Source organism: Gossypium hirsutum, chromosome A04 (assembly GCF_007990345.1).
Source record: "Gossypium hirsutum isolate 1008001.06 chromosome A04, Gossypium_hirsutum_v2.1, whole genome shotgun sequence".
Lineage (NCBI taxonomy): Eukaryota > Viridiplantae > Streptophyta > Magnoliopsida > Malvales > Malvaceae > Gossypium > Gossypium hirsutum.
Genome location: NC_053427.1, coordinates 83497384 through 83566894, shown reverse-complemented (window position 1 = coordinate 83566894; position 69511 = coordinate 83497384). Strand labels below are relative to the sequence as shown.

Here is a 69511-nt window from a genome sequence, read left to right as displayed (position 1 = left end):
TATTTTGATAGTTTACCCTTAAAAATATATTCTTATATCTTTTCAATCTTTTTCAATTTTAAAATTGAGAAAATTTAACCCTTAGAACTTCAGAATAATTAATCATTATCAGCTTTAAAAGTGAGCAATTAAAGGATAATCAATCACAACATTGTCAATTATACATAATTTTGATTGATATAAGAACAAATTTAACCTCAATATTTACACGTTTACACAAATATTGGAAGCTAAACTTATTACATCAAGACAAAATTATTAGAATATGTAAATTTAAGGGCTAAATTTATTATTATACAAATCAAAATTATGCACAATTGACAAAAAGACATTAATGTTGTGATTAATTGTCCTTAGATGTTCACTTTCGAAATTGACAAAGATTAAATTTTTCTAATTTTTCTTTTTTTGAGAATGACCAATTAATTAATATAAAAATTGAGAAGGATGGGAGAAGGCCTTTTACCTATATTTTAATTGAAGAAAATTCACATGATTGAAAAAAATCTACTCACTTAAAATTACTTGTAAAATATTAAAAAAAATTGGTGTAATAAATTAAATTTATTATTAGGACTGTAATAGTCTTGATGTTTTCTTTATTAAAAAAAGAAAAAGTATCTAATTATTGGTAAATGAAATTTATACCATTTTCTTTATATTTGATTAATATTCATATTCCCTGTATTACAACATATTCATACATGAAATTATCGAGAAAGAAGGGAAAAAAAGGCTAAGGTTCCTGATTTATAAACTACAATACATTTGATCTGATTTATTAACTACTGTACATTTAATTGGATTATTCGTTTAAATTTAAAAGGCGGAAGAATTTAAATAAAAAGATAGATCTGAAAAATTAGCTTGGACAAAAAATAATACTCTTTTTCTAGAGAGGTTAGGATTCGAACAAGATTTTTTGGCTTAGACCCGATCTAAATTTGCTTAATTTTTCACTACTATTTACTATTATTCTGCTATTGTTTGTTGCCATTTGATATTATTTTGCTATCATTTTACTATTATATTATTACTATTTTATTAGTATTGTTTGAATATTTATAATTCTTGTTTTATTATTAATTTTGCTATAATTTTAGACTATATAAATTTTTTTATACAAATAAGCCGCGTCAAGCTTATGTTTAATTTTTTTATTTAGACCAAATTTGAGCAAAATTTTAAACCTATTTTTTAAATTAAACCGAACCTAAACCTAAAAAAACAAACCTAAAATTTCACATTAATACAACCCCGCCATTATTAGGTTTAAGTAAGAGCAGTGGATGCCATACTGTTTCTTTCGTGTCACTTATTCTTATATTCGCTGTACCATTTATGTCATAATTGTTGTATTGTCTTCGAGAATGATTAAAAATGTGCCACAAATGGCCAAAACCAAGGATGTTTAAAAGTTAAGGTGCTCCAAATCAGCTAAATACTGAATATGTATGTGTTTGACATCATAGTATCTAGGGTACCCTAGATTAGTAGTCATAATACGGTATTATTTTTCCTTTTCAATTACCAGATTATGAAAAGTTACAAAATGATCACCCAATTATTCAGGTTTTATCTTTTCTTTAATCACCCAATTATCTTGGATTTTTGGATGTTTTCATTTTTACTTGCACACTCATGATCAAAAAAGAAAAAAAATATATAGTTGAGTGATTATTTTATAACTTTTCATAGTTTAGTGACCAAAAAAGGAAAATAAAAACATAATTGAGTGACCATTTTGAAACTTTTCATAGTTGGATGACCAAAAAAGAAGAGTGACTACTAATGTAATTTACCCTAATATTTATTGACTGAGTTTGGGCTATAAGGGGGTAAGGATAAGGGGTTCAAAAATTAAACCCAAAATTGATGTCAAATAAAGACTTGAATATAAGTACTTTGTCACTTCACTTGTGGTTCAATGATAGTAATAACAATGTCATTTACTCTTAAGAGCAAAAGATGACTTATAAGTAACAAACTCCATGCTGTTTTATCAGCAACATGAACAAATAAATGCATGCATAAGCATATTGAACAAGCATAAAGAGCAGAATTGTTCACAAGAGCTAATCAACACAAATTCTAAATTAACTTTCAAACACTCCATTCTCGAGTAAACTGTATACTTAAAGTGAATCAATGAAGCCTAAGAACTTTCGAAGCCGATTACCAGCCTATAAATAAATCTTGTTCTCAAGAACAAATGAAAACAAGGCTAGTTCTACAGACCAGAAATAAACTACAGGATATATATGGTTTCCCAACTTTACCCGTAAAAGTTATACGTCATCCATGAACTTGCTTTTCGTTCCTTCAAACCATCAATTGACTGAAAGCATACTGAAAGATTCATTAGAAACAAAAACCAAGCAATAAATTTGAAGATTCACACGCACTCACCTATACTGTGAAGGTACCGATAGATGAGATCCTTCAAAGCCAATACAAATTCAGAAATAATTTCGAGTCAGCTAACTAATCAATATGATTGAATGAAAGCAGTTCCTGCGAGAGGAAAACATAATTCATTTCCACCATAACGAATTGGATATGAACCCTATATTCAATGATTTAAGTGATAAAGGAATAAAGATCCTCTCATATGGGGTATATATGTATATGGTAACTGCTCTTAAACCTGGCTGAGAGTTCTCACCCATCAAATACTTTCCTGAAATGAACTAAACGAAATTAACTCTTTAATTCACCAAATTCAATACCCAAGACCTGTGATTTTTGAGAATAGTCATTATCACAAAAATCTACCCGATCCATCTCTAGATGGATATGCGACGTGTCAATAGACACCCTACATGTTACTGCATTTTGTTCTCCAAATAAAAGAGAACAGTTCTCGTAAAAACCATCTTTTGGTGGTAGATTTAGCAAAGAAGATCTTGGTGCTGACATCCTTCGTGTACTAGCAGTACTAGTTAAGCTTTCCCAGTCTTTAATCGTCAATAATAAACGATGCGGGCAGCCTAGAAGCTCTGACACATATTTCATGTCACCTTCAGCTAAAGCCTGCCGAACACGAGTAGATGATACTTGCCCCCTGTCTTTTAAATCTAAACGGTTCATATTTCTTGCATCTTGGTGCCTGTCCATGACAGAATTTATTATGTAAGCACCCATACCAAACTCATCACAGAGTCTCACCAATTCTGAGGCATCACCAGCAGCTTTATAGCCAAAGCGATAGTTTTCACCTGTGACAATTAGCCATTGAAACGACCTATTTCAAATTATCCGGATGAAGCTTTTACTCGATAATATCGAGATAAACAAAATCCTAAGAGTTGATATAGCTTTTAGTATACCTGCCACAACTCCACAAACTCCGAGCTCCCTTGCTAACTTCTCTACAAACTGCCTCGGACTAAGATGCCTAACGCTCATAAACTGTACCTGGAATTCCTTGGGAGCCACATTACCACAATATGGAGCCCAAGAGGAAAGAACACGCTCACGATCACATTGTGCAACTACGGGTGGCCTGTCCAAAACCGTACTAGTCTTTAGTGTAACGAAATGAAAATAGACAAAAAGCTTTACAGCATTACACAAATATTATATGTATGTATATGTGTATATTAACTTTACCTAGGGTCCCAACCAAGAACTTCAGCCATTCCTACAAATGACAAAAGGTATGGGGTTCCAACCTTTGATGCTTGAATTGCAAGTTCTCTATGACCAATGTGAAGAGCATCAAATTTTCCCAATGCCACTATCCCTCCTAGTGTAATAATATCAACAAATGACATAAATATAGTAACACAAAAATATGAGTTACGGTAAAATAGAAATGGAGAAAAACATGAAAAGAAACCTGCCACTGAGGATAGTGCTTCAGAGGGCTTCTCATGATCGTCTTCTCGTTGGCTTTACACAAAAATAAAATTTATTTAGATGCTTCGAAATACAAAAAAACTAACACAACCAATTCAAATAAAAAAAGGAACCCTACGTCAAATTTGAACACCCATTTAATTAAATTGATTGAAAAAAAAAAGAAATTAAAGCAAACTGCTAAAATTATGTAAAAGAAATAAGGGAACCTGAAGGAGTCGGGGGGAAAAGGAATGTCGCCGGGGGATTTGGATTGAAGACTAGAGGAAGAAACAAATCGAGGATGAAATCGAGGATTATGAGAATTATTATCCACAATCGCGGCGACGGTGGCGGCGGCGGAGGAGGGAAGATTAACCGAGAAAGAAGAAAGGTGAAAGATTCCGGTGGAGCAAAATCGTGAACCCAAATTTTGATGAGAGATGCGAGAGCCGCCACAAGCCAACATTTTTTGTCGAACTTTTATTGTTATTTTGTTAAAATAAATAAATAAACGAAGTGTAGGATGTGTTTTGCTGCAAAACTACATCGTACTGAAGAAGATGAAGTAACAGTAAGTAGCAACGGGTAGGGCTTTTGCGGCTTTGCGCTTTACACCATTACTGATTTTATTTTGGGCTATTTTCTGCTACTTGTCTTATTTAATTAATTTCGACGAAAAATATTTCTAAATTTTTCTATCATCCGAAATTTATGATTGTCGAAACCATTTTTTTGAAAATGGAAAATCGACTTTTGAAAACGAAAAGTTGAGAGTCGTCACCAATCGTTTTTAATAGAGTGTGATTAGATCACCTTAAAACACGGTCGTTTTTAATAAATAAATAAAATTTTTAAAACGACGATTTTGGTCTGCGAAAATAGAAAACCGGTTCGGAGTCAGTTACGTACGAGGAAGGATTAGCACCCTCGACACGCCCAAAATTGGTACTTGATTGATTATTTAGTGTCTTAATGTCGAAAATTAAAGATTTAGACAGAGTTCAAAATGCGATCCTCCTTTTATTGGCTTTTAAAACATTTAGGTAAGTTAAATGTGTATTAAAGACCATCTCACCTCAAGGTAAAACATTACATCCAGCACGTTAGGACACAACATTTTTGACCCTCAATTGTAAACTTGCCTTTAAACGTGCGTTTTAACCTTAAGAGGATATTCGAATATTCAAAACAAACAAAGAAAGCGAAACCCAGTACGTTAGGGTACGATTCTTCGAATTCTTTAACTACCGAACATTGCCTTTATTTTGAAAATTTTTGAGAGTGAACTGGTAAGAGGATATTTGAATATTCAATACAAACAAAGAAAGCGAAACCCAGTACGTTAGGGCACGATTCTTCGAATTCTTTAAATACCGAACATTGCCTTTATTTTGAAAAGTTTTGAGAGAAGATCAATGGATAAATAAATTAAGGACATAATTTTTAAAAAAAATGATGATAATAGACAACATGAAAATAATAATATGAGAATAATGCTAACCATATATAAATAATAAAAAATAATAATAATAGTAATTAATAGAAATAATTAATAAAACAACAGTAATAATAAATACAATAATGTAATAAACATTGTGCTAATAGTATTAATAATAATATTAAAAACATGATGATAATAACAAAAAATATGTTGACGATAACATTAAATATGGGGGATAATAGTAAAAAAAATTGGAATAACAATGTTAAATTAGTAATAGTGAGAAATAGTAAATAATAATAATTTGATATAAAATGGTAACCGATAATAAACAATGGTATAAAAAAATAATATAATAAGTCTATGTATAATAGAAATTTATATTTAAAATAATTAACTTCGCTTAAAAAATATATATTTACATAATAAATATATAATAAATAAATAATATAATAATATGAAACATAACTCAAATTAATTAAATTAATAGAAAATAATAAAAAACAAATATAAAAATAATGAGAATAAAGCTCAAATTAACTAATTTAACAGTAAAATAACAAAAATAAAAAAGGGGTTAAATTGAATTAAAAATGAAAACTTTGGGGCCAAATCAGAAAGGAAATAAAATCAGAGGTAAACTCCCTCTCTTTTCCCTTCTTTCGTTTGTGTAAAGAAAAAATGTGAACGCCAAAGTAAACAAAATTGAATAATATAAAAAGTTACCTTAAAAATCTGATTTGTATTCTCTTTGATTTCGTATGTGTATTCTCTAAAAAAAATTCCTCCTCTTTACAATAGTTTTTCCATGGCTTTTATAGCCAAATTTTACAATTTATAACAAGTAGGGTGATGGAGTTAGTGGGGGTGATGGAGGTAGTGGATGGTTTAGTAGGGTGTGGGGGTGATGGAGGTAGTGGATGGTTTAGTAGGGTGATAGAGTTAGTGGTCGGTTTAATGGGGTATTTAATTTGAGCTGGTTTGATTGGGCCCGGGCAGAAATTGGGCTCAACAGCTGCCCCTCTTTGCTCATTCTCGTGTAACGAGAATAGAGCAAATATTTTAGAAGGGCCAAATTTGCCTAGGCTGGCTGAGTCTTGTCTTCTTTGCCGCAACCCACCGCACCTTATTGCTTCAAAACGCTTCGTTGCTGCTTCACAGAGATGTGATCTGCTGTAACTTGATCTGCTTTACTCTTACTCAGTAAAGATAAGATCTGGTATGTTTAGCCTGCTCCACTCCTGCTCAGTGAAGATAAGGCTGATGATTGGAATCTACTCCATTGCCGATACATAGAGATAAGATTCATCAAAATTTGATCTGCTTTGCTCCTGCTCAGCGAAGATAAGATCTAGTATATAGCCTGCTCCACTCCTGCTCAGTGAAGATAAGGCTAGTGGCTGAAATCTGCTCCATTGCCGATACATAGAGATAAGATTCACCAAAATTTGATCTACTCCGCTCCTGCTTAGCGAAGATAAGATCTAGTATTTAGCCTGCTCCACTCCTACTCAGTGAAGATAAATCTGATGATTGGAATCTGCTCCATCGCTGGTACGTAGAGATAAGATTCTCCAAAATTCGATCTGCTTCACTCATGTTCAGTTAAGATAAGATCTAGTATTTAGCCTGCTCCACTCCTGCTCAGTGAAGATAAGGCTTATGATTGGAATCTGCTCCATCACCAGTACGTGGAGATAAGATTCTTCAAAATTCGATCTGTTTCACTCTTGCTCAGTGAAGATAAGATCTGGTATTTAACCTGCTCCACTCCTGCTCAGTGAAGATAAGGCTTATGATATCTGTAATCCTGCTACATTGTCCACTGGGGAATCCATCTGTAGGAGAGTGATATGCTTATGCTAGATGATTAGGATGCTATGACTAATATGAATCAAATGCTCCTAACTACATGTATTATAGATGTTAAATGCACAACATGCAAAATGTCATGAGAATGATCCATTTTAATTTTTGGGCTGTCATCGCTTGTTGTTTACTAAGGTAACATCCCTGACATATGCCTTCTTGTTTAGCTCGGTAGAAAAAGACTTGAAGATGCAGTTAATCCCTTATTTCTCACACGTTTCTAGCCCTTTTAAGCTCGGTGAGTTCTAAATAATTGTCCTGTTTCAGGTTCTCGTATTGTTTAGAAACCTTTCAGAGTAATATGCAAAACCTTCTTTTGAGAGCATTATTAGTTCATTAATCATTATTTCAATAAAAATACTCGAAAAAGATTATAGTGATAGGTAGAACTGAAATTTATTCGAGTCAAAATTTGCAAAAGATGTATCAACAAAGAAAGCAAACATTGTTTGAGATACAAAAACGGATGAAAAGGAACAGAATAGGTGTCCCAGATTTCGCAGTTTGAGCTTCTCTGCACGAACTCCTTAAGGACCGTTTTAAACTTGGCACGTGCTCAAGGGATCTATAGCATTTTGTTGATGCCCCAAGATGTAGCTTATCTCCTCTTTGTTGATTCAAGTGTAGTGAGACTGCCGCTTGCCCTAGTTTGGATCGAAATTTAAATTGCCCTTTGCGGGTTTTCAATTCAAAACCCCTTTGGTCTCAAGGCGCCTTTTTACGGGTTTTCACCTTGGCCTCTCCTTTTTTTTTTGCGCCCTTTACGGGTTTTCACCTCAACTGCTTTAAGCAAAATATCTTTTGACAGAATCCGAATTTATTGAGTTAGGCAAGCTCTTGCCATCCATCTTTGCTAGTATCAATGCCCCTCCAGAGAAAGCCTTTTTTACCACATAGGGTCATTCCCAATTTGGCATCCATTCCCCCCTGAAATCCTTTTTGCATAGGGTAAATCTTTTTCAATGCTAAGTCTCCCTCATGGAACACCCTGGGGCAAAATTTTTTGTTGTAGGCTCGCATCATTCTCCTCTGGTACATTTGACCATGACGAATAGCCTTCAGCCTCTTCTCTTTAATCAAGTTTAGTTGATCGTAACGAGATTGGATCCATTCTACTTTGTCTAACTTTAGCTCTGATAAAACTCGGAGAGAAGGGATTTCGACCTCAATAGGTAAAATTGTTTCCATCCCATAAACCAATGAGAAATGTGTTGCCCCGGTAGAAGTTCTGACAGATGTCCGATAAGCATAAAAGGCAAATGAGAGCTTTTCATGCCAATCTTTGTAAGTCTCCGCCATCTTCCCCACAATCTTCTTGATATTCTTATTAGCTGCCTTAACCGCCTCATTCATTTTCGGGCGGTATGATGATGAGTTATGATGTTTAATGTTGACCCGACTGTAGACTTCTGCTATTGCACTATTGTTTAGATTCAACGCGTTGTCAGATACGATTCTTTCTAGCATACCATAACGACATACGATCTCCTTCTTCAGGAACTTGTTGATTCCTGACTTTGTGACATTGGCGTACGAAGCAGCCTCTACCCATTTGGTAAAGTAGTCAATGACCACAAAAATGAATCGATGTCCGTTGGAAGCCTTTGGCAAAATTGGCCCAATGACGTCCATGCCCCACATTGAGAATGGCCATGGAGAAGTCATAACATGGAGGGGTGAAGGAGGCACATGAATCTTGTCTCTATAAATTTGACACTTATGGCACTTCTTAGCGTAATTGATGCAATCTCCTTCTATTGTAGACCAGTAATATCCGAATCTCATGATTTGTCGAGCCATTGTGAAACCGTGTCCCACAGACACCATCATGGACTTCCTCTAGAATTTTCTTTCCCTCAACAACGTCAACACATCTTAACAACACCTGATCCTTTCTCTTCTTATATAGGACCTCACCGTCTAGGAAATAGCCACTAGCTAACCTCCTCAATGTTCTTTTATCATTTTTGGTTGCTTGATCTGGGTACACACGGCTCTTCACATATTGTAAGATATCATGATACCAATGATGATCATCTCTCTCTTCCTCTTCATCGACATTACAGTAGTGAGCTGGAGCCTCACAAATACTCATCTGAATTAGCTTCATATTCTCTTGTTCATTTACTTTGATCATGGAAGCTAGTGTAACCAAGGCGTCAGCCATCTGATTCTCGTCTTGCAGGAGGTAATGAAATGTAATATCATCAAACTCTTCAATTAACTCCAAGATTAACTTTCAGTAACTGACCAATTTGGGATCTCTCGTTTCCCACTCGCCTTTAAGCTGATAAATTACCAATGCAGAATCTCTATACACTTCTAATACTTTGATTTCGCGGTCTATAGCTGCCCGAATTCCCATGATACATACCTCGTATTCTGCCATGTTATTTGTGCAGTCAAAATCCAGCTTGCAAGTGAATGGATAATGATCTCCATTTGGGGATATCAGTACTGCCCCAACTCTATTTCCAACGGCATTTGATGCTCTGTCAAAATTTAATTTCCAAGAATGATCTTCAGGCATGTATCCTTCAGCAATTGCTACATATATTAGATCTTCATTGGGAAAATTGAAATTCAAAGGTTCATAGTCCTCAAAGCTCTACTGGCTAGGAAATCTGCTATTGCACTCCCCTTCACAGCTTTTTGGTTTACATAGACTATGTCAAATTCGGAAAGCAGAATCTGCCATCGGGCTATCCTTCCATTTAAAGCGGTTGACTCCATCATGTATTTGAGAGGGTCTAGCTTTGAAATTAGCCAAGTTGTATGGTACAACATGTATTGCCTCAACCTTCGTGTTGTACAAACCAAAGCATATCATAGCTTCTCAATTGGTGGATACCTCATTTCACACTCAATGAATTTTTTACTGAGGTAATATATCGCTTTTTCTTTTCTCCCAGTCTCATCGTGTTGGCCGAGCACACACCCCATCAAATTATCAAATACTGTTAAGTACAGTATTAATGGTCTACCAGGGCTTGGTGGTGTTATCACTAGGGAACTGGACAAATATTGTTTAGCATTTTCAAAGGTTTTTTGGCATTCATCATCCCATACCCCAGGATTGTGCTTTTTAAGAAGACGGAATATGGGGTTACACTTCTCAGTTAGTTGCGAAATAAACCGTGCGATGTAGTTTAGTCTCCCTAGGAAACCTCAGACTTCTTTCTGAGTTCGTGGCGAAGGCAGCTCCTGTATAGCCTTGACTTTATCAGGGTCGACTTCTATTCCCTTCTCACTGACTACGAAGCCGAGTAACTTTCCGGACCTAGCTCCGAAGGTGCATTTTGACGGATTGAGCTTTAATTGGAATTTTCTCAACCTGAGGAACAATTTTCTCAACACTCGCACATGCTCCTCTTTAGTTCGGGATTTTTGCAATCATGTCATCAACGTAGACCTTAATTTCCTTGTGCATCATGTCATGGAACAAGGTTACCATGGCTCTTTGGTATGTGGCTCCTGCATTTTTCAACCCGAAGGGCATCACCTTGTAGCAAAACGTTCCCCATAAAGTTATGAATGTGGTTTTTTCCATGTCCTCAGGATGCATCTTGATCTGATTATACCCGGAGAACCCATCCATGAAGGAGAACAGTGAATAGCCTGTCGTATTATCCACTAGAGTGTCTATGTGAGGTAATGGAAAGTTATCCTTTGGGTTAGCCTTGTTTAAATCTCTGTAATCTACACACATCCGCACTTTCCCATCTTTCTTAGGGACAGGGACGACGTTGGCCACCCACTCTAAATAATTAACCACCTGTAGGAATCCAGCATTAAACTGCTTCTTGACTTCTTCCTTTATTTTCATTGCTACATCAGGTCTCATCCTTCGGAGCTTCTGCTGAACTGGCTTGCACTCCTTTTTGGTAGGGACACGGTGCACTGCGATATCGGTACTTAGACCAGGTATATCCTGGTATGACCATACAAAGACGTCCTTGAATTCTTACAACAGCTCAATGAGGTTCTGTCTTGTTTTCTCGTTAACGCAAGTGTCAATTTTAACTTCCTTCCCCTCTTTCAGGGCCACAATCTCAGTAGTCTCTTTGTGTGGCAGGATTTATTCCTCTTCTCGCTCCACCATCCTTAACAAATCGGGAGATAAACCACAATCCTCGTCCTCTTCAAAATCCTGAAATCCCTCAAAGCACATGTCTCGCTCCAAAGGAGATTCCGGGCTCGCATCAGTATTACTCATGACGTTGACATCCGGGGGCCTATTATGAGTATAAGAGAATATCCAAAGAAAACGAAATAAATAATTCCTTTGTATGGTATGATTGTGTATGAAATAAAAAGGAAGAAAGAACAATTGCTATAACCGATATATGAAAATGTATTTTTTATTAAAAATAATAATGTTTGAACATGAGCCTATTTCACAAAAGATTCTTATTGTCCCTAGGCTAGAAGACAACAGGTGGGTTTTGAATATTACTCTGTGTTAGCTCTAAAGGTTACAGGAATTTCTTTCTCAGTCCAGTTATCCAAAACACTCCCAGGCTCATACGGGCAAATGCCTGATAAATTCCTTTCCATTGCTTCCTCTTCAAATGTGGCGTTGATGCTCCAAATTCCCATCACATCTTCAGCTATTCCTTCTTTCACCTTATACTGTATGGAATGAATAAACCCTCCAAAGACAAATGTTTGAGAAATGTGGGGGAAGTTCATCGGTTCCCATCTGACTTCTGTCCCACTCAATCTCGCTCTCCGCTGTTCTTGTTTCCTTTCAAACTCCTTCTTCACTTGGCTTGCATCTGACCTGAATCCCAAACCGAAGCGATCCCACTTGCCAACCAAGATTGGCACTCTAATTTGTCCACGGAGGTGCCTCCCGAGTCCTCTGCCAGGTAACGCCCCTTTCCCAACTGTCAGCTGCAAGCTCATTTTCGTAGCCTCTGATATCTTAGGTATCAGAATCCTGCTTCCTTCAGCTATAAACGTTGTGTTTACAAACTCTAACGATTGAAATGAACATTCAACCGTTTCGTTGTCATTCTCTACGTAGGGTGTATCACTGGTAACTGACGCAATAATATCCTCCTCCGCATTTATTGTTATTAGCCGTCCCTCAGTAACCATGTTTAGCTTCTGGTGCAGCGAGGATGGCACTGCCCCAGCTGAGTGAATCCAAGGTCTTCCTAATAGACAGTTATAGGAAGGCTTAATATCCATCACGAGGAAATCTACCTCGTACGTGTTTGGGCCAATCTGAAAAGGTACCTCTATCCTTCCTATTACTTTCTTTTCTGTGCCATCAAATGGTCTTACTATGTTCTGACACGTCTTCATATGGGAACTGTCTATAGGTAAATGGTTTAACGTAGCCCAAGGTAATACGTTCAATGCGGACCCATTATCAACTAGTACTCCGGGTAGCGTATACCCCTTGCAACGTGTAGTGACATGCAGAGCCTTAGTAGACCCCCTACCCCCTGGTGGTATCTCATCATCGCTGAAGGAGATGAAATTCTCAGCGCTTATGTTGCCGACGAGACGATCTAATTTGTTAACTGAAATGTCATCCGCAACATAGGTTTCGTTTAACACTTTCGTCAATGCGTTGCGGTGGACCTCCAAATTTAACAGCAAAGCCAATACCGATATGCGATCCGGTTGTTGGTATAGTTGTTCCACAACACTATACTCGCTGTGTCTTAGGAGCTTCAAGAACTCCTTGGCTTCATTTTCCATCACTGGCTCATTAACCAGTGGTTATGATCTCTCTACTTCTTGCTTGAGATGACGGGTTTCCCTTTTGCTGGTTTGGCTCCTGCGTGCTAATCGAACCCTCCTTCTTTGAAACTGCTATACTACAATTATAATTCTAAGGCACCCTATGGCTATCTTTATAAGGGGAAACTGTTGGCTTCCGGAATATAACTCTTGGTGTAACTCTTGCTTCTACTTCACTAATTTTGGGCTTCGATATAATTATCACTGGACGGCTAGCTCTGCAGCCTTCTTCACTTGACTCCCCTCCTAGAGAACATACATCCCCCTCTTCGACAGACTCGAGGAACTTCAATTCCTTATTATCCATTAGACCCTGTACTAGGGCCCTGAACTCAATACAATTCTGGATCTCGTGATCTTTCTCATGATGGAACTCACAGTAGTTCCGTGTATCTTAGATTTTATCCCTCAACCCCTGCGGGGCTAAACTTCTCTTCTGCATTTCCTTCCAAACTAGCTTCAATGGGGTTCTCACCTCCACGATATTCAGTTTGACTTTCCTCCCCATATTCTCAATTATCGTGTTTACCCTTTTATCAGTATGACTGGGCAACGAATTTCCCATACCAGGTGTATCATCGAATTTTACAATACCTACTTTGATAAGCCTTTCTACGCACCTTTTGAACGAGGTACAGTTTTCTATCAAGTGCCCCGTAATCCCTGCGTGGTATTCGCACTGAGCATTTGTGTCGTACCACTTAGGGTATGGGGGCTGTAACGGCTCTAAGTGGAAATGAGCCACTACATGTGCATCAAACAGACTTTTGTACAACTCCCTATATGTCACTGGTATGGGAGTGAATTGAAACTTCTCTGTATTCTGTCTCGTGTTAGGCTCCTGCCTTAGTGAGGCCTGCTGGCCTGTGACTATCGCCCTTGACTGATTAACAATGGCAGGTTTTGCGTAGCCTGAGCTCACATTACCTACTTCATTCTCTCTTTTCTTCGGGGATGACCTTCTCGTGTTCTCCCCAACTTATATCTTACCCGATCTTATGGCATTTTCTATCATTTCACCAGACATTACTATGTCCGCGAAACTCTTGGTTGCATTACCTAACATGTGAGTAATGAAAGGCGCCTTCAATGTATTGATGAAGAGCATGGTTGTTTCTTTTTCTAGCAACGGTGGTTGGACTTGTGTAGCAACCTCTCTCCATCTCTGAGCATACTGCCGGAAGCTTTCGTTTGGCTTCTTCTCCATATTCTGGAGTGTGATCCGGTCAGGTGCTATATCCGTTATATGGCCATACTGCTTCATGAAGGCTTGAGCTAGGTCCTTCAACGACTTGAATTGGGTCCTACTCAATTGATTGTACCATTTCACTGCAGCCCCACTCAAACTATCTTGAAAACAGTGAATCAACAATTGGTCGTTGTTGACATATCCTGTCATTCTTCGACAGAACATTGTAATGTGGGCCTCAGGGCAGCTAATCCCGTTGTATCTTTCGAATTCTGGCATCTTGAACTTTGGAGGGAGTACCAAATCTGGGACCAAACTCTAGCATCACTCCGCATTGGTAATCAGCGCTTTCCAATGCTTTGAACTTCTCCTCCAACCATTTGCATCGATCTTCGAACTATTTTGAGAGCTCAGCTTTTGCTTTTTCCTCTTCTGCTGCATCGTCGAAGTCGGGGACATAGAGGATTACAGGATGGTCTCCAGGGTATGAACCTGAACCTATTGGGAAATTTATCGGTGCTAAACTGCCGGTTTGATACAGGGGTTTAACGTTAACAGACACCCTTGGTGGCTGTACTTGCATGTTCATTGGGGCAAAGCTTGTAGGACAAGCAGAGTCTTCCTTGTCATTCCCAGTATCAACTATTGGGCCTTTTCCTTTGTCAGGTCCTCCCCTAAATAGCTGTGTCAACTGGCTTATCATGTTGTTCTGGGATTCTAGCATGCTTCTCTGGGATTCCAGCATCTGATCCCTTATCTCTTGTTGGATCCTGGCCAATTGTTCCTACATCTGCAAATGCAACTACTCTTGCATTTCCTTTTGCATCTGTTCTAATTTTTCCAACCTCTGATCCATGGCTTTTTTCTTTCTTCGAGTGTAATAGAGATGTTCCAGGGTAATTAGAAATAACCTCTAGTTAATAGGGTTTTTTTTGAATTAATGCACATGATGTGATGTAATGCAAATGCATGGGATGAATACAAAAGAAGACGTCGACTCTGATTCAATTCCATTTAGAAAACTTTACTGGAAAATAAAATCTTTTACATAAAGTGGATTACATATACGGCTTGGTGCTAAATTCCATTACCGAGTTGCGGCTACGATGCTTGTGTAGTGCATTCTCCAACTCTGCCGCCCTTTTCTGATCGTGTGCTCTCTGACCATTTCCGGATAACCACATTATCCTCAACTTTATCAAGGAATTCGCTCTCCATGGCAAAACTTTCTATTAGCAACCGAACCGTGAATCGACACCTCCTTTTTATGATGAAAATGCTATGCAATATGATGCAAACATAAACAAAATGAAACACGTTAGTACAGGAGAAATAAACAACCTAGAACACCTATCTGGGTAACCACTAAGGTTTGGTGTAGCCCTAACTAGGGTAGGCTCCTAGGGTTTACTATATGTGGTTCAGTTCTAAAGAAAAGGGTATCTGAACCAGCAGATTCCTCAATCCTCACCCATTATAGGCTCATATGGACCAAGTCGATTCAGGGGGATACATTTCCCTATGGCCATGCGGAGGTGAAAACCTCACGAAGACATAGGAACGGATGTATCCCGGAAGCGATCCCCTAGCCCATGCGGAGGTGAAAACTTCACGAAGGCATAGGTCCTCACTCCCACTTAAAAGGTGTGACCACAACGGTCATGCAATATGATGCAAGAATATATCAAAAGACTCGACAAATAAAGTAAAACCCACATGATAAAAACTGACAAAGACACAGAAAATGCAATAAGAGGATCGTAGATTTAGAAACCAAATTTCCAATTTTTGACAAAAAGACAGAAAACAATCAATTTACAGCTCGACTCTCTGATGTCCCCAGTGGAGTCGCCAACCTGTCGAAACCATTTTTTTGAAAACGGGAAATTGACTTTTGAAAACGAAAAGTTGAGAGTCGCCACCAATCGTTTTTAATAGAGTGTGATTGGATCACCTCAAAACATGGTCGTTTTTGATAAATAAATAAATTTTTCAAAACAACGATTTTGGTCTACGAAAATAGCTATGTAATGCCCCGTACCCGAGACCGTCGCCGAAGTCGAAAACGAGGTGTTAACAGACTTAATTCATTACTTCAACGGCTCAAACAATTTATTTTTAAAATTTCCAGTCAAGCTAGCAATCTGCGTCACAGTTGCTTAAAAATTCATATCTCGAGTTCCGAAACTTGAAATCCAATTCGGTAAATTTTTTCTGAAACTAGACTCATATATCTATTTACTAATTTTTTTCTATAATTTTTGGTCCAGCCAATTAGTACAGTTTATTAGTTAAAGTCTCCCCTGTTTCAGGGTTCGACTGCTCTGACCTCTGTGTATTACGAATCAGATATCTCCCTGTACAGAGTTTCAATGACTATGCCGTTTATTTCTAATAAAACTAGACTTAATAAGGAATCTGTACATATAAAGTATGACTTCTAATTATTTTTGTAAAATTTATGATGAATTTTTAAAGTCAGAATAGGGGATCCAGAAATCATTCTGGCCCTGTTTCACAAAAATTTAAACATCTCATAAAATATAACTCATATACCTGTTTTGTTCCACCTATATGAAAATAGACTCATAATTCTTCAATTCCATATTTTATTCATCATCTAATTATATCTCTACTATTTTTAATGATTTGTCAAACTCACGTCACTGCTATTGTCTGAATCTATTTTACGGTAAATTTTGCCTATTTAATGTTTTCCATGGATTAGCTAGCAATTTAGCACACATAACACCAAATATGATCATGATTAGCCATTCCAATGGCTAATCATTACCAAGCATTTCCATACCACTCAATAACCATATCATAAGACCATATACACAAAATGATTATAATGCTATACATGACATGCTCAAAATATACAAGCCATTATGCCAAGATGATACACGAATAGTGTGAGCGAGCCTCCGACCGTTCCCGATTTCCGAGCTGGCTTGTCAAAACTACAAGGAATGAAAAGGAGGGAGTAAGCATAAATGCTTAGTAAGTTCACATGTAAATAGCAAGTAACATAACCATATAAGCAAAGATAAAACATCATTTGCATAATCATCACCAAGACATTCATATCATATTTTCATTTATCATCTTACCATATTGTTGTTATATCGAGTTTTCAACCCGAGGGTTAAGTACATACCTGTTTAAAGTATCCATTTCACAACACTTACCAATACATCCCTTTCATCTCGAGTATTCCTCCATTTGAGTAGAATTTTACCCGTTGAACACATCGGAATATAGTTCGGTACATGGAAAGTTTGCACATAAGTGCCACATATGTAGCCAAGCTACCATATAACCCGCCCATAAGTGAACTCGGACTCAACTCAACGAGCTCGGGCGTTCGCATCCATAAGTGAACTCAGACTCAACTCAACGAGCTCGGATGCCTAGTTACATCTCTCGAACTCGGACTCAACTCAACGAGTTCGGATACCCAAATATCCTAGTGACATGTCACTTGTATCCTAATCCATTCCTAAAGTTCAATGGGACCTTTTTCCCAATCATGTGCCTCAACCATCTTCTACGGAATGCCGATACCGATACTCGGTAGTATTTCACATTTTCCAAGTATATCACATAATTTGACATATTATCAAACAATTATTACAAGTATAATATTTCATAATAATTATCATATCATTTAAATAACATTAAAACATTTAAAATAATAACTATGTTACCAACATTTACATATGAACTTACCTCGTATGCGAAAATGGCTACTTTTACCATTTCGTCCACAACTTGGTATTTTTCCCATTTTAGCCCGAATTTCAGTTTTCCTTGCTCTATTATTTAAAATATAGTCTAATTAGGACTCACATTATTCAAATTGAGCCAAAATCATGTTTTGGAAAAATTACAATTTTGCCCATAAACTTTTGCATATTTACACTTTTGCCCCAAAGCTCGTAAATTAAACTTCAGCCCATTTTCTTATGTTTTATGACATGCTGATCATTTTTCCCTTCTATGGCAACATCAAATTCTCACTCTAACATGTACTTATGACTATTAGGTATTTTTATCGATTAAGCCCTTTTGCTCGTTTTCACTTAAAACCGAGTAGCACAAGTTGTCTAACATAATTTAAAACCTCATATTCTATCATAAAACACCAAAATACACAAATTTCACCTATGAGTATTTTTCCAAATATAAACCCTAGGTTAAATTATTGCTAGCATAAGCTAAATCAAGTTACCGGGACTCAAAAAACGTAAAAAAATTAAAAACGAGGCTAGAACGGACTTACAATCGAGCTTGGAAGCTTGAAAAACCCTAGCCATGGTTTCTCCTTGCTATATTCTGCTATGGGGTTGAAGATGGACACATTTGGGTTTTAAAATTTGTCTTTTAATTCATTTTACCCCTAAATGACCAAAATGCCCTTTTTACTATTCTTTAAATTTTTACCCTTCCAAGCCCATTTTTGTCCAAATTTTTTTTAGAAATTGGTCAAATTACTCTTTAAGGACCTCTAATTAATAATCTAATTCAATTTTATGTAAAATGCTTCTAGAACACAACTTTTGCAATTTATTCAATTTAGTCCCTAATTTCAAATTAAGCACTTTATGCATAGAATTTCTTCACGAAATTTTCACACAATCATGCAATCATATCATAGACCTCAAAATAATTATAAAATAATTATTTCTATCTCCTATTTATGGTCTCAAAACCACCATTCCGACTAGGCCCAAAATCAGGATATTACAAGAAAACCGGTTCGGGAGTCAGTTACGTACGAGGAAGGATCAGCACCCTTGACACGCCCAAAATTGGTACTTGATTGATTATTTAGTATCTTAATGTTGAAAATTAAAGATTTGGACAGAGTTCAAAACGCGATCCTCCTTTTATTGACTTTTAAAACATTTAGGTAAGTCAAATGTGTATTAAAGACCATCTCACCTCAAGGTAAAACATTACATCCAGTACGTTAGGACACAACATTTTTGACCCTCAATTGTGAGCTTGCCTTTAAACGTGCGTTTTAGCCTTAAGAGGATATTCGAATATTCAAAACAAATAAAGAAAGCGAAACCCAGTACGTTAGGGCACGATTCTTCGAATTCTTTAAATACCAAACATTGCCTTTATTTTGAAAAATTTTGAGAGTGAACTGGTAAGAGGATATTCAAATATTCAAGACAAAAAAAGAAAGCGAAACCCAATACGTTAGGGCACGATTCTTCGAATTCTTTAAATACCAAAATTGTCTTTATTTTGAAAAATTTTGAGAGAAGATCAATGGATAAATGAATTAAGGACATAGATTTTTTAAAAAATGATGATAATAGACAACATGAAAATAATAGTATGAGAATAATGCTAACCATATATAAATAATAAAAAAATAATAATAATAGTAATTAATAGAAATAATTAATAAAACAACAGTAATAATAAATACAATAATGTAATAAACATTGTGCTAATAGTATTAATAATAATATTAAAAACATGATGATAATAACAAAAAATATGTTGACGATAACATTAAATATGGGGGATAATAGTAAAAAAAAATTGGAATAACAATGTTAAATTAGTAATAGTGAGAAATAGTAAATAATAATAATTTGATATAAAATGGTAACCGATAATAAACAATGGTATAAAAAAATAATATAATAAGTCTATGTATAATAGAAATTTATATTTAAAATAATTAACTTCGCTTAAAAAATATATATTTACATAATAAATATATAATAAATAAATAATATAATAATATGAAACATAACTCAAATTAATTAAATTAATAGAAAATAATAAAAAAACAAATATAAAAATAATGAGAATAAAGCTCAAATTAACTAATTTAACAGTAAAATAACAAAAATAAAAAAGGGGTTAAATTGAATTAAAATGAAAACTTTGGGGCCAAATCAGAAAGGAAATAAAATCAGAGGTAAACTCCCTCTCTTTTCCCTTCTTTCGTTTGTGTAAAGAAAAATGTGAACGCCAAAGTAAACAAAATTGAATAATATAAAAAGTTACCTTAAAAATCTGATTTGTATTCTCTTTGATTTTGTATGTGTATTCTCTAAAAAAAATTCCTCCTCTTTACAATAGTTTTTCCATGGCTTTTATAGCCAAATTTTACAATTTATAACAAGTAGGGTGATGGAGTTAGTGGGGGTGATGGAGGTAGTGGATGGTTTAGTAGGGTGTAGGGGTGATGGAGGTAGTGGATGGTTTAGTAGGGTGATAGAGTTAGTGGTCGGTTTAATGGGGTATTTAATTTGAGCTGGTTTGATTGGGCCCGGGCAGAAATTAGGCTCAACAATGATATTAAAAAATTAAAAGAAGATTGAATCGATATAAAATCAATTATATAGAATTTAAATATTTAATTTAATTTCTATAATTTACAGATTTTATTACCAATTGAAATAATAGTAGAATCGATTGAACCTGTTACGACATCATTGTAGTTGTAATAATTGATGCAAATGTTCATAAGTGTATAATATCCTCCAATCGGTTAGTATAATTGTAAGACTAGAAAGTATATACATATAATATAAATATATATAGATTATTTTGTATGATCAATGTATTCTCTATTTTATGATCTATAAATATTAATCTTTTCAAGATTCATAATTATTCTTTATATTTTCATATTCTGTTCTTTAAGTTGTGAATTTTGCTTGTGATGCTGCAATACGCCCTGTAATTTCAGCTACATTAGAATTTTTCACAGAACAAAGATAAGTGTTAATGGCATTACCTTTTCTCACAGATGAAATTCCATTCACAAGTTCATCGTCTCTTGCACCGGATGTAACCACCAAGTTCGATCACAAGAAGAGAGATCAGGCAGCCAGATTCAAATGGATAAGAATCATCGAGATGAACTTGTGTTTTCCAGGTTTTGAATCAAGTGCGAAACACAAATCGAAGATTGATGTGGATCAAACCGAGTGCAAAGAATTTTTTTTACTTATTTTCTTGACATGGAAAGGGATTGCATGTATTGATTAGTTTCCTCCGAAACACGGAAAATCCGCAACACTATGAGTCCGAGAAAACAAAATCTGATTGCAAAATAACTCATTATGAATATCAATCTTGCTGTTCAACCAACAAACAAAGCATCTGTCTACAAAGCAGGAGAGGCAGATGCCTCCTCTTCAGTGAAAAACGGGATAGGTTTTGTTGGAGAAGGAAGGCGGCCAATGCTGTCAACTTTATCCTTCAATTTCGGAGGAGGCCTGGCTGGTTTTGGCAACAACCTGCCCTTCTTTTCAAACCACTCAGGTTTGAGCAAAGCTCTCAACCCTAATTTGTTATAATGAACTCTCCTCACAGATCCACCCGCAGCTTCGACTGCTTCCTTTGCTCTAACAGTCACCCTTGACACCTGTAAATTTCAACAGTCAGATCGACTCCTTTTCCCGGTTCCAATCAATTAAGAAAAGGAAACACATGCATAATGAATCGACGCACGGAATCTAAAGGTTCAGTCAATTCAACATCACAGAACATATTTAACTAGCACCCGGAAAACACTAGTAAAAAATTAGAAGTCTATAAGCGTGATTGATCTATCTGAAAGTAAAACCTATAAAAGATATCGTGCAAGTAGAATTAATAAATACATTAGATGATGTGTGGTTCTTTTAATTATTCTAAACCAACATAAGTTAATTCAAAAAGGGCTAAGAAGAAGAAATGACAAGTCAGCAGTGTAACATGAACGATTTAAGTCAAATCTTTTACCTCGAGATGAATTGGCCATTTGATCTGTTCAGCACCACGACCCATCAACCTTACTCCATCCTCTATCTGTTTCCCGATGGCCCCAGCATCCTATGTAACAGCAATAATTAGTGTGAATTACGCTTAAAAGGTGATTTAACTTCGAATATCAGAGCAAGAGTTAACTCTACCTTGAGTGTCTTCATCGTGATCAATTCATGAGAATCTATCTTCCCAGCATTTATAAGCTTGGCAATTTTTCCCAATCCTACCGGCTGCCGGAAAAACGAATGTACAAGTAATTTAACAAGTGAAGAGAAAAAGCTCAAATAAAAAATGAAGTACAACTACAACCAAAATATTTGAACGAATATGCTAACCTTACAAGAAGTAAAAAAAAAATTAGTACTCAAATTTTCTCGATGTCATGAACATCAACACAAGAATTAATTCTCAATGCCAAAAAAGTACAGAACGGAAATTCTAACTTATTTATTCCTTTAAAAAGTAGTGTTAAAGTAGCTAAACAAGATAGAAACCTCAATGGACTAAAAGAAATGGAATATGAACATCACCACGGAAAAGCAGACTACAAGCATTCAAGATAATCAATACATAAATTTCCATCTCACATGATACCATATTGGAGATATCAACTGGCAACAGTACAATAGCACATTTCCCTTTAGAACTTCAAATATGTTGGACCTCTATATATGAGTTTGCACAAAGGATTAAAAAAGAAAAGAAAACTTTTTTAAAAGTGACAAATAACCCAAAGAAACATCAGCTGTAAGATGGTTATAGGAGAATCAAAATACATATCCCAATATCCAGCAGCAATGATAGATCAAACCTCAAAATGTGAAAACTATGAGAAAATGATTCTCCTTCCTTTCTAACTTATGAGTAAAATAAGCTCAACATGCAATCGCATTGAGGTGCGGATTGATAAAGTGTGTAGAAATCCTGGTCTAGCTGATTCATTTTCATCTTTTGGCCAAGTAGAAAAGTGTAGCAAGGAACAACCATGATAATGTGCCATGTTTTCTACTCTTAATTCATTCCCCCAAAGGAGAAAGCAAGAACTAGCATTTCACTCATAAATGCACTAGTTACCAACCAATTAGCAAACTTCAACATTTACATACAATTCCCTTTCTTCAAATAAACATAATACACAAGTCAAGAGAAACACTGTAGCAAGGAACAACCATAATAATGCGCATGTTTTCTACTCTTAATACTTTCTCCCCACAAAAATGGACTACGGCAAGAACTTGCATTTCACTTACAAATTCACTAGTTACCATCCATATAGGAAATTCCAACATTTACATATATACATGTATATTTGAAATTGCATATTTTCAGTATCAAATAAACATAATACATAAGCCATGAGAAAGGAGACATTAATTCAACATATAATTCATATAAAGGCAACGAAAGAAAACTTCTAGAAAGAAAAGTATCCCTTCAGATTTACAAAATATCTAAGAAAAAATAAAGAAAAATGGTACCTGAAAAGTGAGGCTGAAAGGGTTCTTAAAGCCGCGTTTAGGCAAACGCCGCCGCATAGGGGTCTGCCCTCCTTCAAATCCCAACTTGCCATTACCTCTAGCTTTCTGTCCTTTATGTCCTCTCCCAGCCGTTTTTCCTTTACCAGACCCAATCCCTCTCCCTTTCCTCGTCTTCTGTTTTCTGGGAACATTGTCTCTCAGATCATTCAAGCTCAAAAGACTATAAGACCTAATACCCTGAAACCATAATGACCCATTTTTGCTAATGGGGTTGGAACATTGGAGAGATTGCAGGGAATGGAAATGGTGGAGTGGTGATGGGCTGCAGATGGGTTTGGTCTTGAGGAAATGAGAAGAAACTGAGGATATTGAAGGGAGTATTCTTCTAATCATTGCAAAAAATGTTAGGGTTTCGGGGCTTTCAATCGAATTGGGAAATTTTGATCATGTGTTACGGTTGTGATCTAGGGTTTCGTTTCATAAAAAAGTGACCTAGCTTGTGGGAAATTTTGATTTAAAGGGTAAACTACAACACAGGTCAGCCAACTATTGTCCTTTTCCTTTTTGGTCACCCAATTACCAATTTTTTAATTTGGTCACCCAACTATTACCCCTTTTCTCTTTTGGTCACCTAACTATCAATTTATTAAATTTGGTCACTCAACTAATCGAGATTGTTCTCTTTTGTCCATTTCCGTTAAGTGCGATTGACAGGAGAGTAACATGGCAATTGAAAAATCGATATAAGAATAAATTTATCCCTCAATTTTTGCATTTTATGTCAATTTAGTCATAATTTTAAAAAATTAACCTTCAAAATTTATAAATAATCTCAATTTGATCCTCAAAACTTACCTTCCTCTTTCGCTTCCCCCACACCACTACCATCCACCTCCTCCTCCAAGTGGGGCAACTAATTATGAAGATGACCATGCTTTATAATAAATAAAGAAAATTGGAAAAAGGTTGTTTCTTACAACTGGGCAATAAATTAACAATCAATTGCAATCTTCTAATTGCTGAGATATTAATATTGTTATTAATTTATTGTTTATGCAACTCTGTCCCCAAATGGGGCGAGGCTCCACCAAACTCTGTATAAACCAAACAGGAGAAAGGTGAAACTAGAGGTGGAGGCAACAATGATAGTGGCGGTGGGACAAATCGAAAAAGAAAGGCAAATTTTGAGGATCAAATTGAAATTATTTATAAATTTTTAGGATTATTTTAAAAATTATGATTAATTTAATATAATATATAAAAATTAAGGGTTAAATATATCAATTTTTTAACAGCCAATTCATCCACCCATCAACGGCACTTAATAGAAAGGGACCAACAGAAATCTCAATTAGTTAGATGAACAAATAAAATAAGTTGATAGTTGAGCGAAAAAAAATTAGGTGACTGGTGGTGTAGTTTACTGTTGTTTAAATTAGTGATGTCACTGTGTTAGAAGAAGAGAAGCTTTGGGATTTTAGGGTTACTGAAAACGACAACTGTTTTATCTTTGGAAAAACTGTGGGTAAATTTTATAAATAGTGATTCAACTATTAGTTTATTTCCATTAAATCTCAAATGGAATGTTGATTTGATTTTTTTTTATTGGTATAATAATAAAATTATCCCTCCAATATTTAGAGATTTTATAAATTTAATCTTAATTATTAAAAAAGTTAATAAATGCAACCAGTAACTTTACACATCCTATCAATTTAATATTGATTTTTAGAAATTAAATTTTTTAATAAACTTTAAAAACAGAAACTATATTTAATTTTTTTAAATAAAATACATATAAAGTTATAAAAATATTTATAAATAAATAACTAATTTTCTCATTTTCTAAAATGACATTTATTTATTAAAATAATAATTTTATAAATAAAACAAATTAAGGAAATAAACCATGAAGAAAACTTAAGCAACTTTTTTTCTTTTTTTCAACATTAATGACCAACATATTCATGTTGGGTCAAAAACTATAGCATGAGGTTGAAAAGGATAAGAATCGAAGTCTTTAGTTTGTTGCCTAGAGAGTATGTTGAGTTTGAGGATGCGGCATAATTGGGGATATATAAGCGAGGATGAAGTTTTAGAGGCCAAGTAGGTGGAAGGCTATGTTGACAACTCCACAACTAATTCCTAATTAGATGGCGTAACAAAGGAAGATGTGAAAATAAATGAGTCCAGCGTAAGGATTATTGGTGTCAGTGATTGTTGGCAAAGGTGATTCCCAACACTCAACAAATTTGGCGAGTACTAATGAACAAAACTAAAGGTATAACAACTAAATTAATAATTATAAAATAAAATTGAAAAAGGAAATTTGAATATACTTTTAAGTTTTGTGGGGTTTTAAAAAATTATTTTATTTATCAAATTATTATTTCAATAAATAATTTCATGTTAGACAGAGAGAAAGTTGGGTATTCATTTATTTATAAATTTGTATGTATTTTTATAAAATCTTATGTGTTATTATCAAAAAATAAAATTTTAAATAATTTTTATTTTTTAATAAGTTTTTTTAATTTTTAAATTTTAAGAATAAGACTAAATTGATAGAATGTATAAAACCTATCTCTAGAATGGTACGTGAGTTAAGCTTCTGTATATCTTCTTGTCCTATGTTTGAGTCTTTGCGTCTACAATAAGGAAATAAATTTTAGAAGCTCGATTAACTGTTAACATTCTATTAAAAGCTTCAAATTTGAAAGAGACACTAATATAGGTGTTATAGCCTAATTTTACCCATGACCCATTTACATTAAACCAATAAAACCCAAAGCAAAATAACCCATCAGCCAAATACATTACAACTAACTTACCCAATTTTGACCCAACAAATAAACCCAATACATTAAACCCCTTAAACCATCTAACCCACCCTCAGCCCAAATACATTTAGAACCACCAGCCCAACTACCCAAACCCACTTGAAACCTCAAACCCAAAATAGAAAATACCTAACCCTAGCATTCAGCGCCGAATTAGCCTCCCCACTTGCCCACCTGCTTTCTGACACCAGCACCATTCCCTGCACTACCGGTCACCTCCCATGCCCATCCCCTGCAATCAGTAAGGCAGACAAGACAGAAACAATAGGAAAATAGAGAAAAAAGGGTTATAAAGCCTGAATCAAAAATTGTAAAAAGGGTTCGGCAGTTTAACAAAAACAAAAAGAACTAAGAAAAATATTCGATTCCAGAGCAAAAATAAGCAATCCAATCAGCATTTGAATACAAGAACAACATCCAAGCAAACGAATACCAAAGATTGAAGATTCAAAAGTGAGAAAAGTCTAAGGTGATTCTATTATTTTAGTTACTGTTTTAGGTTCGTTTTTGCATACACATATATTAAAAAGACACCAAATATACAAAGATATAATACAAAAAAATATAACAAAAAAACAAAAAAAAACTGACCTTTTTGCATTTTCGGCCACCGTGTACGGTAGCCGGTGCCGGCGACGGTCTGACGACCGGACGGTGACCGGCCGCTGGCCGGAATCCTTCCCTTCTCCCTCCTCTCTTTTTTTCTCTCTTCTTCTCTTTCTTTTTTTTTCTTTTTTTCCTTCACAAATGATTTTTTTCTAAAAAAAGGACTATTTATAGCCCTCCAAAATGACGTTGTAACGCCCCAATTTTCGGGAATTCTATGAATGTTGGCAAAATTTCATGCTTTGATTTTGTCATTTGTGAGAGAAATTATGAAATAGGACCTATGTGAAAATGTTTGAAAATGCTATAGGCTAAATTGAAATGGCCAAATAAATAGGAGTGAAAAATAGGAGGATTTCCATGACAAACCTCCCATTTTACATGAAGTGGCTAGCCATCATGTTGTTGTAGACAATATGAGCACTTGATATCCATAATTCATGGTACAAATTGATAATGGGTTAGGTAAATGTTCCATGATAATGGATTAGGTAAATATTCCATGATAATGAGTTAGGTAAATGTTCCATGATAATGGATTAGGTAAATATTCCATGATAATGGGTTAGGTAAATGTTCCATGATAATGGTTTAGGTAAATGTTCCATGATGGGCATTTCATGTCTTTTGAATTAAAGAATTAAATAGATGAAATATGAAATTTTATTAAAAGAAAAAGGGGTGAAAAGAACAAAGTTTTGTCCATCTTTGTTCATCATAGCCTAAAGTTAGAGAAGAGAAAAGGAGAGGAGAAAGCTCTTGAATGTTCGGTCACTTGGGGAAGAAAATTGAAGGTAAGTTCATGGTAGTTTGCTTCTATCTTGATGTTCATGAGTTCTTCTTGATTCTACCTTAACTCTTGAAGCATATTTTGGTTTTTAGTTGTGTTGTGAGCATTTAGTCATGAATTAAAATGAAGGAAATGGTTGTTGTTTCATGTTCTTTTGATGAAAAATGGAAGATAGGTGAAGTTGAGCCAAACAAATGAGCATGCATGTGCCTTAGATGTTAAAGGGAAAAATCAGCTAACATTTTGTGCTTTAAAATGATGAAATGGAGATTATACTTAAGTAAAATCATAGATATGTGATGATTGATTGGTGATATACATGTTTAAATAACAAGCATGCAAGTTAGGTGTGAAAGAGTGATTTGGTAATAAATCTGCTCGGGACAGCAGCAGTAACGTGACTTTGGAAAATCACCATAAATTGTGAGAGATGAGTTAGAAGCTGAATAAATTATGTAATTAAAGCTTAATGAGTCTAGTTTCAAATGGAATAAACGAGAACATATTTTGAATTCTGTACAATGAGAAATTTGATTCGTAATGAAGAGTGGTCAGATTAGTCAAATAATGAAACATGGGAAACTTTGAGAAAAATCTGGTATTGATTGGCTAAACCAAAAATTCTGAAAATTTTATGGATAGAAGATATATGAGTCTATTTTCAAGGAAAATTAACGGAACTTGATTTGGAGTTTTGTAAATCCAGTTATAAATGATTTAGTGACTGTTGCTCAGGAAGACAGCTTGCAGTGAAATTATGATTATGTGGTAAACATTGACAAAAATTTGTTAATGAGTTGCTTATTGTTTTATTATAAGCTTACTATGATCTGTAGGTGTGGTTGGCCGAATATTGTAAGGGGTTAATACGTAGTTTGTATTTGAATAGTTAGATTAATGTGTTAGTAATCCAATTGTAGGCGGTTCGTGTGTGGATCTCGTCAGCATATCGTCGCAAACAAGTGTGTAACTAACACCCTCTTTCTTAGTCTAGATAGGCAAAAGTCGAAAATTCGAAATGTCGAAAACCGGTATTTTGTAGATTTACGAGTGTGCGAATGCTCGTGAGGTAAATCGATTAATGTTTTTGTTAAGCTGCAATGTTTGGACTGCAAAGTGCATGATTTCTGTGCCCTCGATATTTTTGGGCTTAATGGGCCAAAATTGGAATGATGGGCCAACGGGCCCAATTCGGTAAGAACCCTCGGTACGTGATTCTGTAGTACGTGAAAGGTAGGAATATGCATGAAAAACCCTAAAATAGATAAATTACTGAAATACCTTTAAAAGTGGAAAATTTACAGTTTTACCCCTAGGAGATAAATTACCGAAATACCCCTAGGGTTAAATTAACTTAAATGCATGTTTGACTGTTTTTATTTACTGCATGCCATGTTGTTATTATCTGATGCATGGGATTGGGATATTGACGGAGGAAGTACTGAAAGTGGCTTGTCCACGAACTGGAGGCTTTGCCTCAATTTACTGTTAACTGAGCAGCAATGCTGCAACTGTGGAGTGTTAGGCTGGGTGGGTTGAGCTATCCCCACATGGAGTGTATGGCTGGTACGGGTGGAGTGTAGTGGTTGGTGGGTTGAGTAGTCTCCCCAAATGGGCTTGCATATGTTATTGATGTTGCATGTATTTTGAAATGGGCCTAGGGGCCATACTGTTATCTGAATAAGGGGCTAAGGCCCAATTTATTGTAATCTGAAAAGGGCTCTGGTCCAGTACCACTGTTACCTGAATGGGCTTAGGCCCAATAGGCTTGAGCTGACTTGAGCTTTGAATGGGTTTTCCTTACACACTGAGTTTCCCCAAACTCACCCCTTTTATTTTCATCCACGCAGGAAATCCCCAACCATAGTGGGCTTGGAGCTGTGAGGGAATTCGGAGTGGCCACCCGTTCTGAAAGTTTGGTTTTCTTCTGGTGAACTGGACATCCTATTATTTACGTTGAGGTTTGGGTTTTTAAATGTAATAAGGCCGCTTAATTATTTTTGATGGTTTTAATATGTATTACTAAGATAGGTATTACTTATTTTAACTGTTGAAATTGGATAGCTTTAGGGCACGTTTTCAAAAAAAAAAACAACAATTGATTTCAAAATAACACGACAACAAGCAAAGCTTCCGCAATGAAAGTATTTTCCAAAATTAATCACTTTTCCTAAAAATGACTTAATCAAATCGGTTTCCTAGAAATATCCATGACGTTAAGGTGTGGCAATGGCGGTATGCATGTCTAGGATTGGATCCGAAGGGAGCTTGGCACTTAAGCAGTCCGATGGACTCACCACCTCTTTTCCGGTTTCCTACCTGGTGCACAGCTTCCATTCACTTTAACCTTTAATGAATTAATCTTTTGAACATCAAGTACGATTTTCTGGACTTAGAATGAATTTTTTTTTTACGTTTTTGATGTGGCATGCCGGATCCGGCCATAACTTCTGGGCCAGGTTTGGGGTGCTACATTTAGTGGTATCAGAGCCCAGTTACAACAACTCGGCTGTGGAATGGGTTTAAAAAAACAAAGATTTTTGAAAGAAAAATTTTTATAAAGAATACGAAAAACTTGATTTTCAAAATTTAGATCTTTAGAAGGTGGCATTCCGAATCTCCAGCTCAAGTCTGTAAGTATTCTAAATTTTTCTGAATATTTTCCTGAATTATCTGTCTGTACTGAAACCCTACTAGGACACTCTAGATAGGATGATACTGAAACCATAGGAAAATCTGATAAGAGATTGAAACTGTAGCTAGACTTCGATTCTACGAAAACAAACTCTGAACTACTGTCTGATTCATAAAACATCTGTAATAAACACTAGAATATTAATTGATGCATAAAAATTCGTAATCAAGATAATACGATATGAGTACAAGAGGCCGTGGACGGGGCCGAGAAGTGCTCGAGCGAGATCTTCGTATTCGAGACATATGCCGGCGGTGGATGCACCGGTACCACTGGTAATAGAGGTAGAGTCTCATGACCGCAGTGCCGAGGATGATGCCCTGTCACAAGCAATGCTTCGTGTTCTGTAAAGAGTTGCCGGGGTAAGTACGGACAATGGAGTTCGGGGATCTATTTCTGAACGACTTCGGGCTAACGGAGCGGAGATCTTTAAGGGCGTGTCTGGCATAGCCCCGAATGTGGCAGAATATTGGTTGGAGGCAACAGAATGGATTATGGACGACTTGGACTGCTCTGAGGAGATTGTGAGTGGGGTATCTGTACTAAGTCCCTTGGGTCACTCGGTTAGGGTAGACAAACTGTATAGGAATGTACCCTTAGAAACTCAAGGCAAGGTTTTTCCTGGAGATCTGATGGAGTTACTGTTCGGAGAGTTTGACCTCATACTGGGAATGGATTGGCTTGTTAAGCATAAGGCGACTCTGGATTGTGCTTCTAAACGAATGGTGTTAAGAACTACAAAGGATGAGGAGGTTATGGTGATAGGTGAGAGAAAGAATTATTTTTCCAATGTGGTGTCGGCATTAAGAGCCGAAAAGTGGATTCGGAAAGGTTGTGAGGCCTAATTGGTATTTGTAAGTCAGTCGGAAGAGGAGGGACTGACAGTGGATAAGGTTAGGACCGTAAAGGAGTTCCAAGATGTTTTTCCGGAGGAGCTTTCAGGATTGCCTCCGAATCGAGAAGTTGAGTTTGGAATAGACTTGTTGCTTGGAATGGCGCCTGTGTCCATCGCACTGTATAGGATGGCACCGAAGGAGTTAGTGGAGTTAAAGGCTCAAATTCAAGAGTTGTTGGACAGGGACTTCATTAGGCCAAGCGTGTCTCCATGGGGAGCACTGGTGCTATTCGTGAAAAAGAAGGATGGTACGATGCGGATGTGCATTGATTATCGCCAGTTGAACAAACTGACGATTAAGAATAAGTATCCACTGCCAAGGATTGACGATCTATTCGACCAGCTTAGAGGAGCTTCTGTATTTTCCAAGATCGACCTTCGATCTGGATATCATCAGTTAAGGGTCAAGGAGGCAGATATCCAAAAGACGACATTCAGGACTCGGTATGGTCATTACGAGTTTCTGGTTATGCCATTTGGACTAACGAACGCGCCTGCAGCATTTATGGATCTGATGAATCATGTGTTCCAACCATTTTTAGATCAATTCGTAGTCGTCTTTATTGACGATATCCTGGTATATTCTGAAACTAAAACGAAACATGATGATCATCTCCGTATAGTGCTGTAAGTATTAAGGGAGAAGGAACTCTTTGTGAAGTTCAGCAAGTGTGAATTTTGGTTGAGGGAGGTAACTTTCTTAGGACATGTGGTCTCTGCTGAGGGGATTAAAGTGGACCCTCGGAAAATTGAAGCGATTTTGGAATGGAAGCCGCCTAGGTCAGTGTCGGAAATACGGAGTTTCCTAGGACTGGCAGGATACTACAGAAGGTTTGTGGAAGGTTTTTCTGTGATGGCAGCAGCTCTGACAAAACTCATAAGGAAAGGAGTACCGTTTGTATGGACTGAGAAGCAGCAGGAAGCTTTTGAGAAGTTGAAGAAAGTTCTGACTGAAGCACCTGTGTTGATTCAGCCAGAGTCTGGGAAGGATTTTACTGTGTACAGTGACGCATCACACGTGGGTTTGGGCTGTGTGTTAATATAGGAGGGTAAGGTGGTTGCATATGCATCACGACAGCTTAAACCTCACGAAGGGAACTATCCGACTCATGATTTAGAGTTGGCAGCAGTGATATTTGCACTTAAGATTTGGAGACATTACTTGTACGGAGAAAGGTGTATTATATACACAGACCACAAGAGTCTTAAGTATTTGTTGACTCAGAAGGAGTTGAACCTTAGGCAAAGGAGATGGATTGAGTTGCTTAAGGATTATGACTGGTCGATCAAGTATCACCCGGCAAGGCTAATGTGGTAGCCGATGCTTTAAGTCGTAGAACCGTATCTGATCTGAGAGCAATGTTTGCTCGTTTGAGTCTGTATGATGATGGCAGTTTGTTGGCTGAATTGCAAGTAAGGCCAACCTGAGTGGATCAGATTAAGGAAAAGCAGTTGAACGATGAGTCTTTGGTCGCTCGTTTTCAACAAGTTAAGGAAGGGGAAACTTCTGAGTTTGGGTTAAATGGCGAAGGAGTTCTGTGTTTCCGAGGAAGAATTTGTGTTCCGAAGGACTCTGATTTGAGGCAGACAATATTGAAGGAAGCTCATGGAGGACTTTGTGCCATGCACCCTGGGGGGAACAAGTTGTATCACGACTTACGAGAATTGTACTGGTGGCCTGGACTTAAACGAGAAGTAACGGAGTTTGTAGGGAAATGTCTGACATGCTAGCAAGTGAAAGCTGAGCATCAATTACCCTCTGGACTGTTACAGTCAGTGAAGATACCACTTTGGAAGTGGGAGAGGGTAACTATGGACTTTGTGAGTGGGCTGCCTTTGACACCATCAAAGAAAGACTCGGTGTGGGTGATTGTGGATAGGTTGACCAAATCAGCCCATTTCATACTTGTTCGTACTGACTTTTCACTTCAAAAGTTAGCCAAGTTGTATGTGGCAGAGATTGTGCAACTTCATGGAGTCCTAGTTTCAATTATTTCTGATCGGGATCCCAGATTTACATTTTGGTTTTGGCAATGGTTGCATGAGGCGTTGGGGACGCGATTGAATTTTAGTACGGCTTTCCATCCCCAAACTGATGGTCAGTCAGAGAGGGTTATTCAGATTCTGGAGGACATCTTGAGGGGATACGTGATTGACTTTTGAGGTAGTTGGGAAGATTACTTGCCGTTGGAAGAATTTGCGTACAATAACAATTACCAGACGAGTATTCGAATGGCACCGTATAAAGCACTGTATGGACGAAGGTGTCGTACACCTAGTTGTTGGACCGAACTAGGAGAGCGACAAATTCTTGGACCAGAGTTGGTAGCTGATACTGAGGATAAGTTCAGAATAATTAGGGACCGGTTAAAAGAAGCATCTGATAGGCAAAAGTCGTATGCAGATTTGAAGCGTAAGGAGATTGAGTACTCAATAGGTGATATGGTCTTCTTAAAGGTTTCTCCTTGGAAGAAGATATTAAGGTTCGGTAAGAAGGGCAAGTTGAGTCTGCGGTTCATTGGGCCTTATCGGGTTTCGAAGCGAGTAGGCCCAGTGGCTTATCAGTTGGAATTGCCTCCAGAGTTAGACAGGATTCACGATGTTTTTCACGTCTCCATGTTAAGGCGTTATCGTGCTGACCCTGCTCATGTCCTGCCAGTTGCAGAAATTGAAGTTTAGACTGATTTGACCTTTGAGGAGGAGCCTGTGCAAATATTGGCTCGAGATGTTAAGGTTCTCAGAAGGAAATCTGTCCCGTTAGTGAAAATACTTTGGCGTAATCATGGAAGGGAAGAAGCTACTTGGGAAGCAGAAGAAACTATGCGTCAACAATACCCTCAACTAGTTGGATCAGGTAAATTTCGAGGACGAAATTTCTTTAAGGAGGGTAGAGTTGTAACGCCCCAATTTTCGGGAATTCTGTGAATGTTGGAAAAATTTCATGCTTTAATTTTGTCATTTGTGAGTGAAATTATGAAATAGGACCTATGTGAAAATGTTTGAAAATGCTATAGGCTAAATTGAAATGGCCAAATAAATAGGAGTGCAAAATAGGAGGATTTGCATGACAAACCTCCCATTTTACATGAAGTGGCTAGCCATCATGTTGTTGTAGACAATATGAGCACTTGATATTCATAATTCATGGTACAAATTGATAATGGGTTAGGTAAATGTTCCATGATAATGGATTAGGTAAATATTCCATGATAATAGGTTAGGTAAATGTTCCATGATAACGGATTAGGTAAATATTCCATGATAATGGGTTAGGTAAATGTTCCATGATAATGATTTAGGTAAATGTTCCATGATGGGAATTTCATGTCTTTTGTATTAAAGAATTAAATGGATGAAATATGAAATTTTATTAAAAGAAAAAGGGGTGAAAAGAACAAAGTTTTGTCCATCTTTGTTCATCATAGCCTAAAGTTAGAGAAGAGAAAAGGAGAGGAGAAAGCTCTTGAATGTTCGGTCACTTGGGGAAGAAAATTGAAGGTAAGTTCATGGTAGTTTGCTTCTATCTTGATGTTCATGAGTTCTTCTTGATTCTACCTTAACTCTTGAAGCATATTTTGGTTTTTAGTTGTGTTGTGAGCATTTAGTCATGAATTAAAATGAAGGAAATTGTTGTTGTTTCATGTTCTTTTGATGAAAAATGGAAGATAGGTGAAGTTGAGCCAAACAAATGAGCATGCATGTGCCTTAGATGTTAAAGGGAAAAATCAGCTAACATGTTGTGCGTTAAAATGATGAAATGGAGATTATACTTAAGTAAAATCATAGATATGTGATGATTGATTGGTGATATACATGTTTAAATAACAAGCATGCAAGTTAGGTGTGAAAGAGTGATTTGGTAATAAATCTGCTTGGGACAGCAGCAGTAACATAACTTTGGAAAATCACCATAAATTGTGAGAGATGAGTTAGAAGCTGAATAAATTATGTAATTAAAGCTTAATGAGTCTAGTTTCAAATGGAATAAACGAGAACATATTTTGAATTCTGTACAATGAGAAATTTGATTCGTAATGAAGAGTGGTCAGATTAGTCAAACAGTGAAACATGGGAAACTTTGAGAAAAATCTGGTATTGATTGGCTAAACCAAAAATTTTGAAAATTTTATGGATAGAAGATATATGAGTCTATTTTCAAGGAAAATTAACGGAACTTGATTTGGAGTTTTTTAACTCTAGTTATAAATGATTTAGTGACTGTTGCTCAGGAAGACAGCTTGCAGTGAAATTATGATTATGTGGTAAAGATTGACAAAAATTTGTTAATGAGTTGCTTATTGTTTTTTTATAAGCTTACTATAATCTGTAGGTGTGGTTGGCCGAATATTGTAAGGGGTTAATACGTAGTTTGTATTTGAATAGTTAGATTAACGTGTTAGTAATCCAATTGTAGGCGGTTCGTGTGTGGATCTCGTTAGCATATCGTCGCAAACAAGTGTGTAACTAACACCCTCTTTCTTAGTCTAGATTGGCAAAAGTCGAAAATTCGAAATGCCGAAAACCGGTATTTTGTAGATTTACGAGTGTGCGAATGCTCGTGAGGTAAATCGATTAATGTTTTTGTTAAGCTGCAATGTTTGGACTGCAAAGTGCATGATTTCTGTGCCCTCGATATTTTTGGGCTTAATGGGCCAAAATTGGAATGATGGGCCAACGGGCCCAATTCGGTAAGAACCCTCGGTACGTGATTCTGTAGTACGTGAAAGGTAGGAATATGCATGAAAAACCCTAAAATAGATAAATTACTGAAATACCTTTAAAAGTGGAAAATTTACAGTTTTACCCCTAGGAGATAAATTACCGAAATACCCCTAGGGTTAAATTGACTTAAATGCATGTTTGACTGTTGTTATTTACTGCATGCCATATTGTTATTATCTGATGCATGGGATTGGGATATTGACGGAGGAAGTACTGAAAGTGGCTTGTCCACGTACTGGAGGCTTTGCCTCAATTTACTGTTAACTGAGCAGCAAGGCTGCAACTGTGGAGTGTTGGGCTGGGTGGGTTGAGCTATTCCCCACATGGAGTGTAGGGCTGGTACGGGTGGAGTGTAGTGATTGGTGGGTTGAGTAGTCTCCCCAAATGGGCTTGCATATGTTATTGATGTTGCATGTATTTTGAAATGGGCCTATGGGCCATACTGTTATCTGAATAAGGGGCTAAGGCCCAATTTATTGTAATCTGAAAAGGGCTCTGGTCCAGTACCACTGTTACCTGAATGGGCTTAGGCCCAATAGGCTTGAGCTGACTTGAGCTTTGAATGGGTTTTCCTTACACACTGAGTTTCCCCAAACTCACCCCTTTTATTTTCATCCACGCAGGAAATCCCCAACCATAGTGGGCTTGGAGCTGTGAGGGAATTCGGAATGGCCACCCGTTCTGAAAGTTTGGTTTTCTTCTGGTGCACTGGACATCCTATTATTTACGTTGAGGTTTGGGTTTTTAAATGTAATAAGGCCGCTTAATTATTTTTGATGGTTTTAATATGTATTACTAAGATAGATATTACTTATTTTAACTGTTGAAATTGGATAGCTTTAGGGCGCGTTTTCAAAAAAAAAAAACAACAATTGATTTCAAAATAACACGACAACAAGCAAAGCTTCCGTAATGAAAGTTTTTTCCAAAATTAATCACTTTTCCTAAAATGACTTAATCAAATCGGTTTCCTAGAAATATCCATGACGTTAAGGTGTGGCAATGGCGGTATGCATGTCTAGGATTGGATCCGAAGGGAGCTTGGTACTTAAGCAGTCCGATGGACTCACCACCTCTTTTCCGGTTTCCTACCTGGTGCAGAGCTTCCATTCACTTTAACCTTTAATGAATTAATCTTTTGAACATCAAGTACGATTTTCTGGACTTAGAATGAATTTTTTTTTACGTTTTTGATGTGGCATGCCGGATCCAGCCATAACTTCTGGGCCGGGTTTGGGGTGCTACATTTAGTGGTATCAGAGCCCAGTTACAACAACTCGGCTGTGGAATGGGTTTACAAAAACAGATTTTTGAAAGCGAAAAATTTATAAAGAATGCGAAAAACTTGATTTTCAAAATTTAGATCTTTAGAAGGTGGCATTCCGAATCTCCGGCTCAAGTCTGTAAGTATTCTGAATTTTTCTGAATATTTTCCTGAATTATCTGTCTGTACTGAAACCCTACTAGGACACTCTAGATAGGATGATACTGAAACCATAGGAAAATCTGATAAGAGATTGAAACTGTAGCTAGACTTCGATTCTGCGAAAACAAACTCTGAACTACTGTCTGATTCATAAAACATCTGTAATAAACACTGGAATATTAATTGATGCATAACAATTCGTAATCAAGATAATACGATATGAGTACAAGAGGCCGTGGACGAGGCCGAGGAAGTGCTCGAGCGAGATCTTCGTCTTCGAGACATGTCTAGGAATACTAATTGCGCATTTAGCCCTTTCGCTTTTTTATTAATTTACAATCAAGTTTTAATTTACTTTAATTTGGACCTGAAAGTTGCTGCGTGATTCGATTTAGTCCCTTTGCTGTTGTGCGTTTTAAAATAGTTCGGAAAATTGCATTTTTGGCCCCCCACTGTTGCACGCGTGTTCAAATAAGCCTTTTTCTTGCTTTTTATTTCGAATTCGCCCCTAAATTTCGTGTTAGTTTGCTGTTTTACTTTCAAATTACTCATTATTATTTTCTGATATTTACTATTATTATTAATTATAATCTCTGTATTATTATTATTATTATTATATGTAGTAGTGTACATTTTATTATACACGTATATGAATATATATTCATGTATAGCATCATTTTTATTACTTTACTTTAACATTTTTATTATACTTATTTATTAGCATTTCATTGCTATTATTTTTTACTTAATACCTATATATATTATAGTATTATTAATAGTTTTTGATATTATTGTCTTTGTTAATATATTCGTATGTCATATATATTCTTTTAATATATATATTATACTCTATATTACGCATATTTTTTTTATCATATTATTCATATATTTTATTATAGTATGTATATATTTTAATAACTATATCAGGTAGGTATTCTTAACACTATTATGTACATACTTTTAATATTATCATTATTATTATCATTGTATATCTAGTTATATTTTTAAATATTTCGTTTTTACTATTATAAGTATATATATATATTATTTATTACTATTATTATATTCATTATCCACATTATTGGTACTAGTATTGATATTCACTCAATGTTAATATACGTACATATATTTATGTAGTATGTTAATAGTTTTTATTTATTTATTATTATTATCATTTCTAATATACATATATACCGTATATGTTTCTATATATATTATGTATATATCATTATTTTATTTATATTTAGTTTTAATCTTAGTACATATATTTTATTATACGTATATATATTTTTTATATAGTATTATTTTCGTATTATTCATTATTATACTTATTTCCACTATTGCCATTTATTATATTATTTTAATATTATGTATTATTTGGTGTACATACATCCCGAACCCTACTTTACTCTGATTTTCACGTAGACCTAAATCTAGCCTTTATTTTTGTTCGAGAATAAATTTTCTTTTCAAAAAGATGATTTATTAGGTATCCGATCACACCTAAAAAAAAAGATCGGTGGCGACTCCCTTTTTATTTCAAAATCAAACTTCAGTTTTCAAGTTTTCATTAAATCGCCACAATTTTACGTCGCTACAATAGGAAATGAGTGGATGACTAAACCATAGGGAATCTTATTCCAATATGGTGATATAAAGATCTGATTTGATCATTTGTTAAAGCTTAAAGGTTTATTTGATATTTAGGAGAGTTTGATAAAAATATTAAATTTTTTTAAAAAAATTGGACAAAAAAATTAAATTGATTTAAAATACGAGTCAAGTTTTGACTTCAATATTTAAAATCATCTCAGTTTTCAAATTTAATAATTATTTTTGTTTATTTGTTTGTCTTTTATAACAAAAGACAAGCATGTGCTTCCATACACAAAGCAGATGTTCTTACATTAATTATCATTCTAAACATTAAGAATCAGACATGCATAAAATGTGTTTTCATAAATACATTTGAACTTACATTCTCTGTATTATTGCGATTATAACAATGCTAACTAAGTTAAAGCTTAATCGACTATTATAAAATATTTAAGTTCATTTTTATTATGATAATTCATATAATTACATGAAATAAAAAATACAAATGTCAATAGGAGAGGAATCGAACTTGAGATTCAAATATAAAACTACTAGCATTTAACCATCTGACAAAAAACCTAATTATATTAAAAAAGTAAAAAGAAAATGTGACTTGAAGAGAAATCACAACAAGTTGGGTGTGCTTTCTTACCATAAAGCACGCTCAAATGGACACCCTTTCACACACTCTATCAAAAAACAATCTATTTCCTAAAATTTTAAAAAACCCAAACTATTTGGCCAATAATTTTTTTTTAACATATATGGCTAATTTAGCCTAAAATATGTAATAAATACTTATAGGCTTCACAAATTTGGATTTAGTTGATGTACTTTTATTTTAAGGAATTTGTCTCTTTATTTTTAGATTTTAAAATTTAGGCCCAATTCTTAATATTATTGTTATTTTGTTAATTTTTCTGGTATGATATTTTGAAATAAGAAAATGCTCATTTGGTATTCATATAACTAAAAAAAATGATATTATAATAAACTTGAATTTAATAAGATAATTTTAATAGTATTAATAGTTGAATTTGAATTTTAAAATTTAAAAAAAATAGAGAAATTAAATTTTTAATAATAAATGAGTTGAGGGAAAAAAATGGACCAGGGGTTTCTCGTATTTTAATTTTATATAAATTTTTTAAGAAAAGTTTTATATAGAGTTAAAAAAAATTTATTCCAAGGATAATTTAATATAAATAGTAAAAATAGTTATTATTTTAATTTTTTTTCGTATTATTTTAAAATTTATTATCATTGTTACCCAATCGTTATAACGATATTTCATCAATAAGACAATTGATATCAATGTATTGATAAATTAAAGTTAAAATTTATCATTCTATTAATTCCTCTTAAAAGTTTACAAATAAAAATAAAAATAATATAAAAAAATGAAAAATTTGTGATAAAATATGAGAAATTATCTTAAGACATGATGTATTGAATAAACTTATTGACTTGGATTTAGCTATTTTTTTTTTGTTTCGTACGGTTTTTTCTTCTATTTTTTTCTTGAACGATTTACTTTTAATAAAATATTATTTTTCCTTAAAATAAATGTGAGAAGCAACCTTAAAACAACCATTAACATCTAGTTATATAAAATTTAAAACATTGAAACATTGTTGATTGAGCCTTTGTTCAATTGATATATGTATTGTTGTCAATGTAAGAAGATAATAGTTTAAGTACGCTGAAGCGTATTATCCTCCTATTTATGGGTTGGGAGAGACTATAAGTAGTTCTAGGCATTATATTAAAAAAGCATATATGATCAGAACTTATAATGAAATTGTTAAAAAAAAATTAAAACATTAATAAGAATAATAATTTCTATGTGTTTACCACGAAACTATCATATAACATAAGAAAGCATGTGCTTTCATATACAAGGCAAATGTTACATTAATTTTCATCCTAAACATTGGCAATAATATACATGTATAAAGCATGCATTTTTATAAACACGCTTGAATTCACATCTTTTTTATTGTTATAAATATAACGATATTAATTAAGTTAATACTTAATTAGTTATTATAAAATATTCAAATACTTTTTTATTATGATTATTCATATAATTTATTTAAGAACGAAACATATGATCAAATTATTAACATCTGTTGTTTCCTTAATTATTTAATTAGTTATTGAGAAGGTAAGTATCGACGTTTTTAGTCCATGTAGTTAAAAACTCACCGTACCTGACAGGATCAGGAACATCGTCATTTTGCTTTTCAAATTCCGTAGTCCATTTCACCAAACTTCCCTCCCCCGTCAGCATCACGTTGAAGATGGACTTCCAGCTTTTGAAAGCTTTCATGATTTCACCTTCCACCAATTTGTAAAGAATAGTCCAATCTTTATCATCCACCTTTTTATATGTAAGAGTGATGAACATTAGCATTAATTTAAAAAATACATTAATATTTACTCAATTATGATTTTTTTGGTCGTCCAATTATAAAAATATATAAAATCGTCATTCAAATATTTAATTTTGTTTTTTTTTTGTCACTCAATTATCTTGAATTTTTAGTTGTTTCCATCTTTACGTTATCTAGATGGTGACAAAAAATAAAATTGAATAGTTGAATGACCATTTTGTAACTTTTCATAGTTGGTGAACCAAAAAAGAAATATAACCATAATTGGATGACTATTTTGTAACCGTTTATAGTTGGTGACTTCTACTCTAACTTACCTTAAAAAAAGTGAAAGTACTATTAAATGGGTCAATTTTAGAGTTATACTAGTAAAAAAAATCAAATAAATATAAATTTTAATAGAGTTAATATGTATGGTTTAAAATATGAAATGAAAATTGATTCTCTTTCCTTTGGAATTCAACTCCAAATAAAAAAAAATCCATTTATAGAACTAAAAACTATTTAGTTTAAACAACTAATGGAATTTTTTGAATATAATATGTTAATCAATCCATAAATTAACATAACCAACTAATGTTGGGTTGAGTGTAATGAACTAAAGGCCTCTTAAATAAGGTTTCAGGTTCAAATCTTGTGGAAAGGGAAAACTACATTAAGAGACTTTTCCAACTCATTTAAAGGTCTTACCCAACTTGAATGCAAATTTTAGTCGGGGTTCAAAATGACTGTCACATTCTGAAAAATCTCAAAAAAAAAAAGAAAAAAGAAAAAAAAAGGAAAGAAACGAAAAGAGAAGAGAGACTAACATAAATATTTAATAATGTGATGGAAAGGGGTTTTATGCAAGGTTTTTATAATCGGAATAGTGGTCGAACAACTAACGTAATTGATTCACCGGTCCAAATAATTCAATTAAATAAATTATTAAAAATTTATAAAAATAAAAAAATATTGAAAATCGATTGAACTGCAGGTCAATTGATCTAAAGCCTACTCTAGATTAATACGCCAGTTAATTCTTAATCTAATCAATCGAATAATTGGTCTAGTCCGATCTTGATAACCATGGTTTTACGTAGTTGTGTAGATAAGCTTACCTCCGGCAACAAAAAACCATTGTCTGACCGAACCCTCAGAATCCCAGTCACTACCCTCAACAAGTTTTTCATCTCTAACGACTTGATTGGCCATTTTTGGCATAAGCTGGGCTTTGGTCTGGTAGGCTTCAAAGAACTTATCAGCTGAGGACTTGATCTCGACTTGGCACTCCATCCTCTTAATTTGGTCCATGCTTAACTTCTAGGAAACTAAGAAGAAACCCACTAACTTATATCAAACTTGGGGTTGGTGGTGGTGATTGTTGTGCTTAGAGAGGTTGCCTTATATACAGGACTGGTTTGATGCTGCTGCATCAACAAGTGACATGATGATGATGGCTCGATGAACATCGGAGAAAAATAGCCTCAGCTTTATATCCTTTTATAATTCCTTTCAACTTTTACCGAAGGAACTTCAATATTTGTTTTCTTTTAATTCTAGTGTATACTATAATTTGAATGGGAGGATGGAAAACCATGGGAATTTTATTCGGATTAAAGATGTTTATGTGTCATGTCAGATTATGTTGAGCAGCGAATTGAAAAATATTTTCTCGTCAAGCATTACGCTAATAATTGTACTATCAATTAACGATCCGTTAAAGTTTTTTGATTGTTTTCTTTTTTTCTTAAATAGTAAAATATTACTTTCCTTAAAAAATATATATGAGAAGCAGCCTTAAAACAACCATTAACAAGTTATATAAATTTTAAAACATTGAAACATTAATAATAATTTCTGTAAAAAAAAAATAGTAACAAAACTTAATTTTTATAACAAGAAAAAAAAGAGAGCACATATTTATTTATTTTTGTGGTTACCACGAAATTATCATATAACATAAGAGAAGCATGTTCTTTCATACATAAAGCAAAGATTACATTAATTTTCATCCTAAACATTGACAATAAGATACATGCTTGTACTTTTATAAATATGCTTAATCACATTTTTTTTATTGTTATAATTATAACGATACCAATTAAATTAATGCTTAATCAGCTATTATAAAATATTTAAATATATTTTTATTATGATAATTCATATAATTTATTTAAGAACGAGACATATGATCAAATTATTGATATATGTCGTTTCCTTAATTATTTAATTAGACATTGAGAAGGTAAGTATCGACATTCTTAGCCCAGGTAGTTAAAAACTCGCCATACTTGACAGGATCAGGGACATCATCATTTTGCTTTTCAAATTCCATAGTCCATTTCACCAAACTTCCCTCCCTCATCGGCATCACGTTGAGGATGGAGTTCCAGCTTTTGAAAGCTTTCATGATTTCACCTTCCACCAATTTGTAAACGACAGTCCTATCTTTATCATCCACCTTTTCCATCATTTCCTTACAAGTCTCAAGCTTACCTGTAAGAGTGGTTAACATTAGTATTAATTAAAAAAATACATTAATACTCACTCAATTATGATTTTTTTTTCGCTTAATTATGGAAAGATACAAAAACGTTACTCGAGTATCTAATTGTCTTTCTTGATCACCCATTATCTTGGATTTTTGGGTATTTCCATCTTTACGTTATCTAGCTGGTGATAAAAAAAATAAAATTGAACAGTTGAATGATCATTTTGTAACTTTTCATAGTTACGTGACAAAAAAAGAAAAAAACCCCATAATTGTATAACTATTTTGTAACATTTTATTGTTGCGTGACCAAAAAAGGAAAAAAGAAGAAGAAGCTTATAGTTGGGTAACTTCTACTATAGCTTACCTTAAAAAAAAGTGAAAGTACTTGCCAGATCCCTCTATTATAATGGTTGGTTCAAGTTGGTTATTCTACTATTAAATGGGTCAATTTTAGAGGTGTACTATTAAAAAAAAATCAAATAAGTATAAATTTTAATAGAGTTAATATTTTACTGTTTGAAATATGAAATGAAAATTGATTTTCTTTCCTTTGCAATTCAGCTCCAAAAAAAAAAATAATTTCGTTAAACAACTAATGGTATTTTTTAATATAATATGTTAATTAATCCATATAACTAACATAACCAGTTCGTTTGGATTGAGTGGTAAGGAATCAAACACCTCTTAAATAAAGTTTCAGGTTCAAGTATTGTGGATAGGGAAAATCGCATTAAGAGAGTTTTGCACCTCATTTCATGGTCTTACCCAACTCGAATCTGAATTTTAGTCGAGGTTTGAAATGAATATCGGATTTTGAAAAATCTAAAAAAAAAAGAAAAGAAAAGAAAAGAAAGGAGAGACTAACATTAATATTTAATAATGTGATGGAAAGGAGTTTTGTTGAAAGTTTTTATAATTGGATCAATAGTCAAAACGTTAAAGTAATTAATTTGTCGGTCCGAATAATTCAATTAAATAAATCATTAAAAAATTATAAAAAATAAAAAAAATATTAAAAATCAATTGAACTATCTCTAGATCAGTATTAATTCCTAATCGAATTAGTCCGATATTGATAACCATATTCCGATCTTAATTCCTAGTCTAAGCTTACCTCCGGCAACAAAATACCATTGTCTAACCGAACTCTCGGAATCCCAACCACTACCCTCAACAAGTTTTACATCTCTAACGATTTGATTGGCCATTTTTGGCATAAGCTGGGCTTTGGTCTTGTAGGCATCAAAGAACTTATCAGCTGAGGACTTGATCTCGAGTTGGCACTCCATCCTCTTAATTTGAGCCATGCTTAACTTCTAGGGAAACTAAGAAACTCACTAACTTAAATCAAACTTGGGGTTGATGGTGATGACTGTTGTGCATAGAGGGACTGCCTTATATAGAGGACTGGTTTGCCTCTACCAAGTGATAAAACAACCAAATTTGGATATTAAAATAAGTAAAATAAAGTCAGGGTTTGATGCTCCTGCATCAACAACTTATATGATGATGATGATTCGATGAACATTGGAGAACAATGGCATGGCCTTAGCTTTTTATCCTTTTATTATTCCTTTCAGCTTTTCCCAAAGGAACTTCAATATTTGTTTTCTTTTAATTCTAGTGTATACTGAGAGAATGGAAACCATGGGATTTTTATTCGGATTATAGATGTTTATGAGTCCGATCAAATTGTTATGAGGTGCAATTTTAAAAAAAAAATTATTAACATTTTTTTAGATCAAATTATACGTTAACCATTGTGCCATAAGTTAATGATCCGTTAAAAACTTCAAAAAAATTATATTTTAGAGGCTCGATTAATTGCTAACTTTCTATTAAAAGGTCAAATTTGAAAGAGACACTGATATAGGAAATGAGTGGATGACTAAACCATAAGGAATCTTATTCCAATATGGTGATATAAAGATCTGACTCGATCATCCTTTCAAGCTTAAAGGTTTATTTGATATTTAGGAGAATTCAGATAAAAATATTAAGTTTTAGAAAAAATGGGTTAAAAGATTAGATTGATTTGAAATACAGTCAAGCTTGGACTTCAATATTTAAAACCTTCTCACTTTTCAAATTTAGTGTTTAGTTTTGTTTATTTGCTAGTGTTTTATCACAATTCATTCACGAAGCAAAGGTACTTACATTAATTATCATCATAAACATTAAGAATTAGACACATGCATAAAGCATGTGATTTCATAAACACATTTAAACTCATGATCTATTTATTGTTGCGATTACAACAATGCTAACTAAACTAAAGCTTAATCAACTACAATAAAATATTTAAGTGCTTTTTTATTATGGTAATTCATTCTTATAATTTATTTTAATTTATTTAAGAACGAGACATATTATCAAATTATTGGTATATGTTATTTTCTTAATTACTTAATTAGACATTGAGAAGAAAAGTATCAACATTCTTAAACCAATTGGTCAAAAATTTGCCGTACTTGATAGAATCAGAGCCGTCACCAAGCTTCCCTCCTCCATTGGCACCACGTTAGCGGTGTACTTAAAAGTTTTGTGAGCATTCATGATTTCACCTTCCATCTCTTTGTAAACGATTGTCTTGCTATTATCGTCCACCTTTTTTATTTACTTAGCAGTCTCGGACTTACTTAAAAGAGAGCAACAACCATTATTAGCATTAATTTAAAAAGATGGTAAAACTACCAACTAGGTTTTAGTTTAGTTGGTATTAGTATTATTATCAATATAGGAGGATGTAGATTCAATTGCGCTAAAGCGTGTTTGTCCTCCTATTTTAGGGTCTGAGACTATAGATAATTCTAAGCATTTGTATAAAAGAAAAAAAGAAGAAGGTAAAAGTATCAGTCAGGTCTTGTCATTATGTGGATGAATTCAAATCAGTGTCTCTACTATTAAATAGATTAATTTATTCTCTGAATTAATAAAAAGAATAAAATAAGACTAAATTTTAACAGGGTTAATATTAACTATTTAAAAAATGATATGAAGATTAATTTTCTTTCATTTGCAATTCAACTCTAAACAAAATACTTAGTTTGGATAATTATAAAAGCTTTAAAAATATTAATTTTGTTAAACAATGAAGCCATTTTTTTTAAAAAAAGTTAATTTTGTTTTATTTGATTTTTTTACTAGTATAATGACTAATGTAACGCCCCAATTTTCGGGAATTCTGTGAATGTTGGCATAGGTTTAATTATGTTAGTGGGCCTCTAGAAGACCCAAGCTTAAGATAGAACCCGGTAATTTTAGTTAATTTTTTGTTCCATAAGAAAAAGGGGGTGAAATTATGAAATAGGACCTATGTGAAAATGTTTGAAAATGCTATAGGCTAAATTGAAGTGGCCAAATAAATAGGAGTGCAAAATAGGAGGATTTGCATGACAAACCTCCCATTTTACATGAAGTGGCCGGCCATTATGTTGTTGTAGACAAAATGTGCACTTGATATCCATAATTTATGGTACAAATTGATACAAATTGATAATGGGTTAGGTAAATGTTCCATAATAAGGGGTTAGGTAAATGTTTCATGATAATGGGTTAGGTAAATGTTCCATGATGGGAATTTCATGTCTTTTGTATTAAATAATTAAATGGATGAAATATGAAATTTTATTAAAAAAAGGGGTGAAAAGAACAAAGTTTTGTCCATCTTTGTTCATCATAGCCTAAAGTTAGAGAAGAGAAAGGAGAGGAGAAAGCTCTTGAATGTTCGGTCACTTGGGGAAGAAAATTGAAGGTAAATTCATGGTAGTTTGCTTCTATCTTGATGTTCATGAGTTCTTCTTGATTCTACCTTAACTCTTGAAGCATATTTTGGTTTTTGGTTGTGTTGTGAGCATTTGGTCATGAATTAAAATGAAGGAAATGGTTTTTGTTTCATGTTCTTTTGATGAAAAATGGAAGATATGTGACGTTGAGCCAAACAAATGAGCATGCATGTGCTTAGATGCTAAGGGGAAAAATCGGCTAATATGTTGTGCTTTAAAATGATGAAATGGAGATTATACTTAAGTAAAATCATAGATATGTGATGATTGATTGGTGATATACATGTTTAAATGACACGCATGCAAGTTATGTGTGAAAGAGTGAATTTGGTAATAAATCTGCTTGGGACAGCAGCAGTAATGTGAATTGGAAAATCACCATAAATTGTGGGAGATGAGTTAGAAGCTGAATAAATTATGTAATTAAAGCTTAATGAGTATATTTTCAAATGAAATAAACGAGAACATATTTTGAATTCTGTACAATGAGAAATCTGATTCGTAATGAAGAGTGGTCAGATTAGTCAAACAGTGAAACATGGGAAAATTTAAGAAAAATCTGGTATTGATTGGCTAAATCAAAAATTTTGAAAATTTTATGGATAGAAGATATATGAGTCTATTTTCAGGTAAAATTAATGGCACTTGATTTGGAGTTTCGTAGCTCCAGTTATAAATGATTTAGTGACTGTTGTTCAGGAAGACAGCTTGCAGTGAGATTATGATTATGTGGTAAACATTGACAAAAATTTGTTAATGAGTTGCTTATTGTTTTCTTATAAGCTTACTATGATCTGTAGGTGTGGTTGGCCGAATATTGTAAGGGGTTAATACGTAGTTCGTATTTGAATAGTTAGATTAATGTGTGAGTAATCCAATTGTAGGCAGTTCGTGTGTAGATCTCGTTAGCATATCGTCGCAAACAGGTGTGTAACTAACACCCTCTTTCTTAGTCTGGATCGACAAAAGTCAAAAAGCCGAAATGCCGAAAATCGGTATTTTGTAGATTTGCAAGTGTGCGAATGCTCGTGAGGTAAATCGATTAATGTTTTTGGTAAGCTGCAAAATTTGGACTGCAAAGTGCATGATTTTTGTGCCCTCAATATTTTTGGGTTTAATGGGCCAAAATTGGAATGATGGGCCAACGGGCCCAATTCGGTAAGAACCCTCGGTACGTGATTCTATTAGTACGTGAAAAGTAGGAATATGCATGAAAAACCCTAAAATAGATAAATTACTGAAATACCTTTAAAAGTGGAAAATTTACAGTTTTACCCCTAGTAGATAAATTACCGAAATACCCCTAGAGTTAAATTGACCTAAATGCATGTTTGACTGTTGTTATTTACTGCATGCCATGTTGTTATTATCTGATGCATGGGATTGGGATATTGACGGAGGAAGTACTGAAAGTGGCTTGTCCACGTACTGGAGGCTTTGCCTCAATTTACTGTTAACTGAGCAGCAAGGCTGCAACTGTGGAGTGTTGGGCTGGGTGGGTTGAGCTATTCCCCACATGGAGTGTAGGGCTGGTATGGGTGGAGTGTAGTGGTTGGTGGGTTGAGTAGTCTCCCCAAATGGGCTTGCATATGTTATTGATGTTGCATGTATTTTGAAATGGGCCTATGGGCCATACTGTTATCTGAATAAGGGGCTAAGGCCCAGTTTATTGTAATCTGAAAAGGGCTCTGGTCCAGTACCACTGTTACCTGAATGGGCTTAGGCCCAATAGGCTTGAGCTGACTTGGGCTTTGAATGGGTTTTCCTTACACACTGAGTTTCCCCAAACTCACCCCTTTTATTTTCATCCACGCAGGAAATCCCCAACCATAGTGGGCTTGGAGCTGTGAGAGAATTCGGAGTGGCCACCCGTTCTGAAAGTTTGGTTTTCTTCTGGTGAACTGGACATCCTAATATTTACGTTGAGGTTTGGGTTTTTAAATGTAATAAGGCCGTTTAATTATTTTTGATGGTTTTAATATGTATTACTAAGATAGGTATTACTTATTTTAACTGTTGAAATTGGATAACTTTAGGGCGCGTTTTTTAAAAAAAAAAAACAACAATTGATTTCAAAATAACATGACAACAAGCAAAGCTTCCACAATGAAAGTATTTTCCAAAATTAATCACTTTTCCTAAAAATGACTTAATCAAATCAGTTTCCTAGAAATATACATGATGTTAAGGTGTGGCAATGGCGGTGTGCATGTCTAGGATTGGATCCGAAGGGAGCTTGGTACTTAAGTAGTCCGATAGACTCACCACCTCTTTTCCGGTTTCCTACCTGTTGCACAGCTTCCATTCACTTTAACCTATAATGAAATTATCTTTTAAAACACTAAGTAGGTTTTTCTGGATCAACAATATAAAATGTTTTGAACGCTTCGATGTGGCATGTCGGATCCGGCCATAATGTCTGGGCCGGGTTTGGGGTGCTACAACTAAAGTGATCCATTTAATGGTATATGAATTAATTTAAACTGATCCTAGGGATGAACAAGAAAAAACGAGAAATTAACTTAAATCGAGGCGTTTTGACGGTTAATAGAATACAAGTTAAAAATTATGGTTAATCAAATCGAACCAAATTCTATTTTTATTTAATTAATAATTAATTTAAACTTTTTATGATGTAAAAATAAATATTTTGTTTTTAAAGTAGTGAGATTAAATTAAAATTTTAATATAATTTTTAAAAAAATTCATATAAGAGTTATTGATTATTTTTATTTACTTTAAAAATTATTATTTTTTTAGAAATATTTATGTAAAAAACTTTTAAAATTTATTAAATAATTTTCAAAAATCCATAAAACAAGTCACATTTTGTCAAAATAAGTCCAAAAACCCAAAATAAAAAAATTAATATGAAAAATTGTGAACTGAACTGAGCCGTACCGAATTGAATTATTAAGAACAATTCAAAAAATTTCCTCGAATTGAACTGAACTCACCTTACTGAGGCTATAATATAGGGACATGCCAAATACTTTAACAAAGAAAAAAAATTAACTAACATAACCAATTCCTATTGGGTTAAGTGATAAGGAACTCAATAGCTTTAAAGTAATATTTTGAGTTTAACTCTTGTTGATAAATAAAATTGCATTTGAAGATAATGCGCTTCAGCACACTCGAACCCACATCCTCCTGCATTGACAACAATGCTCATGCCCATTGAGCTAAGGCTTTGTTTAGTATGGCTTTTCAAAAATGCTTTTGGGGTCAAAAGCACTATTCAAGTAAGAAGCAATACTAAACAAACAACTAGTGAAGTCAGAAGTGCTTTTGAAAAGTACTTTTGAACTTAAAAGTAAAAACAATTTTTTTTAGCTTTTGCTATTGAAAAAAGTGCTTTTGGACCAAATGACAGTTTTAACCATTATAATATATTTTATATAATATTTATATTTTGTATGTAATTATTTTTCTATTAAAATTTACTTTATATATATAATATTATATTTTTAAATTTTTATTGGTTATATTTTATTATTTAAAACATAGTTTATATATTCAAATTAAAATTTATGAATAATTAATATTAATTTTTTAAAAAATATTTAAAATTTATATTTCATATATTAAAATATTTTTAAAAAATTATAATAAATTATTTGTAACGCCTTGATAAATTTATTTCTGTATCTGTAAATTTTGACATAAGTGTGTATTTGCTTCAGTGGTTAAATATTTTGAGTGTGTGTGTGAGGTCTTGGGTTCAAGTCTCACCTTTGTCAAATTTTGTTATTTTTTCTAATCCAAGCCTTACCTTAAGGAGTGGGCTTACATAAAATTGTCTGTTAATCTATATTAGAATGAGCCTGTTGGCTCGAGTGGTAAGGGGTTGCCCTGTTAAAGGTCCCGTATTTGAATTTTTGCACGAGCGTGACTGTTATTTTCGCTTTAGTTGGCTGAAAGAGAGTTTGGATGAGATTGGGAGTCTGAGTGAGTGGGGAGTTGGGATTTGGGAGTTATCAAATTTTATTGTTATCTTTTTTGTTTTTCTTTTCAAAATTTCAGTTCTCTTTTCCTCCCCAAAACAATTTGATGTCAGTTGTTTTTCCTGTTAGTGGAACTCTCGATTTCTTTCTTCTTTTTGTTACCTTTTCGTTTCCTGTTCCAACTATTGTCGATCTCTGCGTTGGGTACAGTGTTTTTCTATTCGGGTTGTGCATTTGGTAAGTACTTTAGAAGTTTCGTACAATTGTGGATGTTTCAGTTGTGTTAATATCGTGTATCTTGTTGTTTATGAGAAGATCAAGGGGCTGCGAACTTGCAATCGGTGCTTTAGTTGTGTGGAACCATCGTTGTTCATTAGAGGTTAAGGATTTGGTTGTTTGTTGGAATGAGTGATGCCTTGATTTCGGTTTTAGTATTGTTTTAAGCGACTAATTAGGTGGTTTTTTGGTTTATTTTAGGTGCTGAGTGGCTCGGGAGTGTTTTTGCATTGAAATCATACCAAGTGTATACTTGAAATGAAGAAAATAAAACTTCGACAAAAGCTGAAAAACTATTTTGTCGATGCCACACAGGCATGTGGTCGCTCATGTGGTTGGCCGTGTGCGAGACATGGATGTGTGATCGATGAAAGCTTGGCCGTGCGCAAGACATGGTCGTGTGGTGGTGTGAGTGTGGCCGTGTGGGCCATACAGGCTAGTCCAAGTTAGGCGTGTGGGCCCACATGGGCATTCCATACGGGAGTGTGGGTTTTGGGCCAGGCCGTGTGTGCCACACGGGCATGTGAGCCCAAATTTCTAAAATTTTTACTAGGGTCGCATTAGTTGTTCCGATCGACTGTGGGCCTACCATAGGGTCGGTAAGGGCTAACCAAACCTTAAATTATGTGATTTGTTATTCTGATTGTATGCTCTGAGTAAGACACTGTTATGCATGTTCGATTATTCTGCTATATGTATATTTGATATCTGTACACAAGCATGATAAGCATGTTATTTTTGTATTTATATTTGTATTCTGCATCTGTATCTCGGGTGGGATTGTATATATGGAGGAAGTGTTCTGTATGCCTATATCTAGCATCTTGGCTGCAATTTATCTGATATGTGTCGTAATGGCACGATATGGTGTGTAGGGATGGGTGGATGTTTTTAACCCACATGGTGTGATGAGTTGGTCGGAGTTGGTGTGTAAAGGATGAAAGTGGGGAAGGGACGCTTTATCGGATGTGTGCAATTGCTTAATGTTTGGATTTTGAGCCATTTCTGGAAAGTAGAGCGCACACCGTACCACATGTTTTCAAAAACTTTCGCCCCGTTGGAGGCCTATCTTGAGAGAGAATGGCCAAAGGGTGTCACCGAAGAGCATTGGGTTTCAGTTTTTCAGAACCTTCGAGCTGAAGATGTAACCTGGAGAACACCGTGGATTCGTCCTTCGGTTCTATTATACAAGGTTGGAAATCAAGATTGGGTCTCATTACTCGGGTTATGGGGAGGAATTGGATACGCTCCGTTAATGGTCCAGAGGCAATTTTCTTCACGACAATTCATACCTGCCACTGGAGGATTAGCACAGTCTGAGTTTGCTTTTGCGGGTGAAGGCTATATGAAGAGGGTTCGAAGCGCTGCAAAATCTTGGAAGGAAGTTCATCTGATGGAGTTGGCCCTGTACGCTGATACTCTCACTCAAGATTACGACGTATGGAGAATACAACGGGTGAATAGCCAGCGAGTTTCGTCAATGAGTTACGCCTTTCAGAATCCCTTCTTGAAGGAAATACCGTCTGAGTTAGAAGTGGCAAGACAAGAAAAAGCCAAGTGTCTCAGGAACTTAGTGCTCTTTAAGAGGAAAACTACCAATTGAAGATCGACGTTCAGATTGAAAGATCCAGAACCGAGAAAGTGCAAAAAGAGGCTGAAGTCGTAAGAAATGACTTAAGAGATCTTCATCTGGAAAATAAGAAGTTAAGAGGCACAATAAAGAATAGTGGGCTGGGCAAGTCGTCGATAGAATGGAAAGAAGAAATAAGCAACATTAAAGGCGGGATGGAATTTTGGAAAGGGAAAGCGAAGAAAGAAGAAGAAAAGGCTGCGCGGGCTATGATGGAACTAAGAAAGAAGAACGCCAAATATGAAGCTGTGTCTGCTAAGGTAACGGCTAGTCGATTTAAACGACAAGAACTAAAAGAGAGGATATGAGAATTAGAAGATATGCTGCAAGATCGTCAACAACAGTTAGATACTCTCTTGGAGGCTTTGGAAGAAAAGAGCAGTCAATATGATAGAGACATTCGTGCTTACGAAGAGGGCCTCCAAGAAAAAGAAATGCAATTTAGCTATTTGATCAATGAAATTCGTGGGGTAGCCATGCACGTGGTACAACTATCAGAAGAAGCTGAAATTCTCATTTGCCAATTCCCTCCAAGTCGAAGATCAAACATATCAGAATTCTTAGCACGAGTAAAGAAATATGGCGATATAGCTAGGAAGTTTGTGTAATGGCTGAATCGAAAATGGCAAAATGTTTTGTAATGAACTCTTTTAATGAATGAAATGCCAAAATAAGGGGCTATCTTGAGATCAACACCAATTTCTTACATTTCTTCATAACTAACATTCATTTGACATTTATGCATTCATTCATTCATTCATTGCATATCCCACAATTGTTCGCTGAGGATAGAACATACAATTCGCAGTTGTAATACCACAAGCTTAGAATCACGTCACTCATATAGGACGCATCGAAAAACTAGAGTAATGGAGGCCGAATTCAATGAAAGGATTGAAAGGATGGAAATGATTCAAAGGGAATTACAAGAGCAGTTGGCCAAGTCGCAGCAAGAGACAAGAGACTTAATGGTGAGATCTCGAGAAGAATCACTCGAACAAAGAGACCAAATGGCTAAGATGATGGAAATGATGTCAGCTCTAGTAAAAGGAAAGGGACCTATGAACCCTGACGTTGTGGAACCACAGTCAAGGGTTAATCACGATCAGGATCTGCTCCATCCGCCAGGATTTACTCCACCGCACCCTCACGCAACACAAAGAGGGTACGCTCAATGGGAACCTACAAGCCTGGAGCAACAACCGGTGCCACCTGCTAATCTGGGGCAAAGAATGTTCATATCAAACCCGGAGGCTAGTCCTGCTGATCCACTCGTTCCAGATTTGGACGATCCAATAGAAATAGCCAAGTTGAAAATCGATGATCACGAGACTCAAGAGAAGTATAGGAGCTTAGAGGAAAGACTCAAAGCGATAGAAGGCACTGAAGTCTTTTCTGCACTAGGTGCTAAAGAACTCAGTTTGGTACCCGATCTAATTCTGCCTCCGAAGTTCAAGGTACCTGATTTTGAGAAGTACGATGGGACAAGATGTCCAAAAGCGCATCTTGTCATGTTTTGCCGAAAAATGACCGGTTATGTGAACGAAGATAAGCTACTCATACATTGTTTTCAGGATAGTCTAGTAGGGTCGGCTCTTCGATGGTACAACCAGCTTAGTAGAGAAAAATCCGATCTTGGAAGGACTTGGCGTCAGCCTTCTGTGAGTAGTACAAGCATGTATCGGATATGGTGCCTGATCGAATGACCCTACAAATGATGGAAAAGAAACCAGCAGAAACCTTTAGACAGTATGCGCAAAGGTGGAGAGATATCTCGGCCCAAGTGGAGCCTCCACTGACTAAGACTGAGATAACCGTTCTCTTTATCAACATTTTAAAGGCACCGTTTTATGACAAACTAGTGGGAAGTGCTACGAAGGAATTTGCTGATATTGTAATATCCGGTGAGCTTATAGAGAATGCCGTCAAGAGCGGTGGAATGGAAGGTCAAGAAAGTTTAAGAAGGGTAGCGCCCATGAAGAAGAAAGAACTAGAAGCCCATATGGTGGGAATGGGAAGCCGTTATACCCCTAACCCATATCCAAACCCACCCCGACTTCGAAATTATCCACCTCTGAATTTCTATTATCCCCCTCAAACCCCCTATTACCAAGCACCACCTCCTTCCTACCCCGTATACGCCACGAACAACCAAAGACCCGTCACCACATTCCCACAAAACACTATACCTGCTCAAAGCCAACCCAGAAACGAACCAAGACCCGTAAGGTCCAATCCTGAGAGACTGCAATTTACTCCTAGCCCTGTGTCGTATGGGGAATTATACTAAAAAATTTTAGAGAAACAACTAATATCTCCCGATTACATGGCACCCCTTAAGCCTCTATACCTGAAATGGTACGATCCAAATGCTAGTTGTGCATACCATGCCGGGAACCAGGGGTATTCTACGGAGAATTGCCTTGCCTTCAAAAGGAGAGTTCAAGGACTCATCGATGCGGGCATTCTGCAATTTGATGGCACTGGCGGCATGACCGGGAACCCATTCCCAAACCACACCGAAGGGAATGTGAGCGCAGTGGGAGAGAAGGACAAACGGCAAAGTAGAAGATGGGTTTCTGAAATAAGAACACCTCTGCAGAAAATCTGGGAGGTACTAGCTAAAAAGGGGTTGCTCTGTCATCTTAACAGAATATTCGAAGGAAGAAATGCAAAAGGTCAAAGTTTTTGCGAATTCCATGGTATTGAAGGACACGACATTCAATCCTGCGAGGAGTTCAGGAGATTACTGCAAAACATGATAGATAATAAGGAGATTGAGATTTTTTATAAAGGAGAAGAGGCCGATAGAGGAGAAATATGCGCCTCTGACCATCAATCGTCAGGTTTCCCGTATAACGCCGACCGACCGTTAATAATTTATTACGACGCAAAGAAGGAGCCGATAAAACCAAAAGTGATAATCGAGGTGCCATCTCATTTTCCCTACAAGGGCAATAAAGCTGTATCATGGAAATATGACGTCAATATCGTCGCACCTGAAACTGAAAAACCCAAAGTCATGACTGGAAGTGTTGGGGAAATAGGTCATTTCACTCGTAGTGGAAGATGTGATTCGGAAGAGGTCAGACCAGTGAAGAAGAATAGTGATTTGAAACTAAAAGGAAAGGCAGTGATGTATGAGGCTAAAGTGGAGTAGGAAACTCCACCCGTGCAAGAAACTAAAAAGCCTGTGAATGAGGAGGAAGCACAGGAGTTCTTGAAATTTATCAAGCACAGTGAGTACAACGTGGTGAAACAATTGAGTAAACAGCCAGCACAAATCTCGGTATTATCTCTACTGTTAAATTTAGAGCCACACCGGAACGCCTTGTTAAAGGTGTTGAATCAAGCTTAGGTGGCAAACAATATATCCGTTGAGAAGCTTGACAGATGGGTGAATAACCTAAACGCGGATAATTTCATTTCTTTTAGTGATGATGAAATACCACCAAATGGTAGAGGCTCTGTGAAAGCATTGCATATCACAAACCGCTGCAAGGGTTATATAATACCGAACGTGCTCATCGATAATGGATCGGCACTCAACGTCATGCCTTTGGCCACACTTTCTAGAATTCGAATGGATTTGTCCTATCTAAGGCCTTTCCATTCCATAGTAAGGGCATTCGATGGAACAAGATGAGAAGTCATGAGAAAAATTGAGATCCCTCTAGAAGTGGGTCCCTACATATATGATGTCGAGTTCCAAGTCATGGACATTACACCCTCATATAACTGCCTTTTGGGAAGACCCTGGATCCATTCCGCTGGAGCGGTCCCATCATCCCTCCATCAAAAAGTGAAATTTATCATGGATGGCTGTTTGGTCACTGTCGAGGGAGAAGAAGACATTGTAGCATCTATTTCTACCGACGCACCATACATTGAAGTGAGTAAAGATGCTATAGAATGTTCCTTCCGATCCCTTGAATTTGTCAATGCCACTTTTGTCGCTGAGGGAAGTAGAATTTCGGTGCCAAAACTGTCAAGAAATACTAGAATGGGTGTCAAATTGACTGTAGGAAGAGGAGCCCGAGCAAGGAAAGGTTTGGGAAGGTACCTGCAAAGGATAGTCAGGGCTTTAAAGCCAGTACATCACAAAGCTCGATACGGTTTAGGGTTCCAACCAGATGTGCGTCAAAGAAGAAAACAATGGAAGAAGGACTAGGAGAGAAGGATTGCGAGAACTTTGGGCCGTGAATTAGAATGGGAGCCCATAACGTACCATTCTTTGTCAAAAACATTTACATCTGCAGGAATGATATACCCCGAGCAAGACAATCCACGAAGCACACTGTTAATTATTGAAAGGGGTCTTCAGAATGTCAGTATAAATGTCATTGACAAAGGAAGTGATGCAATTAAGGATGTTTCAACGATACGCCCTTGTCCTCCTAGATTCATTTTGAGCAATTGGACTGTTGAGGATCTCCTTGTAGTTTCTAAGTCTTCTCCAGAGTAATGCTCAACATTAACACTATTCTTTTTGTGTGTCCCTAAGTAATAGAGGGATTCTTTTGTAAGAGCTTATGATTCGCTCTTTATCATTTAAATGAACATTAATGAAGATGCATTTTGTCATAGTTTTTACATTCTCATTAACTTCATAATTTTTCCCTCTTTTCACAGCTTGTCATTGCATATATCTCACATCATGCCTGTTGGTCCCAATACTTTGATGCTCCTCTATAGTTTTCTTTTCCATTCAACTTTCAGGTGCTCAGATATCAACGGCATGAACAAACCCGTTACGAGTCCTGAAATCGATTTTGAAAAGGCTGTTTGTTTAGGAAAATTCGAAGCCGAAGAAAATGCTGAAGATTATCTCTCGTCTCCTGACTTGCTAAGAATGGTGGAACAAGAGGATAAACAGATTTTGCCTCATCAAGAATCTGTTGAAACAATAAATTTGGGAACTGAAGAAAGGAAGCAATAAGTGAAGATTGGAACCTCTATTTCAAGGGGCACCAGGCATAATTTGATTGCTTTGCTCCGCGAGTACAAAGATGTATTCGCATGGTCATATCAGGATATGCCAGGATTGGATGAAGATGTAGTGGTCCATAAGCTCCCATTAAAGCCAGAATGCAAACCCGTTCAACAAAAGCTAAGATGGATGAGACCTGAGATGTTGAAAATAAAAGAGGAAGTCAAGAAGCAATTCGATGCTGGCTTTCTTCAAACCTCCAAATATCCAGAGTGGGTGGCTAACATAGTCCCGGTACCAAAGAAAGACGGCAAAGTACGAATGTGCGTGGATTATCGTGACCTGAATCGAGCAAGTCCTAAAGATAATTTTCCTTTGCCACACATCGATACATTGGTGATAACACAGCCAAGCATTCATTCTTTTCGTTCATGGATGGATTCTCGGGTTATAATCAGATCAAGATGGCCCTTGAGGATATGGAGAAAACTACTTTCATAACAATATGGGAAACATTTTGCTACAAGGTAATGCCGTTCGAATTAAAGAATGCTGGGGCAACATATCAGAGGGCTATGGTAACGTTATTCCATGACATGATGCATAAAGAAATAGAGGTCTACATCGACGATATGATTGCTAAATCCCGAGGGGAAGAAGAGCATGTAGTGAACCTGAAGAAGTTGTTCGACAGACTGAGAAAGTTCCAGCTAAAGTTCAATTCGGCCAAATGCACGTTTGGGGCTACCTCGGGAAAATTGCTAGGCTTCATCGTCAGCGAAAGAGGCATTGAAGTTGATCCAGATAAAATAAAAGCCATTCAAGAGTTACCACCTCCGCACACACAAAAAGAAGTCAGAGGATTGTTAGGGAGGTTGAACTACATCGCTCGGTTCATTGCTCAACTTACCAACCAGTGTGATCCAATCTTTCGGCTTCTTCGGAAACATAACCCGAGAGAATGGAATGAGGAATGCCAGGTGGCTTTTGATAAGATAAAACAATATTTTTGTAGTCCTCCAGTGCTAGTACCGCCAATTCCGGGAAGACCATTGATATTGAATTTGACTGTGTTCGAAAATTCAATGGGTTGCGTACTGGGGTAACACGACGAGTCAGGAAAGAGAGAAAAGGCGATCTACTACCTCAGCAAAAAGTTCACTGAATATGAGTCAAAGTATTCGTCCATTGAAAAATACTGTTGCGCTTTGGTTTGGGTAGCTCGAAGACTCAGGCAATATATGTTGTATCATACGACATGGTTAATTTCAAAGCTGGATCCAATAAAATACATGATGGAATCACCGGCACTCTCAGGAAGGATGGCACGATGGCAGATTCTCCTATCGGAATATAACATTGCCTATGTAAGTCAAAAGTCGATAAAAGGAAGCGCAATAGCTGACTTCTTAGTAACTCGAATAACGGATGAACACGAGCCATTGAGATTTGATTTCCCGGATGAAGACTTGATGTGCATTACAGAAGAAGAGGGCGAGTCATCAAAAGAGAAATCATGGAAGATGAGCTTTGATGGTGCATCGAACGCATTAGGGCATGGGATTTGAGTAGTCTTAGTATCGCCAAAGGGGAACCATTATCCGTTCACTGCTAGGTTGAACTTCTTCTGTACCAATAACATAGTGGAATATGAGGCCTGTATCATAGGACTTCGTGCAGCAATTGAACGAAACATCAAAACTTTAGAGGTATACGGAGACTCAGCATTGGTGATTTACCAAATCCGTGGAGATTGGGAAGTAAGGGATCTGAAATTGGTTAAGTACAGTGATCTAGTGGCTGAATTGATCAAAGAATTCAAAGAAATAACTTTTCATTACTTCCCCCGAGAAGAAAACCAATTGGCTGATGCTCTGGCCACTTTGGCTTCAATGTTCAAAGAAAACAGAGAAACATAAATAATGCCTCTTCAAATGAGCATATATGAAGTCCCTGCACATTGTTTCAGCATCGAAAAAGAGCCAGATGGACGGCCTTGGTTTCATGATGTCTTAGAATATATCAAGAATCAAAGGTATCCCGAACAAGCAAATGAGAACGACAAAAGAAAGATCAAAAGAATGGCAGCGGGATTTGTTCTTGATGGGGACATCTTGTACAAAAGAGGAAAAGATCAGGTGCTCTTGAGATGCGTGGATGCTGTTGAAGCCAGAAAAACACTCGAAGATGTCCATGAGGGAATCTGTGGGACACATGCCAATGGTTTCACTATGGCCAGGAAGATTATGAGACTCGATTATTACTGGTTGATGATGGAAGGCACTGCATTAGTTTTGCAAGAAAATGCCACAAATGTCAAATTTATGGCGATAAGATTCATGTAGCCCCTTCGCCCCTTCATGTCATGACTTCTCCGTGACCTTTTTCTATGTGGGGCATGGATGTTATAGGGCCAATTTCCCCAAAAGCTTCTAATGGACACCGATTCATTTTTGTGGTTATTGATTACTTCAAAAAATGGATAGAAGCCACTTCGTTTGCCAATGTGACAAAGACTGCAGTTTGCAGGTTTTTGAAAAAGGAAATCATTTGTTGATATGGTTTACCTGAAAGAATCATTTCAGATAACGCTTTAAATTTGAACAACAAGATGATGAAAGAAGTTTGTGAGCAATTTCAAATAAAGCATCATAACTCATCACCCTATCGCTCGAAAATGAACAGAGCTGTTGAAGTGGCCAATTAGAATATTAAGAAGATTATTGGGAAAATGACCGAGACCTATAAAGACTGGCACGAGAAGCTACCATTTGCTTTGTATGCATATCGCACATCGGTACGGACATCTACGGGAGCAACTCCTTTCTCTTTGGTTTATGGAATGGAAGCTATGCTACCTATCGAAGTTGAGATCCCTTCTCTACGAGTTTTAATGGAGTCGAAATTAGAGGAAGCAGAATGGGTTCGAGCTCGATATGACCAGCTAAATCTTATCAAAGAAAAACGCTTAAAGGCAATCTATCATGGGCAGATGTACCAAAAGAGAATGATCGCGGCTCATGATAAGAAAGTACGGCCAAGAGAATTCCATGAAGGTGAACTTGTGCTGAGAAAGATCCTCCCAATACAAAAAGTCTTGCGAGGAAAATGGGCACCAAATTGGGAAGGACCATACGTCGTAAAGAAGGCTTTCTCAGGCAGAGCTTTGATTCTCACCGAGATGCATGGGAAGGAGTTACCGAATCCAGTAAATTCAGATGCTGTGAAGAAATATTATGCTTGAAAAAAATCAAGATGAAAACCCGAAAAAGGGCATCTTAAAAAAAAAGATTAAGGTGAAAACCCGAAAAGGGCGTCTTGATTAACACAAAAGATTAGGATGAAAATCTGAAAGGGCGTCCTAATGAAGCAAGCACTGGCTTAAAAAGTAAGGCGTTTTGCACGGTGGGTCAAACAGCGGGACTACAGTATTTGAAGCATTTCAGCAGCTCGAAATCTTCTACGCAAGAAGCCATGCTCGAAAAGATTCTTGATTGAGGAACGTGGAAGAGTTCATTCGTTGAATATCTAGAGCATTTTTATCCATTGAATGCGATCCCTTCTCTTTATGACATTTTTTACTATCATCGATTAACTTTCTTTGTTTGCTACATTTGAAATAAATAAATGTGAGGTATCCTTTTGTTCCTACCTGACCATTTTCATGCATCTAATTATGTGGTTTATTTACTTGATAAATAGTGAAATGACATACTCTAAACAAAAGAAATGTTAAGCATTACCCGAATAAGAATTTGATAAGTACAAGAGCCTCAAAGCAAGGATAAAGTTCAACCAGGGGCAAAAGAGTGATATCTGAGAAACGTAGATTACTCGTGAAGCTAGAGGACGGGTACAGGGCCTAAAGAGAAAGTCAAGAGTCAAAGCAATGAACGTAGATCATCAAAAATCATGACAGAAAGGGGCATATGACAAACAAGCCCAAGGCGCATAGCATGATCCTGTAGGCATAAAGGCATTTAAGACCAACATGTGCATATCATGATAACATCATACATGACATACACAGATACTCCAGCAAAGCAAGAAATTTTAAATGATAGTTATACTGGATCAAGGAAAAGACACCTGAGTTCTACCAGAAGACATCTTTTGGTATTTTGATGTTTTTTATTTATGTTTCAAAAAATCAACTCTTATTGCGAGAGGTGAGTTGAGCCTCGGAACACGCTGAGGTATTTTCGATTTCTGTTTTTTTTTTCAATTTATGCTTTTCAAAAAAATCAACTCATATTGCGAGAGGTGAGTTGAGCCTCAGGGCACGCTGAGGTATTTTCAATTTATGTTTTTCAAAAATCAACTCACATTGCGGGAGGTGAGTTGAGCCTCAGGGCATACTGAGGTATTTTCAACATATGTTTTTCAAAAATCAATTCATATTGCTAGAGGTGAATTGAGCCTCGGGTCACATGCCGAGGTATTTTCAATTTATGTTTCAAAAAAATCAACTCATATTGCGAGAGGTGAGTTGAGCCTCAGGACACGCTGAGGTATGTTCAATTTTTGTTCTTTAATTTACGTTTCAAAAAAATCAACTCATATTGTGAGAGGTGAGTTGAACCTCGGGTCACATGCCGAGGTATTTTCAAATTCTATTTTTCGAATTCTGTTTAATTTCTACTCTTCAAAATCAACTCATATTGCGAGAGGTGAGTTGAGCCTCGGGTCACATGTCGAGATATTTTCAAAATCTGTTTTGCAAATTCTGTTTTCAAAAATTAACTTATATTGCGAGAGGTGAGTTGAGCCTTGGTTCACACGCTGAGGTATTTTAAATTCCTGTTTCTTCAATTTACATTTTTAAAAAAAAAATCAACTCATAATGCGAGAGGTGAGTTGAGCCTCGGGTCACATGTCGAGGTATTTTCAAAAATCAACTTTTCAAATTAAGTTTCAAAAAGACCAACTCATATTGCGAGAGGTGAATTGAGCCTTGGCTCACGCGCTGAGCTATTTTCAATTTCTGTTTTTAATGTCGTTTTCAAAGAGTCAATCCATATTGCGAGAAATAAGTTGAGCTCAATATCACATGCCGAGTAAAGAATAAAGATTGGAGCTGATTGAAGACACCAGATTTTGTTTCCCTGAAGTTGCAGTGGAGCAGGCCAAAGTTACAAGTCTTGTCTCCCTGAAGTTGCTGCGGAGCAGGTCAAAGTTGCAAGTTTTGTCCCCCTGAAGTTACAGTGGAGCTGATCGAGGATATCAGATCTTATCTTTCTAAAAGTTACAGAAGAGAAGACTACAAACCTTATCTCATTGAAGCGATAGAAGAGCAGATTTGAAGCCGTAGATCTTATCTTTCTAAAGTTACAAGTGAGGCAGATTGAAGCCACAAATCTCATATCCTTGAAGCTACATTGAAGTAGATTGAAACTACAAGGCGTATATCAGGAGATGCAGTGGATTGAACCAAAGCTACAAGATGCGATGGACTAGAAATAGACTACCTGAACAAGAGGAGCACCAATGAAATCAAGACTCGGCAAGACGGGCAAAATTGGCCTTTCATTATGTCTTTGCTCCATTCCCGTTACACGACAATGAGCAAAGAGGGGTAGCTGTTATAACCCAATTTTACCCATGACCCAATTACATTAAACCAATAAAACCCAAAGCAAAATAACCCATCAGCCAAATACATTACAACTAACCTACCCAATTTTGACCCAACAAATAAACCCAATACATTAAACCCCTTAAACCATCTAACCCACCCTCAGCCCAAATACATTTACAACCATCAGCCTAACTACCCAAACCCACTTGAAACCTCAAACCCAAAACAGAAAATACCTAACCCTAGCATTCGGCGCCGAATTAGCCTCCCCACTTGCCCACCTACCCTCTGACACCAGCACCATTCCCTGCACCATCGGTCACCTCTCATGCCCATCCCCTGTAATCAGTAAGGTAGACAAGACAGAAACAATAGGAAAATAGAGAAAAAAAGGGTTATAAAACCTGAATCAAAAATTGTAAAAAGGGTTCGGCAGTTTTTAAAAAAAAGGAAAAGAAATAAGAAAAATATTTGATTCCAGAGCAAAAATAAGCAATCTAATCAGCATTTGAATACAAGAACAACATCCAAGCAAACCGAATACCAAAGATTGAAGATTCAAAAGTGAGAAAAGTCTAAGGTGATTCTATTATTTTAGTTACTGTTTTAGGTTCGTTTTTGCATACACATATTAAAAAGACACCAAATATACAAAGACATAATACAAAAAAATATATCAAAAAAACAAAAAAACTGACCTTTTTGCATTTCCGGCCACGTGTACGGTGGCCGGCGCCGGTGACGGTCCGACGACAGGATGGTGACTGGCCGCTGGCCGGAATCCTTCCCCTATCCCTCCTCTCTTTTTTTTCTCTCTTCTTCTCTTTCTTTTTTCTTTCTTTTTTCCCCTCACAAATGATTTTTTTTTTGAAAATAGACCTATTTATAGCCCTCCGAAACGACGTCGTTTTGGAGGCTGTACTTAAGCCCCAAAACGACGTCGTTTAAGCCCTTACCCGATCCGACCCGACCCGTCCGGCCTAGGGTCCGCGTGTTTTGAAACGGAAGGGCTAATTGTGCATTTAGCCCTTCCGCTTTTTTATTAATTTACAATCAAGTTTTAATTTACTTTAATTTGGACCTGAAAGTTGTTGCGTGATTCGATTTAGTCCCTTTGCTGTTGTGCGTTTTAAAATAGTTCAGAAAATTGCATTTTTGGCCCCCACTGTTGCATGCATGTTCAAATAAGCCTTTTTCTTGCTTTTTATTTTGAATTCGCCCCTAAATTTTGTTTTACGTTCGATTTAGTCCTTTTTGTGTTAGTTTGCTGTTTTACTTTCAAATTACTCATTATTATTTTCTGTTATTTACTATTATTATTAATTATAATCTCTGTATTATTATTATTATTGTTATTATTATTATTATTATATTTATTATATGTAGTAGTGTACATTTTATTATACACGTATATGAATATATATTCATGTTTACTTTACTTTAATATTTTTATTATACTTATTTATTAGCATTTCATTGCTATTATTTTTTACTTAATAACTATATATATTATAGTATTATTAATAGTTTTTGATATTATTGTCTTTGTTAATATATTCGTATGTCATATATATTCTTTTAATATATATATATTATACTCTATATTAAGCATATTTTTTTATCATATTATTCATATATTTTATTATAGTATGTATATATTTTAATAACTATATCAGGTAGGTATTCTTAACACTATTATGTACATACTTTTAATATTATCATTATTATTATCATTGTATATCTAGTTATATTTTTAAATATTTCATTTTTACTATTATAAGTATATATATATTATTTATTACTATTATTATATTCATTATCCACATTATTGGTACTAGTATTGATATTCACTCAATGTTAATATACGTACATATATTTATGTAGTATGTTAATAGTTTTTATTTATTTATTATTATTATCATTTCTAATATACATATATACCGTATATGTTTCTATATATATTATGTATATATCATTATTTTATTTATATTTAGTTTTAATCTTAGTACATATATTTTATTATACGTATATATATATTTTTATATAGTATTATTTTCGTATTATTCATTATTATACTTATTTCCACTATTGCCATTTATTATATTATTTTAATATTATGTATTATTTGGTGTACATACATCCTTTTATTATTATTATTAGTATATAAATATATTTCCTATGTTAGTAGTATTCCTAATATATATTGTATATGTTCTTATCAATGTTAGTATGTGTTCTATTTTGTGTATATATCTTTAACATATAGGTATGTAGTTATGTAGTAATATTAAGAGTTGTCTTTTAGCATTATTTTAACATTTTTATATATTATGTATATATATATATATACCTTTTTAATAGCGTTTTTATATATATCATGTATATATTGTGAATATTATGTATAGTATATTTCTAATACTATTGCTATTTATATATATATTATGTACATATTCTTAATATCATTATTACGTATATACAATCACCGTTTCCTTTTCATGTTTAATTCTCGTATTACGTTTAATATCGCATACATCTTTATTGTTTGTAATATCATTGTCACATTTATTATTTGCTTCAATATATTTCTAGTTTTTTCATTTATCTATTTTTATCAATATTGCTTTGCATTACTTCGAAAATCATATTCTTGTTTTCTAATTAATTTTAATAAATAAGGCAATGTATCGATTTAACATTAAGCCATAGATTTCATCGCTATGTTGGATGAAATTTGTCGGCTCGTGTTAAAGACGGAACACCCTTCTAAAAACCAAAAAACTAAAATTTCTCGTCTTTTCAATTGGATCACGACTAAATGCTACATCGAACTCGTAATTTTGAAAATCAAGGCAACACGTGTTTTACAAGATACCAATTTTGGGCGTTGCGAGGGTGCTAATACCTTCCTCGCGCGTAACCGACTCCCGAACCCTACTTTACTCTGATTTTCACGTAGACCTAAATTTGGCCTTTATTTTTGTTCGAGAATAAATTTTCTTTTCAAAAAGATGATTTATTAGGTACCCGATCACACCTAAAAAAAAAGATCGGTGACGACTCCCTTTTTATTTCAAAATCAAACTTCAGTTTTCAAGTTTTCACTAAATCGCCACAATTAGCGACCAAGCTAAAAAAATTTTACGTCGCTACAATAGGAAATGAGTGGATGACTAAACCATAGGGAATCTTATTCCAATATGGTGATATAAAGATCTGATTTGATCATTTGTTAAAGCTTAAAGGTTTATTTGATATTTAGGAGAGTTTGATAAAAATATTAAATTTTTTTTAAAAAATTGGACAAAAAAATTAGATTGATTTAAAATACGAGTCAAGTTTTGACTTCAATATTTAAAATCATCTCACTTTTCAAATTTAATAATTATTTTTGTTTATTTGTTTGTCTTTTATAACAAAAGACAAGCATGTGCTTCCATACACAAAGCAAAGGTTCTTACATTAATTATCATTCAAAACATTAAGAATCAGACATGCATAAAGTATGTGTTTTCATAAATACATTTGAACTTACATTCTCTGTATTATTGAAATTATAACAATGCTAACTAAGTTAAAGCTTAATCGACTATTATAAAATATTTAAGTTCATTTTTATTATGATAATTCATATAATTACATGAAATAAAAAATACAAATGTCAGTAGGAGAAGAATCGAACTTGAGATTCAAATATAAAACTACTAGCATTTAACCATCTGACAAAAAACCCAATTATATTAAAAAGTAAAAAGAAAATGTGACTTGAAGAGAAATCACAACAAGTTGGGTGTGCTTTCTTACCATAAAGCACGCTCAAATGGACACCCTTTCACACACTCTATCAAAAAACACTCTATCAAGTTGGATGAGATTGGGAGTCTGAGTGAGTGGGGAGTTGGGATTTGGGAGTTATCAAATTTTATTGTTATCTTTTTTGTTTTTCTTTTCAAAATTTCAATTCTCTTTTCCTCCCAAAAATAATTTGACGTCAGTTGTTTTTCCTGTTAGTGGCACTCTCGATTTCTTTCTTCTTTTTGTTACCTTTTCATTTTCTGTTCCAACTATTGTCGATCTCTGCGTTGGGTACAGTATTTTTCTATTCGAGTTGTGCATTTGGTAAGTATTTTAGAAGTTTCGTACAATTGTGGATGTTTCAGTTGTGTTAATATCGTGTATCTTGTTGTTTATGAGAAGATCAAGGGGCTGCGAACTTGCAATCGGTGCTTTTGTTGTGTGGAACCATCGTTGTTCATTAGAGGTTAAGGATTTGGTTGTTTGTTGGAATGAGTGATGCCTTGATTTCGGTTTTAGTATTGTTTTAAGCGACTAATTAGGTGGTTTTTTGGTTAATTTTTGGTGCTGAGTGGCTCGGGAGTGTTTTCGCATTGAAATCATACCAAGTGTATACTTGAAATGAAGAAAATAAAACTTCGGCAAAAGCTGAAAAACTATTTTGTCGATGCCACACAGGCATGTGGTGGCTCATGTGGTTGGCTGTGTGCGAGACACGGATGTGTGATCGATGAAAGCTTGGCCGTGCGCAAGACATGGCCGTGTGGTGGTGTGAGTGTGGCCGTGTGGGCCATACAGGCTAGGCCAAGTTAGGCGTGTGGGCCCACATGGGCATGCCATACGGGAGTGTGGGTTTTGGGCCAGGCCGTGTGGGCCACACGGGCATGTGAGCCCAAATTTCTAAAATTTTTACTAGGGTCGCATTGGTCGTTCCGATCGACTGTGGGCTACCATAGGGTCGGTAAGGGCTAACCAAACCTTAGATTATGTGATTTGTTATTCTAATTGTATGCTCTGAGTAAGACACTGTTATGCATGTCCGATTATTCTACTATATGTATATCTGTTATCTGTACACAAGCATGATAAGCATGTTATTTTTGTATTTATATTTGTATTCTGCATCTGTATCTCAGGTGGGATTGTATATATGGAGGAAGTGTTCTGTATGGAGACCTTCGCCTATATCTAGCATCTTGGCTGCAATTTATCTAATATGTGTCGTAATGGCACGATATAGTGTGTAGGGATGGGTGGATGTTTTTAACCCACATAGTGTGATGAGTTGGTCGGAGTTGGTGTGTAGAGGATGAAGGTAGGATTTTGTATATCTGATTTGCATATCTATAACTGTTATCTGTATTTGAAATGGACATGGGTTCAAACTTGTATCTGACTGTATATGGGATATCTGTATGTTTTGCATATCTATTTCTGTGGGTTACACACTGAGTTTACGTAAACTCACTACTGTTTGTCTGTTCTGTTCAGGTAATCTACAAACTTAGGCGGATCGAAGTGGTGGAGTCTCGCAGTGACCACATATCTATGAACTGACTTTATGATTATGGTTTTAATTAAATTAAGGATTAATTTGGGAGTTTTGTAAAAATTGGACTCTTCGGACATTTGTTTTATTTTGGATTTGATTTTTCGGTTTAAATATTTTATTTGAGACAAATAGTCTTAAACATGGTTTTATCAAAACAAGGGGGTTTCTAAAAACATATACGAGATTTCCTAACTAGACGTTTTATGACTTC

The 69511-nt window shown here is 35.3% G+C and overlaps 5 protein-coding genes across 7 annotated transcripts; all 5 read right to left on the bottom strand.

Annotated features, from left to right (window-relative positions):
- Positions 1 to 2076: 2076 nt before the first annotated feature.
- Positions 2077 to 4472, bottom strand: LOC107949010 (FAD synthetase 2, chloroplastic). 3 transcript variants are annotated; one of them, XR_005925778.1, is made up of 6 exons: positions 4071 to 4472; positions 3842 to 3894; positions 3613 to 3748; positions 3330 to 3505; positions 2410 to 3218; positions 2077 to 2349 (listed from the first exon to the last, which is right to left on the bottom strand). XR_005925778.1 is itself a non-coding variant. In XM_016883705.2 (5 exons), exons 1-5 carry the CDS (start codon positions 4307 to 4309, stop codon positions 2701 to 2703), a joined length of 1122 nt encoding a protein of 373 aa, XP_016739194.1. In that variant the 5' UTR covers positions 4310 to 4472; the 3' UTR covers positions 2077 to 2700. The 3 variants fall into 3 exon arrangements, 1 of the variants encoding a protein (XP_016739194.1); XR_001697617.2 differs by having other exon boundaries at positions 2077 to 2338; XM_016883705.2 differs by having other exon boundaries at positions 2077 to 3218.
- An 8529-nt stretch (positions 4473 to 13001) lies between these two features.
- On the bottom strand, positions 13002 to 14378 carry LOC107948076 (uncharacterized). Its single transcript, XM_016882550.1, has 3 exons — positions 13901 to 14378; positions 13324 to 13822; positions 13002 to 13236 (listed from the first exon to the last, which is right to left on the bottom strand). The coding sequence occupies exons 1-3, from the start codon at positions 14376 to 14378 to the stop codon at positions 13002 to 13004; spliced, it is 1212 nt and encodes a 403-aa protein (XP_016738039.1).
- Positions 14379 to 21068: 6690 nt separating this feature from the next.
- On the bottom strand, positions 21069 to 23898 carry LOC107949011 (50S ribosomal protein L15). Its single transcript, XM_016883706.2, has 4 exons — positions 23369 to 23898; positions 22037 to 22120; positions 21867 to 21956; positions 21069 to 21507 (listed from the first exon to the last, which is right to left on the bottom strand). The coding sequence occupies exons 1-4, from the start codon at positions 23759 to 23761 to the stop codon at positions 21247 to 21249; spliced, it is 828 nt and encodes a 275-aa protein (XP_016739195.1). The 5' UTR covers positions 23762 to 23898; the 3' UTR covers positions 21069 to 21246.
- Positions 23899 to 40674: 16776 nt separating this feature from the next.
- LOC107948072 (MLP-like protein 423) lies at positions 40675 to 42890 on the bottom strand. The gene is made up of 2 exons (XM_041111558.1): positions 42435 to 42890; positions 40675 to 41321 (listed from the first exon to the last, which is right to left on the bottom strand). Exons 1-2 carry the CDS (start codon positions 42504 to 42506, stop codon positions 41091 to 41093), a joined length of 303 nt encoding a protein of 100 aa, XP_040967492.1. The 5' UTR covers positions 42507 to 42890; the 3' UTR covers positions 40675 to 41090.
- A 558-nt stretch (positions 42891 to 43448) lies between these two features.
- On the bottom strand, positions 43449 to 45277 carry LOC107948999 (kirola). Its single transcript, XM_016883695.2, has 2 exons — positions 44925 to 45277; positions 43449 to 43812 (listed from the first exon to the last, which is right to left on the bottom strand). Exons 1-2 carry the CDS (start codon positions 45115 to 45117, stop codon positions 43547 to 43549), a joined length of 459 nt encoding a protein of 152 aa, XP_016739184.1. The 5' UTR covers positions 45118 to 45277; the 3' UTR covers positions 43449 to 43546.
- Between the last annotated feature and the right edge of the window lie 24234 nt (positions 45278 to 69511).

Excerpts from the sequence above, each read along its gene's own strand:
- LOC107948999 (XM_016883695.2), bottom strand. The coding sequence starts at position 45,117 with ATGGCTCAAATTAAGAGGATGGAGTGCCAACTCGAGATCAAGTCCTCA. Across the intron at positions 43,813-44,924 it reads ATGGTATTTTGTTGCCGGAG|GTAAGCTTGAGACTTGTAAG; the intron begins GTAAGCTTAGAC and ends CCACTCTTACAG.
- LOC107948076 (XM_016882550.1), bottom strand. The coding sequence starts at position 14,378 with ATGCCAGAATTCGAAAGATACAACGGGATTAGCTGCCCTGAGGCCCAC. Across the intron at positions 13,823-13,900 it reads AGAAAATGCCATAAGATCGG|GCTACGCAAAACCTGCCATT; the intron begins GTAAGATATAAG and ends ATGTGAGCTCAG. Across the intron at positions 13,237-13,323 it reads AGAAGTTTAGCCCCGCAGGG|GGCCCTAGTACAGGGTCTAA; the intron begins GTTGAGGGATAA and ends TATTGAGTTCAG.
- LOC107949010 (XM_016883705.2), bottom strand. The coding sequence starts at position 4,309 with ATGTTGGCTTGTGGCGGCTCTCGCATCTCTCATCAAAATTTGGGTTCA. Across the intron at positions 3,749-3,841 it reads AGCACTATCCTCAGTGGCAG|GAGGGATAGTGGCATTGGGA; the intron begins GTTTCTTTTCAT and ends TTATTACACTAG. Across the intron at positions 3,506-3,612 it reads GTTCTTGGTTGGGACCCTAG|GCCACCCGTAGTTGCACAAT; the intron begins GTAAAGTTAATA and ends GGTTTTGGACAG.
- LOC107949011 (XM_016883706.2), bottom strand. The coding sequence starts at position 23,761 with ATGATTAGAAGAATACTCCCTTCAATATCCTCAGTTTCTTCTCATTTC. Across the intron at positions 21,957-22,036 it reads TCACGATGAAGACACTCAAG|GATGCTGGGGCCATCGGGAA; the intron begins GTAGAGTTAACT and ends GCTGTTACATAG. Across the intron at positions 21,508-21,866 it reads AATGGCCAATTCATCTCGAG|GTGTCAAGGGTGACTGTTAG; the intron begins GTAAAAGATTTG and ends TGAAATTTACAG.
- LOC107948072 (XM_041111558.1), bottom strand. The coding sequence starts at position 42,506 with ATGAAAAACTTGTTGAGGGTAGTGACTGGGATTCTGAGGGTTCGGTCA. Across the intron at positions 41,322-42,434 it reads ATGGTTTTTTGTTGCCGGAG|GTGGATGATAAAGATTGGAC; the intron begins GTAAGCTTATCT and ends ACATATAAAAAG.